The 52,197-nt window shown below is 38.4% G+C and overlaps 2 protein-coding genes across 3 annotated transcripts; one reads left to right on the top strand and one right to left on the bottom strand.

Moving 5' to 3' along the window:
• The first annotated feature begins 3,517 nt into the window (after positions 1-3,517).
• Positions 3,518-20,453, top strand: LOC131954466 (uncharacterized). Its single transcript, XM_059318175.1, has 10 exons — positions 3,518-3,672; positions 6,380-6,594; positions 9,075-9,255; positions 13,830-13,900; positions 14,296-14,334; positions 14,479-14,781; positions 15,379-15,420; positions 16,036-16,157; positions 18,701-18,929; positions 19,701-20,453. The coding sequence occupies exons 1-10, from the start codon at positions 3,518-3,520 to the stop codon at positions 20,189-20,191; spliced, it is 1,848 nt and encodes a 615-aa protein (XP_059174158.1). The 3' UTR covers positions 20,192-20,453.
• A 1,118-nt stretch (positions 20,454-21,571) lies between these two features.
• On the bottom strand, positions 21,572-38,210 carry LOC131954241 (ATP-dependent translocase ABCB1). Of its 2 annotated transcripts, XM_059317815.1 has the most exons (28): positions 38,042-38,210; positions 36,774-36,919; positions 36,286-36,509; positions 35,882-35,988; positions 35,238-35,409; positions 34,498-34,669; positions 34,214-34,338; positions 32,809-32,983; positions 32,475-32,588; positions 32,226-32,336; positions 31,963-32,088; positions 31,481-31,684; positions 30,889-31,059; positions 30,350-30,511; positions 30,145-30,163; positions 29,889-29,998; positions 29,724-29,741; positions 28,712-28,861; positions 28,507-28,608; positions 28,143-28,220; positions 27,842-27,925; positions 27,287-27,490; positions 26,790-27,031; positions 26,105-26,264; positions 25,729-25,926; positions 24,327-24,533; positions 23,955-24,101; positions 21,572-23,542 (listed from the first exon to the last, which is right to left on the bottom strand). In XM_059317815.1, the coding sequence occupies exons 1-28, from the start codon at positions 38,082-38,084 to the stop codon at positions 23,345-23,347; spliced, it is 3,969 nt and encodes a 1,322-aa protein (XP_059173798.1). In that variant the 5' UTR covers positions 38,085-38,210; the 3' UTR covers positions 21,572-23,344. The 2 variants fall into 2 exon arrangements, with proteins under 2 accessions (XP_059173798.1, XP_059173807.1); XM_059317824.1 differs by lacking the exon at positions 29,724-29,741.
• Positions 38,211-52,197: the final 13,987 nt, after the last annotated feature.

Genomic DNA, 52,197 nt, shown 5'->3' with positions numbered 1-52,197 from the left:
TTGGTCAGTTTTACTTGAGACTTGAGTGTGTGAGTTGTAGAGTTGGTCAGTTTTAGTGTGTGAGTTGTAGAGTTGGTCAGTTTTACTTGTGTGAGTTGTAGAGTTGGTCAGTTTTACTTGAGACTTGAGTGTGTGAGTTGTAGAGTTGGTCAGTTTTAGTGTGTGAGTTGTAGAGTTGGTCAGTTTTACTTGTGTGAGTTGTAGAGTTGGTCAGTTTTACTTGAGTGTGTGAGTTGTAGAGTTGGTCAGTTTTAGTGTGTGAGTTGTAGAGTTGGTCAGTTTTAGTGTGCGAGTTGTAGAGTTGGTCAGTTTTACTTGAGTGTGTGAGTTGTTGAGTTGGTCAGTTTTAGTGTGCGAGTTGTAGAGTTGGTCAGTTTTACTTGAGTGTGTTGTAGAGTTGGTCAGTTTGACTTGAGTGGGTGAGTTGGTCAGTTTGACTTGAGTGTGTTGTAGAGTTGGTCAGTTTTTTTTGAGGGTGTGAGTTGTTGAGTTGGTCAGTTTTACTTGTGTGAGTTGTAGAGTTGGTCAGATTATATTTTTTTTACCTGAGTTTGTCGCCGTCGTATCTTATCTTTCACGTGACCAAAGTTTTGACCAGTAGAAGTCAACCGTCTTTATCTAGCAATAATCTTGATTGGGCATTTCTTTCTCGACACACAGTCGTGGGCTTGGGTCGAGAATTTCCTTTCTTCGTTAAAAGTCAAGTACCCTTTCAAACCTTACGGCCCATGGGGCAGGAGAAGTAAAGTTTACCTGTTTCAGTGATCTCGGCATATGAAGAGATAGTGTGGTAGCACTCAGCATTATGCCCAGCCGCCTTTACTTTCCCTAACGTGAGTCGGGTACCCATAAGAGCTGGGTGGACTCAGGGACGTCGTATGGACTCGTCATTGATTGTGTTCTGAATGAGAGGTCGACTCCAAAAGTGTATACACGTCTTTTTTTTTTTAAAGACAACCCACGGGCAATTATATCAGACGACGTGGTCGTTCCGATCTCGAAGTCTGTAGGACGTCCCTGAGTCCACCCAGCTCTAATGGGTACCTGACTCACGTTGGGAAAAGTAAAGTGCTAAACATACTATCTTTTCATACGCCGTGGTCATATGTACATATGTAATCTACTTCATCTGACTGTCAAGACCGAAACCTTTTTTTTGTAGTTTACGGATATTTATAAATACAAGAGGAATTTATTTGGTCTAATTATCAGTGTTGTATCATTCAGTTGGTAGACAAGAGTTATGTACTCCATGACGATTTTATAACAGTAAAATTGTTTGTTAGACATTTAAAACTTTGAAATATCACTCCCTAATTGGCAGACAAGATCAGGAAAATTAATTCCGTTTTACATACAATTTTCCAATAACAGAATTCATGCTGGTATATGTTTTCTATATAAAATCGATTACGTTGTTGGGGGGGGGGGGGGGGGGGGCGGGGGGGGGAGAAGAAAGGTAAGGACTATCCCCCCCCCCCCCCGAAGAGATGCCTAGAAGAAAGTCTGATTACACCCACACAAATTTACATCTTTACAGCTTTACATTCTACACTTATCTCAGTTCTACCAGACCTATTCAAGAACCAAACAAAGCAAACGACCTGTTACCTCCTACACTACCACAGTCTGCCGGCTGTATGTGTCTGTGAGTTAGTTTCCGCAATATTCCCCATTTAACAGATTTAAACAGGATTAATTCCTATTGATTGTAAGCTGAAGACTCGAGTAAAAATAGCCTTTTGATACGATTCATTCTGTTAAGCTGCATAATTTTTTAGAGATAAAGACAATTTTATTGTAAGGGGTCGTTAATAAAATATGACGTCCCACTCCTACGGAGAGCTGGGGTTTGTAATTTTGTGATGATGTGTGATAAGAGGGAGGGGGAGGAGTCTCAAACAGTGAAACGTCACACTTTTTTTTTCATTTAAAAAAAGTAATATAACAAACTGAATGTAGCCGCTATTTCGTTTTAGAAACTCTTTATTTTCAAACTGTAGTGGATACTGATTAATATACTTTATATGTTGACCGAGCTCAGTCGAGAGGGAGAGGGGGGGGGGGGGGGGGGGAGAAGCATGTCCATCGCCCCCTTCCCCGGACGAAATATAATTAAAAAAGTATAATTTATATACAAAGTATATTTTTTTTTAACCAGTATCCGTCTCCCCGAAGTTTCAAGTTACCCTCCTGGAAGTTTCAAGAGCCCCCCTTATCCCCCCCCAGAATGTATACACATTATCTTCCCCAGAAACACGTCGACTAACCTATTTAGAAGCCAAAGTCTACGTCGGGTTTGTACGTTTATGGTATGTGGCTTCGATATTTCAACCACAGCCTTCTCAGTTACAGTGTTACTTCCAGACTTTTTTCTCCGGGGGGGGGGGCACTTGAAATTTTCGGGGAGGGGGGGGTAGACTCTTCGGGGGGCGGACACTGTTAATAGTATATATTTTCTATATATATTTTTCATTTCGTTCGGGGGGGGGGGGGGGGGCGGTAGACTTTCTTCGGTAGCCCCCCCCCCCCCCCCCGAAGAGATGCCTGGAAGAAACTCTGCTCAGTTATAGATCAGATTTCATATCTTTTATGGGGTCGTCCATAAATGACGTCACACTCTGGGAAGAATGTCGAATAATTACACTTTTTCTTTCTAAGGAGTCAACCATAAATGACGTATGCGTTTGTGACGGTTTTTACCTCCCCCTCCCCTCTGTCACATAACGTCACAAAAATGCCACCCCCCCCTCCTAAATTGACGTCAAACCTCAGCCTATGACCTATCCCCCCCCCTTAAAATTGCTGTTGAAATTTTCTTAAATATCGAATTATTTTTCTCTAAAATTTTGACTGAGCTCGGTCAATAATTTCTCTTACATTTTATTTAAACAGTTTCCTAAAATTTGAAATTTAAACGGCTGAAATTCGTTTCCTAACATTATTTATTTTATAATGCAAAAGATGCGACATCGCACTCCCCTAATCACACACCGCCACACAATTACGCACCCCCTCCCCCTTCAAGTGTGACGTCATTTATCCACGACCCCAAAAAGTCATTTTTAAAGCGAATTTAAAAAATAAAAAAAACTTGCAATTTTGACATATAAATAATGGTAAACGGAGGCGTGACGTCATTATAGGTGTGTGTGTGTGTGTGTGTGTGTCTATTTTTATGTTAGCATGTGTGACGATGGAATGGGGGGGGGGGATTGTAAAAAAAATACACCCCACCGTAACGCTATCTAAAGGCAAAAACTAATACCAGTTATGAAAATGTCTAAACCAGTGGTTCTTAACCGGGGTTCGATCGAACCCCAGGGGTTCGGTGGAGGTCAAAACACACACCCGACTTACAACTGGATTTTATCAGTGTGGACGATAGAACTCTTAAGAATGGTTTGGCGAATGCGCATATGAAACTGATGGGGTTCGACCCCTCCCCCCCCCCCCCCCACCAAAAGGTTAAGCACCACTGATCTCAACCAACGCCATCCACCCACCGTGTAACGATATGACACTCTCGCCAGATTACAGCCACCAGAAACGGTTCTACTACAACCAGACCCTGGTCACGTGGTCAGAGGCGGAGGCAGAGTGCCAGGCCATGAATGGAACTCTGGCCACAATAGACGATGCTGGCACTATGAGGGAACTCAACCTGAACATGTAAGTAGTGTTACTTCCCTTGTTCCAGTCACATTTGTACTAGATCTAAACAGCGTTATCTCCCTTGTACAGCAACCTGACATTTGTACTAGATCTAAACAACGTTACCTCCCTTGTTTCAGTCAGATAACATTTGTACTAGATCTAAACAGCGTTATCTAACTTGTTTCACTCAACTCACATTTGTACTAGAGCTAAACAGCGTTATCGCCCTTGGGTGTGAGCAGACTAGAACTTATTTGAGTTCTCATGGACAAAATCAAGTTCCACGCCTTACAGTGGTCCTCATGTTGTAGTGGTCAGTCCCCCCCCCCCATCCCCACACACACACACCTTAATATTTTTTTGTTAGCGCCCGAGCTTTTTAAAACACATTTATATTAAATTAACATAGCAACATAACTCGTAATCTATTTTTATTACCCACCTGTAGACCCTAGGGTAATCCCCTCTCTTAATACATATCCATAACTCTATCCTTATCCATATCCCTAGGGTAATTCCCTCCTTTAATACATATCCCTAGCTATCTTATTATCCTTATACATATCCATAATCTCAGCCATAACCATAACCAAAACCGTAACCTATATTAATCGTTCTTTTATTACAGCTCGCGTGTTCGCGTGAGCTAGTCATGGTTTTTTTTATACAAAGCCGGCAGTGTTTCTTTCAGACATCTCTTCTTCACCTTCCCCCCCCCCCCTTCTCCCAAAGCATGTCAACTCTCTCGAAATATGAAATTTATACTTCATATAGAATATATATATATATATATATATATATATATATATATATATATATATATATATATATATATATATATATAAAGCGACCTGCCCCCCCCCCCCTAGAAAAATATCTGAAAGAAACCCTGTCCACTGATGCGTCTAAACACCCAGCTATCCCACAATGATGATAAGAACACCTTTGAATTAACATGGTGGTCAATTATTGGATATTTCTATTCAGAGTTTATTACAACAATTTGAGCATTATTATAACATTGTAATAACTTTTAACGGAAAAATGAAACCATAACTATTGGCTATCGATTAATTTATGACGATCTTTCAAGTGAATATTTTTTACCTTTTCTTTACTCTGTATAACAATCTATAATTGTCGACAGACCGTATCGAAATTGTTTAATTGCGGTCATTGTTTTTGGAGTTTAGGTTAGGGCTAGTGATAGGATCATAATTGGGGTTTTAATGTCTGCTGTCTTATGTCTGTTGTCTTATGTCTGTTGTCTTATGTCTGTTGTCTTATGTCTGCTGTCTTATGTCTGCTGTCTTATGTCTGCTGTCTTATGTCTGTTGTCTTATGTCTGTTGTCTTATGTCTGTTGTCTTATGTCTGTTGTCTTATGTCTGTTGTCTTATGTCTTTTGTCTTATCAAACCTTGATGTCTGTATTATGTCTGTTATCTTATGTCTGTTGTCTTATGTATGTTGTCTTATCAAACCTTGATGTCTGTTGTCTTATCAAAGATTGATGTCTGTTGTCTTATCAAACCTTGATGTCTGTTGTCTTATCAAAGATTGATGTCTGTTGTCTTATCAAACCTTGTTGTCTGTTGTCTTATAAAAAATTGAGGTCTGTTGTCTTATGTTTGTCTGTTGTCACATGTATGTTGTCTTATGTCTGTTGTCTTATCAAACATGGATGTATGTTGTCTTATGTCTGTTGTCTTATGTCTGTTGTCTTATCAACCCATGATGTCTGTTTTCTTATGTCTGTTGTCTTGTGTCTGTTGTCTTACCAAACCCTGATGTCTGTTGTCTTATATTTGTCTGTTGTCTTATGTCTGTTGTCTTATGTCTGTTGTCTTATCAACCCATGATGTCTGTTTTCTTATGTCTGTTGTCTTGTGTCTGTTGTCTTACCAAACCCTGATGTCTGTTGTCTTATATTTGTCTGTTGTCTTATGTCTGTTGTCTTATGTCTGTTGTCTTATGTCTGCTGTCTTATGTCTGCTGTCTTATGTCTGTTGTCTTATGTCTGTTGTCTTATGTCTGTTGTCTTATGTCTGTTGTCTTATGTCTGTTGTCTATGTCTGTTGTCTTATGTCTTTTGTCTTATCAAACCTTGATGTCTGTATTATGTCTGTTATCTTATGTCTGTTGTCTTATGTATGTTGTCTTATCAAACCTTGATGTCTGTTGTCTTATCAAAGATTGATGTCTGTTGTCTTATCAAACCTTGATGTCTGTTGTCTTATCAAAGATTGATGTCTGTTGTCTTATCAAACCTTGTTGTCTGTTGTCTTATAAAAAATTGAGGTCTGTTGTCTTATGTTTGTCTGTTGTCACATGTATGTTGTCTTATGTCTGTTGTCTTATCAAACATGGATGTATGTTGTCTTATGTCTGTTGTCTTATGTCTGTTGTCTTATCAACCCATGATGTCTGTTTTCTTATGTCTGTTGTCTTGTGTCTGTTGTCTTACCAAACCCTGATGTCTGTTGTCTTATATTTGTCTGTTGTCTTATGTCTGTTGTCTTATGTCTGTTGTCTTATCAAACCTTAATGTCTGTTGTCTTATGTCTGTTGTCTTACCAAACCCTGATGTCTGTTGTCTTATGTCTGTTGTCTTACCAAACCCTGATGTCTGTTGTCTTATATTTGTCTGTTGTCACATGTCTGATGTCTTTTGTCTGTTGTCTTATGTCTGTTGTCTTATATTTGTCTGTTGTCTGACCACAGACAAGCCCAGGTCTGGGTGGGTCTCACGTTTAACCGTAACGTCGAGGTGTCCCCGCTGACGTGGGTGGACGGGAGTCACGTGACCTACGACAACTGGCTCGACACCCGATGGTCGCCTGACGTCGTGTGTACAGCGGTCGAGACGATGGTCCCCTTCTTCTGGTCCATGCTCGACTGTTCAGCGACTAATCCGTTTTTATGCCAGGTAGAAACAGGTGAGTAGATACTTAGAAACAAGTGAGTAGATAGGTAGAGACAGGTGAGTAGATACTTAGGTAGAAACAGGTAAGGAGATACTTAGGTAGAAACAGGTGAGTAGATACTTAGGTAGAAACAGCTGAGTAGATACTTAGAAACAGTTGAGTAGATGCTTAGGTAGAAACAGGTGAGTAGATAAGTAGAAACAGGTGAGTAGATAGGTAGAAACAGGTGAGTAGATGCTTAGGTAGAAACAGGTGAGTAGATAGGTAGAAACAGGTGAGCAGATACTTAGGTAGAAACATATGAGTAGATACTTAGGTAGAAACAGGTGAGGAGATACTTAGGTAGAAACAGGTGAGTAGATACTTAGGTAGAAACAGGTGAGTAGATACTTAGGTAGAAACAGGTGAGGAGATACTTAGGTAGAAATAGGTGAGTAGATACTTAGGTAGAAACAGGTGAGTAGATACTTAGAAACAGGTGAGTAGATATTAAAAACAGGGAGTAGATACTTAGAAACAGGTGAGCAGATACTTAGGTAGAAACAGGTGAGTAGATACTTAGGTAGATACAGGTGAGTAGATACTTAGGTAGAAACAGGTGAGTAGATACTTAGAAACAGGTGAGTAGATGCTTAGGTAGAAACAGGTGAGTAGATAAGTAGAAACAGGTGAGCAGATACTTAGGTAGAAACAGGTGAGTAGATGCTTAGGTAGAAACAGGTGAGTAGATACTTAGGTAGAAACAGATGAGTAGATACTTAGGTAGAAACAGGCGAGTAGATGCTTAGGTAGAAACAGGTGAGTAGATACTTAGGTAGAAACAAGTGAGTAGATACTAAGAAACAGGTGAGTAGATACTAAGAAACAGGTGAGTAGATAGGTAGAAACAGGTGAGCAGATACTTAGGTAGAAACAGGTGAGTAGATACTTAGGTAGAAACAGATGAGTAGATACTTAGGTAGAAACAGGCGAGTAGATGCTTAGGTAGAAACAGGTGAGTAGATACTTAGGTAGAAACAAGTGAGTAGATACTAAGAAACAGGTGAGTAGATACTAAGAAACAGGTGAGCAGATGCTTAGGTAGAAACAGGTGAGTAGATACTTAGGTAGAAACAGGTGAGTAGATACTAAGATGGGTATTAACAGGTGAGCAGATACGCAGGTAGAAACAGGTGATAAGAGGCAAGACGTTTATGTAACAGAATGGCAGTGTTCTGTTGCTTGAATTCAAACCACTTTCAGACCACTCCACATTTTTTGTACTGCTAGAACTGGTAGTCACCAGACCAAAGGAGTCGTTTGATCCTGTTCAAGGTTTAACATATCGTTTTTATCATTAATTCGCCTTTGTTTAAATATGCAAGAGACTTTACTCGCATTGTTTTATATGACCATGTTGATGCATCATTCATGTATCAAAAAAAAAAAACGTCACAAAAGTTCAAGATCAGTTTCCAATATCAGCCATTATTCCCAACTATCATCGCTCACCAGTGCATGGAGACACGAGTTTGATAGAACCACTCTCTCGTGATGAAGTTTAAAAGAGCTAGCGACACTTTCTAAAACCATTCATCCACACAAGATTCGTTTTTTTAGTGTCCATTTAAGATACTTTCCTCCATTAGATGTAATGGTTGAGTTCACTTAACGCTATTTCTGATCATTCGAATTAGACAATACGCTTTTCAAAGAATTAAAACTAGGCCTACAACTCGTTAGAATCAATGAAATTTTTTTTTAGATTTACTTAGCCTTGCCAGAGGCCTAGCTAAGGGGTAAAACAAAAAAGTAAAAAGCTCATTCTGGGCTGAATTACTAAATTATACACAGTTAAATGTGAGAAAATAGACCGGTATTTAGCTTTACAGTTTGATTTAACAACTGCTTTCTAATGCTATTATGTGACACAGACATAAAACCCTTAAGTGGTAAAAATAAAGAGTTCGCCACGGGCGCCGTAATGGGCCGCATACGCCGCTGAACCTTGCTATCTTTATATGTAGGCTATATATATATATATATGTATAGCCCAGGGGCGTAGCGAGGGGGGGGGGGAGCGGGGGGTGCGGACCGCACCGGGTGACACCATTTAGGGGGGTGACACCAAGGCAAAAAATAGCAAAATTTATAGAGAAAAACTTGAGGGGGGGGGGGGTGCAAATCGAAAGTTTGAGGGGGGGGGGGGTGCAAATCGACAACTTGAAAGTTTGTCCCCGGGAAGGGTCGCTACGCCTCTGGGGGGTAACACCATTAAGTGCCGCACCGGGTGACACCCGACCTACGCCACTGGTATAGCCTATATATATAGCCTATATATAGCTTATATATATGGCCTATATATATATATAAGCTATATATATATATATATATATATATATATATATATATATATATATATATATATATATATATATATTATTCCGCCATTGATAATGATAAGTATCTGTAAGGATTGCGCCGAAGTTAAGGCTAACCACCCGTTGTTTCAGACGAACCGTGCCGATTTGACGTCATCGTAGGCAGCAGTCTGACGTCAATGAACAGCTTCTCACTGACTGAGATCGAGCTGGAGGAGTGCCAGAGGTACTGTCTGCAGAACTATCGTCTGGTCTGCCGCTCGTTCGGCTACAACGTCAAGAGGCGCTACTGTCAGTTCTCGGAGTCTAACAGGTGGGCACGCAACACATGTGGGAGTGTGTGTGTGTATGAGTACTTTTGTGTGCGTGTTTGTGTGTGTGTTTATGTGTGTGTTTGTGTGTGCTTTTGTGTGTATATGTGCGTGTGCGGGAGTGTTTGTGTGCATGATGCATTAGTGAGTGTATGTGTGCGCGTATGTGTGTGAGTGTTTATATTTGTGTGCATGCTTGTATGTATGTTTGTGTTTGTATATGTGCGCGCGTGTGTGAGTGTTTGTGTGCGTGTATGCATTAGTGTGTGTATGTGTGTGTGCGCGTGTGTGTGAGTGTTTGTATTTGTGTGTGTGCCTGCGTGTGTATATGTTTGTGTTTGTATATGTGCGTGTGTGTATGTGCGCGCGTGTGTGAGTGTTTGGTTTCGTGTGTGAGTGTGCGCGTGTGTATGTCTCTGTGTATGCGTAGAGTTTGTGTGTGTGAGTGTGTGTGTATGTGTGCGCGCACGAGTATGTGTTGTTAAGTTCCAACTCAACCTGAAAGTTTGGGTCAAGTACACACGACAGGCATAATATCCCTTCACATGCCGAGGTCACGGAAACAGGTGAGCTCTACTTCCTCTGCCCCCATGGACCGCCATGTTCGAAACGGAACTCGACCTACACACAACAGTCGGTTGAGTTGAGTACCACTTTTAACATCCGCCAGTGACTCTGTGTCTAACGCGACACTTTATTTAGATCTAAACCTGAACCACTTCCACTCAAATGATGGCGCTAAACATGTCATGTGTTTCTTTCAGGCGTTTTGCTCGGGGGTGGGAGCACTTGAAATTTTTTATTAAATTTAATATTTTTTATACTATTTAATATTTTTTCTATTTAGTCGGGCGGTGGAGATGGGGGGGGGGGGGGGGTCTGTACTCGATCATATGCCTCCCCCCGTCCAGATGCCTGAATGAAACTCTGAATTAGCCGCTACGAGAATACAGCGTAGGAGAAGGGGAAGGTGTTCAACATGCATAGACTGATCTATAAATAACCATTCAATGACAACCTTTGAACTTTACGCTTAAAGAAAATCAATAATCAAATAATCTTACATGTTACGTCTTACACCTTAAGCCACTCAGACATTACCCATGTATCAATTGTTTGAATTGCTTTGAACAAACACAGATCGGCACCTTGTCAGGATTTATTTTCTTTGTCAACACACGTGGCATTTAACCGGAAGTACCCGCCACACTTCTGTTACACGTCTGCCAAATCCATTGAAAAATGGCGGAAACCATTGTTTAGATCCATGGTGGTAAATTCAAAATGGGGGTCTGGTGGAATTTTACATCTAGACTATTCTAGACACATACGGATAGTGTCTTGTAGAATTAGTTAGATAACCAGATACCTAAGAATGGTGTCTGATAGAATTAGATAACCAGATAAGAATGGTGTCGGGTAGAACTAGATAACCAGATAAGAATGGTGTCGAGTAGAATTAGTTAGATAACCAGATAAGAATGGTGTCTGGTAGAATTAGATAACCAGATAAGAATGGTGTCGGGTAGAATTAGTTAGATAACCAGATAAGAATGGTGTCTGGTAGAATTAGATAACCAGATAAGAATGGTGTCGGGTAGAATTAGATAACCAGATATCTAAGAATGGTGTCTGGTAGAATTAGATAACCAGATATCTAAGAATGGTGTCTGATAGAATTAGATAACCAGATATCTAAGAATGGTGTCTGGTAGAATTAGATAACCAGATATCTAAGAATGGTGTCTGGTAGAATTAGATAACCAGATATCTAAGAATGGTGTCTGGTAGAATTAGCTAGATAACCAGATATCTAATAATGGTGTCTGGTAGAATTAGATAACCAGATATCTAAGAATGGTGTCTGATAGAATTAGATAACCAGATATCTAAGAATGGTGTCTGGTAGAATTAGATAACCAGATAAGAATGGTGTCTGGTAGAATTAGATAACCAGATAAGAATGGTGTCTGGTAGAATTAGATAACCAAATAAGAATGGTGTCTGATAGAATTAGATAACCAGATATCTAAGAATGGTGTCTGGTAGAATTAGATAACCAGATAAGAATGGTGTCTGGTAGAATTAGATAACCAGATAAGAATGGTGTCTGGTAGAATTAGATAACCAGATACCTAAGAATGGTGTCTGGTAGAATTAGATAACCAGATAAGAATGGTGTCTGGTAGAATTAGATAACCAGATAAGAATGGTGTCTGGTAGAATTAGATAACCAGATACCTAAGAATGGTGTCTGGTAGAATTAGATAACCAGATAAGAATGGTGTCTGGTAGAATTAGATAACCAGATAAGAATGGTGTCTGGTAGAATTAGATAACCAGATACCTAAGAATGGTGTCTGGTAGAATTAGATAACCAGATACCTAAGAATGGTGTCTGGTAGAATTAGATAACCAGATAAGAATGGTGTCTGGTAGAATTAGATAACCAGATAAGAATGGTGTCTGGTAGAATTAGATAGCCAGATAAGAATGGTGTCTGGTAGAATTAGATAGCCAGATAAGAATGGTGTCTGGTAGAATTAGATAACCAGATAAGAATGGTGTCTGATAGAATTTGATAACCAGATATCTAAGAATGGTGTCTGGTAGAATTAGATAACCAGATACCTAAGAATGGTGTCTGGTAGAATTAGATAACCAGATAAGAATGGTGTCTGGTAGAATTAGATAGCCAGATAAGAATGGTGTCTGGTAGAATTAGATAACCAGATATCTAAGAATGGTGTCTGGTAGAATTAGATAGCCAGATAAGAATGGTGTCTGGTAGAATTAGATAGCCAGATAAGAACGGTGTCTGGTAGAATTAGATAACCAGATAAGAATGGTGTCTGGTAGAATTAGATAACCAGATAAGAATGGTGTCGGGTAGAATTAGATAACCAGATACCCAAGGATGGTATCTTGTGACAGATTGCAAAGAAATGCAGCATAAACCGCCGACCTTTGCTGAACATTGCGACTTCTGCTAGGCAGACAATGTCGTCCTTTTGGCTCTGTGTGCCGTTGTCGCTTGTTATCCCACTGATGCTATTTTTTTTCTCGTTACTTCCCTTGTTTCTCCACTCGTTACTACCCTTGTTTCTCCACTCGTTACTTCCCTTGTTTCTCCACTCGTTACTTCCCTTGTTTCTCCACTCGTTACTTCCCTTGTTTCACCACTCGTTACTTCCCTTCCAATAGTGACAAACAACTATATATAATCTCCAACTAACTGGCTGGGCGACCACCCATCTAAAAATATAAATTGATCCAATTATTTTTAGCTGTCATAATTGATCGATTACTAATAACACCTGATCTAATAATTATTTCCTGTAGTTACAGTCGTTGAGTGAAGCTTGTAACAGAATAGAACCAAATTTCAAACAATTCTTTGATGCGACATTTATTTTTATTATTATAGTTTGTGTAAGACTCGCATCTTTCTTTAATCAAAGACCTTAACCCAAGGGTTCATTTAATGATCAGAAAAAATAATGTTGTCATCCACATTGGTTAAACATAATGTTAAACATAATGTTGTCATCCACATTGGTTAAACATAATGTTAAACATAATGTTGTCATCCACATTGGTTAAACATAATGTTAAACATAATGTTGTCATCCACATTGGTTAAACATAATGTTAAACATAATGTTGTCATCCACATTGGTTAAACATAATGTTAAACATAATGTTGTCATCCACATTGGTTAAACATTATGTTGTCATCCACATTGGTTAAACATAATGTTAAACATAATGTTGTCATCACATTGGTTAAACATAATGTTAAACATAATGTTGTCATCCACATTGGTTAAACATAATGTTAAACATAATGTTGTCATCCACATTGGTTAAACATAATGTTAAACATAATGTTGTCATCCACATTGGTTAAACATAATGTTAAACATAATGTTGTCATCCACATTGGTTAAACATAATGTTAAACATAATGTTGTCATCCACATTGGTTAAACATAATGTTAAACATAATGTTGTCATCCACATTGGTTAAACATAATGTTAAACATAATGTTGTCATCCACATTGGTTAAACATTATGTTGTCATCCACATTGGTTAAACATAATGTTAAACATAATGTTGTCATCACATTGGTTAAACATAATGTTAAACATAATGTTGTCATCCACATTGGTTAAACATTATGTTGTCATCCACATTGGTTAAACATAATGTTAAACATAATGTTGTCATTCACATTAATTAACCATAATGTTGTCATCCACATTGGTTAAACATTATGTTGTCATCCACATTGGTTAAACATAATGTTAAACATAATGTTGTCATTCACATTAATTAACCATAATGTTGTCATCTACATTGGTTGAACATAATGTTGTCATCTACATTGGATAAACATAATGTTGTCATCCACATTGGTTAAACATAATTATAATGTTGTCATCCACATTGGTTTGACATAATGTTAAACATAATTTTTGTCATCCACATTGGTTAAACATAATGTTGTCCTCCACATTGGTTAAAAATAATGTTGTCATCCTATTGGTTAACCATAATGTTGTCATCCACAGGTGGATCAATCCAGCCCTGTTCACCACATACGACCCAGAGTGGGACTACTACGGCAAAGTTTGTTTTAAAGGTGGTTTCATTATCCCTAGGTTTTAGTCTAATTAGAATCGATTCTAATTCATGTTGCGGTTGTAGCCTACCCGCTGTGGTAAGGCGCTGTGGAGCATGGCGATCTCAACAATTTTTGCTGCAGTGCTACATGTAAAGGTGGGGGATGGGGTGGGGGTGGGGTTCTCTTAAATCCAGGCACATGCTGTGCGATGACGACAAATTATACTTGTCTACTTGTCGTATTAAAATAAACAAGGAATTTTAAAAAAGTTTTTTTTAAAGTTAAAACTTGAAAATAACAAGTTTCTTACTTAAAAATGAACACACGTTTTATTCATTTTAATAATTAAACCTTAAAGCAATATCCTGATTAAAAATAATTGATTCCCTCCCTTCCCTGCTATTTATTCCAAGGTTCTCTAAGCTCCCAGTACGATACTACAACGCCAAATGGTAAGGTTTTATTTTGACAGCAACTTTACTCTTTGGTCAATACATTTACAACACAATTTTGTCATGCACTGTATTGTAAACTACGTGTATAGAAGTCAACGCTATGCGATATAATTTACCAATATATTTTTGAAATGCATATAGATAACATGATGACAGATGGACTGGAAGAAACCACAAACGGAGCTTTACCAACCACGGATACGCCCACGCAAACAACAGACACGCCCATTCAAACCACAGACACGCCCACACAAACCACAGACACGCCCACACAAACCACGGACACGCCCACACAAACCACACACACTTCCACACAAACCACGGACACGCCCACACAAACCACGGACACGCCCACAACAAACACGGAAAAGCCCACCCAATGGACGAACACGCCCACACAAACAACGGCTACAGCCATACAAACCACAGATAGATCAGAAAAAGGTAAGCGAGTAGATACATGTAAACACTGGGTTGTTTGCGTTCTTGTAAAATGTGTTCTACAACATGAATGCCATGCTATCTAACATTATTCGCTTCTTTAAAAAATTATTAAAAACTCTAAGCAAAAATAATTGTATTTTACATTTTATTTTATTTTCTAAAATGCCTCCTTAACATCGTGGGGATTTACATTTACAGCTAAAGATCCAGAAAAAAAATCTTTTTTTTCTTTAATTTATGGATTTTTTTCTTTATGTAGAGATTTTTGTTCAACATCTCTCATACCGTTTTTTTTTTGTCGATTAAATTCTTTCTTTTTCAATATTGTCAATCGTTAAGATACTTTGATCTGTGTTTACAAAAGAACCCAAAACATTATATGACGGGATGACCGTTAGATCACTAATAATATCGGACAAATTGAACACACACACACACAGACACACACACACACACACACAAATACTGCCAATATGTCTCCAAGATGGTTGCCATCGCGCGATAAATGCTCTATTAATAAAATGCTTTAAAATGTTTTGAACACCATCGTGTTGACCGTGTAAGGTTCCTGTAACTTTGTATTTATCATGTCTACAGAGCGTCAGACAACGGAGCTAAACCACAACACATCCACCTCAGGTAAAACAAGCTGGCGCTGTCCCGGATTTGTACCCATATCCTCTAGCTAATCCAATCAGTGAACCCAGAACACAAACAAAATCTTTACAGTACACAAACAAAATCTTTACACATAAGAAAACAATATCTGACGGGTTTATTACCCCACTCATAATTGGATAACAAAAAAAAAAACATAATTTTAAAACTTGCTTGCACATTGGCAAAAAGGAAAAAAAAACCTGAAACAATTTCAGAATTTTGATATTTTAAGGATTAATGTTATAAAAGTTTCTAATGCAGAGAACGTGAAAATATTTTTAAGGCCCCTTTTCTATTTATTTTAACAACAAACAGAAAAAGTTTTTAAAAAAATAAATTCTCTCTAACAACACCGCTCACAATTTTTTAAAATATTAAAGGGCCTCTTGAGATTTTTCCCGCTAGGGTGCCATTAACTCATGCGTCACAACAGTGTCATTATCTGGGGCCCCGGCCCACTATGCGTCACTCACGTTTAATCCGCCCTTGATAATCCCATCAACTTTACACAAAATGTAGCCTAAAACGCCCACCTTAATCTCAGTCGTCACTATCACTCTATAAATAGCCTTCTAAAATGGCTACTCGTCTTAGATGTCCGGGACGTTGATTCTGGCTACAAAGTCATCGGCGAGTACCTGTGTCGCCCTCTGGTTTCTATGGAAACCCTTCAAAACCAAACAAAGGAAGTACAAGAACAAGTTCAAGAACTTGGGGTAAACAATCATTGTGGTCTGCGTTTATGTGGTTAGTGAAAATGTTTTGTGGTTTTGTGGTAGCCCATCATCCACACTATAAATTCATCATCGGCAATAATCTCACACACCACACTAAGCCCACCCACCACACCAAACCCACCCACCACACTAAGCCCACCCACCACACTAAGCCCATCCACCACACCAAACCCACCCACCACACCAAGCCCACCCACCACACTAAGCCCACCCACCACACTAAGCCCACCCACCACACTAAGCCCACCCACCACACCAAGCCCACCCACCACACCAAGCCCACCCACCACACTAAGCCCTCCCACCACACCAAACCCACCCACCATACTAAACCCACCCACCACACCAAACCCACCCACCACACTAAGCCCACCCACCCACCACACTAAGCCCACCCACCCACCACACCAAACCCACCCACCCACCACACCAAACCCACCCACCACACTAAGCCCACCCACCACACCAAACCCACCCACCACACTAAGCCCACCCACCCACCACACTAAGCCCACCCACCCACCACACTAAGCCCACCCACCCACCACACTAAGCCCACCCACCCACCACACCAAACCCACCCACCCACCACACCAAACCCACCCACCACACCAAACCCACCCTCCACACCAAACCCACCCACCACACCAAACCCACCCTCCACACCAAACCCACCCACCACACCAAACCCACCCACCACACTAAACCCACCCACCAAACCCACCCACCCACCACACTAAACCCACCCACCACACCAAACCCACCCACCACACTAAACCCACCCACCAAACCCACCCACCCACCACACTAAACCCACCCACCACACTAAACCCACCCACCAAACCCACCCACCCACCACACCAAACCCACCCACCACACCAAACCCACCCACCAAACCCACCCACCACATCAAACCCACCCACCACACTAAACCCACCCACCAAACCCACCCACCCACCACACCAAACCCACCCACCACACCAAACCCACCCACCAAACCCACCCACCACATCAAACCCACCCACCACACTAAACCCACCCACCAAACCCACCCACCCACCACACTAAACCCACCCACCAAACCCACCCACCCACCACACCAAACCCACCCACCACACCAAACCCACCCACCACACTAAACCCACCCACCACATCAAACCCACCCACCACACTAAACCCACCCACCACACTAAACCCACCCACCACACTAAACCCACCCACCCACCAAACCCACCCACCACACTAAACCCACCCACCACACTAAACCCACCCACCACACTAAACCCACCCACCACACTAAACCCACCCACCACACCAAACCCACCCACCACACTAAACCCACCCACCACACCAAACCCACCCACCACACTAAACCCACCCACCACACTAAACCCACCCACCACACTAAACCCACCCACCCACCAAACCCACCCACCCACCACACCAAACCCACCCACCAAACCCACCCACCACATCAAACCCACCCACCACACTAAACCCACCCACCAAACCCACCCACCCACCACACCAAACCCACCCACCACACCAAACCCACCCACCAAACCCACCCACCACATCAAACCCACCCACCACACCAAACCCACCCACCACACTAAGCCCACCCACCACACTAAACCCACCCACCACACTAAGCCCAAACCTACCCACCACACTAAGCCCATCCACCTCAGCAAACCCACCCACCACACTAAGCCCATCCACCACACCAAACCCCCCCACCACACCAAACCCACCCACCACACCAAACCCACCCACCACACCAAACCCACCCACCACACTAAGCCCACCCACCACACCAAACCCACCAACCACACTAAACCCACCCACCACACCAAACCCCCCCACCACACCAAACCCCCCCCCCACCACAGCAAACCCACCCACCACACTAAACCCACCCACCACACTAAACCCACCCACCCACCAAACCCACCCACCCACCACACCAAACCCACCCACCACACTAAACCCACCCACCACACCAAACCCACCCACCACACCAAACCCACCCACCACACCAAACCCACCCACCACACCAAACCCACCCACCACACTAAACCCACCCACCCACCAAACCCACCCACCACACTAAACCCACCCACCACACCAAACCCACCCACCACACTAAGCCCATCCACCACAGCAAACCCACCCACCACACCAAACCCACCCACCACACCAAACCCACCCACCACACCAAACCCACCCACCACACCAAACCCACCCACCACACCAAACCCACCCACCACACTAAACCCACCCACCACACTAAGCCCAAACCTACCCACCACACTAAGCCCATCCACCACACCAAACCCACCCACCACACCAAACCCACCCACCACACTAAACCCACCCACCACACTAAACCCACCCACCACACCAAACCCCCCCACCACACCAAACCCCCCCCCCACCACACCAAACCCACCCACCACACCAAACCCACCAACCACACTAAACCCACCTACCAACATTATGTCTGTGTACACCTCGCCCAGGACATGGGGACCAAAGCCAAGGAAAAGTCCCGAGAGGCCACAAAGATCAGCATCCCAGACGACAGACCCTCGTCCATCTACATCGGCGGCATCACCCTCATCATCCTTACATCTATCATCGCTGCCGTCATCATACTGGACATCGTCACGTTCCTTCGATACTGCAAGGGCTGCCAGAAGCCAAAGGCGCACAAATACAAGCAACACATAAAGCCGAACATCGTGTTTGGTGAGTACATCTCACTACACACACAGAAAACACTCAAGAAATAGTTTTTTTTTCGCATTTTCAAAATTTGATATTGTGTGTGGACTAACAATAATAACATTAAAATTAATGGTATTTCACCATATAAAATTCTGAAAATGTGAAAAACAAATGTATTTCTATGGTGCTTTCTGTTACAAAAAAAAAAACAACAAAAAAAAACAACAACAAAAAACAACTAGCCAGCTGATTCTATTAGAACTAGTATAAGAAGGATCAATGATTATATGAACAATACAGGATATATGTTAGTTTTTGAACATTGAGCCCTCACAATTTTTTTCAAGATGGCCGGCGTTGTCATGGAGAGTCCTTAAGCAGGCTACCCTAAGCGTTTTTTTATGTCCCACTGACATATCTAGGCATATTTTCATTGATGGGCTCTAGAACAGGGGTCGGCAACCTTTTAAAGCGGAAGAGCCAAAAGTTACAATTTTCAAAATTTCCCTGGTTTTAAAGAGCCACTAACATATTTTTTATTTCAAATATTTTTTTTTTATTTAGATTATTAGTATTTGTTCAAGGAGCTGGTGAGCCGCATCTTGATATCAAAAGAGCCGCATGCGGCTCGCGAGCCGCAGGTTGCCGACCCCTGCTCTTGAATAATCTTAAGTCGTAAAATCAAGCGGGTGATAAAATAGTGGCGGGCATTATAAGACGCTAGCGTAACAAATACTCAGAACTACCACTGTAACTAATTACCCCCCCCCCCACTACCCCACCCCGTTGCAGGGTCTCGCCCCAAGTCGTTGGCTGAAAGACTCCAGCTCGAGCAGACGACCCAACCGTCATCAGCGGAGGACCACGCCCACCAAACGTCTGACACAGTGGCCTCCTCAGATGCCGGTGACGTCATTTCCTACATCAGCGTCGACCTCCTGGACGACGCTCTCAGCTTGAAACCACAAAACCCAGCAGACGACACAACAGAGGAGACCAGAGCAGACGAGACCAGAGCAGACGAGAACCCAGACCCGTTCTGCTCCACGCTGCAGCAGTCGCCCTACAACCGGAGTTTCTCGTCAGAGAGAAACGTTCAGGACGACCAACGGGGGACGCGGACATTTTTCCGTAACCACACCCTACCCCGCCTGCTGAAGCGGCAGTCTTTTTTTCATGTGGTGGAGAACGTTCACCAGATGACCCCACAGGTCACGACCTCTGGTTCACAACAGGACGTGCATGACGCAATAGACTTTGCTTGCGACTTTGATCAAGGTTGACACTGCCTGGTTTTCTAAATTTTTTGTACACGATCTTTTCAGCTGTTCCGACGTCTTTCTGCTTTTAAAATTGCATTTGTTTTTCCATTTTTGTATATTGAAATCATGCCCATTCTTGTTGAGGCCCCATATGTAATCAGGCCTAGGTTTGTTTAGGCCTCTTATGTAATCAAGCATAGGTTTGTTGAGGCCCCATATGTAATCAGGCAGTTTGTTGAGGCCCCATATGTAATTAGGCCTAGGTTTGTTGAGGCCCCATATGTAATCAGACCCAGGTTGGTTGGGGCCCCATAAGTAATCAGGCCTAGGTTTGTTGAGGCCCCATATGTAATCAGACCCAGGTTTGTTGAGGCCCCATATGTAATCAGACCCAGGTTTGTTGGGGCCCCATAAGTGATCAGGCCTAGGTTTGTTGAGGCCCCATATGTAATCAGACCCAGGTTTGTTGAGGCCCCATATGTAATCAGACCCAGGTTTGTTGAAGCCCCATATGTAATCAGGCCCAGGTTTGTTGAGGCCCCATATGTAATTAGGCCTAGGTTTGTTGAGGCCCCATATGTAATCAGGCCTAGGTTTGTTGAGGCCCCATATGTAATCAGACCCAGGTTTGTTGAGGCCCCATATGTAATCAGACCCAGGTTTGTTGAGGCCCCATATGTAATCAGGCCTAGGTTTGTTGAGGCCCCATATGTAATCAGGTGTAGGTTTGTTGAGGCCCCATATGTAATCAGGTGTGGGTTTTTTGAGGCCCCATATGTAATCAGGCCTAGGTTTGTTGAGACCCCATATGTAATCAGGTGTGGGTTTGTTGAGGCCCCATATGTAATCAGGCCTAGGTTTGTTGAGGCCCCATATGTAATCAGGTGTAGGTTTGTTGAGGCCCCATATGTAATCAGGTGTAGGTTTGTTGAGGCCCCATATGTAATCAGGCCTAGGTTTGTTGAGGCCCCATATGTAATCAGGTGTAGGTTTGTTGAGGCCCCATATTTAATCAGACCCAGGTTTGTTGAGGCCCCCATATGTAATCAGACCCAGGTTTGTTGAGGCCCCCCATATGTAATCAGGCTGAACTTGGCAACAAATCCAGATTATCCTAAGCTTATGAACCACTTAAATTTGGGGTGTTTCTGCAAGAGAAATTAATGTTTTTATTGTACTTTGTCTATTCTAATTGTTTTGAGACTGTTCCATCTGGACTCTGAAGGGTAGAAGGCTTTTAGAAGAGTCCACTATTGAGCGAAACAGAGGTGAAAGCTTTTGGAACATTTCAATAATGTAAAGATAACAGTCTAAAATTACTCTCCAACTTCAACAGAAATGACTAAATTACAGTAGCCCTTTAAAAATTGCTACATAAAAAATAACACAATGCTCTATTCACATTTTCTCTTTAATCACAATACAATGATAAATTTGTGCTGTAGATAATAGGCACCAAATTCTTATATCATGAACAAATTTAACACTCCACATATTTTGAAATTTACATGAATGAAACTGGTAAACTAATTGTAATAAACTACTTTAAGTCAATTAACATGTACAATAAATTAAACTTGTGTATTTAAGTACAAATGATAAGTAATTTTAAGCTGTTAGAAACACTACTATTATGCTTAAGAAAAATATGTATGGCCTGAAGAAATTTTTTTTATTTCATTCCCAAATGTACTCCTCAACTAGCAAGTCAATGCAAGGAAAGAAAGTCATATGAAAACGGCAACAGTCAGAAACAATATTGGTCATATTCTCAAACTCATTGATTCACACCTGGTCTAGATATCTTATCTTTTAAACTGATGTTTCAAGAACACATTCATAGGAAGTAAAGCTGAAATTTACATGAAATAAAAAAACCAGACTTTTGACAGAAAAAAAGCATTAAAAAATTACCTACTATAATAAGAGGTAAATTAGAACAATATCAAATCAATCATATTAAAAGGTCAATGATATCACAATACAAATTCACCTGGATATGTATATTAATTTTTAACAGTTACATTTAGAAGCAACACGCAGATGGGCAAAAACTGCCTGGTCAAGTGGAGGAGTTGAAAGAAACAGGTGGAGGGGGTTTGGTCTAACCTACTGGCATTATACACATACAGCATGGCAAGTTCATTGAGAACTTGAACTATGTAACATTGGACAACAAGTAAATGCCAGTTCACCAGGTTTTAAAGATTCAAGTTTTTAAAATCCTGATTATATCATTAACACAGATTTCTCATATCTTTCATATAACATTGTGCACATAACAACAAAAAAAACAACAATTTAGCTTCATTTTTAACAACTAAATTCAACACTTTTAAAACAATGATTTTTAAAGTTCCTCACATAAGGAATAAAGCTCATAAAACACGACTAAGTTTGAAAATGACTAGCATCACTAACTATTTTAACTTTAGCTATGAGATACAAAACCTAAAGATGTCACGCCATGCATAAATCTGTTTTATTTTAAACAGAAACTGAAAAACACACACAATTATTGCAAGGAATAAAAAGATTGTAAAAAACTGACATAAATTAATTTGATTTCAACATCATTTAACAATAAAATGTATTGATAACATAGAATCACAGAATTATCTATTTACAGAAAACAGATCTTAGAAAATCAGCTATACACTTAGCCAGAAGTAAAATATATCACTTCAGTTGGTTGTAAATTGGTTGTACAAATGGATTTCTAAATTTGTAAAAAATAATTTATGTCGGTATAATTAAATTAAATAGGTTGATAAAAAAAACAAAGTCATAACGTCATTGTTAACTCATGTTATCAGATTTAGCACAACAACTTTAGCAAATAAAATCTGGACATTAAAAAAAAAAGACAATGTTTGTAAACTAACTGGTAACTCTGGTTACACATTGTTGCCACAAATATCATCCAATTACAAGCCCAGGTGGATAAACTTCCACAGGTGTTGAGGTCACTGGGTACAGTGAAGAGGTTAAATATAAATATTTCAATGACAAAATAACAAACTGGCATTTAAATAAATATTGCAAGTATGACAAAAAGTAAATATGACAGAAGTATAAACTAGTGTAAAAAAAACATTTTTGTACATGTTAAAGCCTGTTAGTTTGTATATGATTATTTTCAAAGGACCTGAAATATAACGAGATGGAAACACATCAGTGCCGCATTGAGCTCTTGACCAGCTTATAATACAAGCCCTGTTTGTTCAACAGCTCCGTGTGTGTGCCAGACTCGGCAATCTTCCCGTGGCTGACCACACAAATCTTGTCAGCATTCTTGATGGTGGACAGCCTGTGAGCTATGACCACACACGTCCTGCCCTCCCTTGCTTTATCTAATGCTTCTTGGACAATCTGCAGCACAAGAAAATAGAAGCACCATTACAAACTACAGAGCTATTTTTAGATAAATACATTCAGCAATAGAGGCCTTATTTAGAACAGCTAATTCTCCATAAGGACAACTGGCCATGTTTGGGTAAATTTCATGTTTGCATTTGACTCCATTAGATTTTATTTTAATTGACAAAAGTTTTTTTTTTTAAATCATTAAAATTGAAATAAAATGCAACTCCGCTTAGAATTCTATACTTTTTACAAAATACAATGTTTATGAATATTATAGCACTTTTTAAATATTTTAATATATATTGGTTAGGAGCAGTAAAAACTGACTTCAACAAAGAACTATTTTAAAAATTTTATTTTTTTAAATGAAAAGCCTTAAACAACAACAAAAAAAAAAAAAAACATTAAAAAATCTGACCTTTTCACTTTCTGTGTCTAATGCTGATGTAGCTTCATCCAAAAGAAGAACCTTGGGATGACGAACCAGTGCTCTAGCTATAGCCACTCTCTGTTTCTGACCACCACTGAGTTGTGTCCCCTTGGAGCCAACATTTGTATCATAGCCCTGGGTAGAAGAATTTGGAGAACATTCTATCAATAGGATCTGGTGCTAAATGTATACCAACATAATTTGGAAATGTTCTAAGAACAAGAAATTGGTGTTGTGTTTGTATGTAGATGGGCTGGTGTTTGGTTACTGATGTTCTGTTACAGTCTCAAGATCTGACATTTTGTTGCAGGTCTAAAAGGGCCTTCTGTTTTAAAATAATTGTATAACCAAACCACTCACCTCAGGTAAGTTTGAAATAAAGTCATGAATGTTAGCACCACGAGCAGCTTTGATGATTTCATCCATTGAGACTTCACGTGAGTTGTCCCCATAGGCAATGTTCTCAGCTATACTCCGGTCAAACAAAATGGGCTCCTGGGATACTATCCCAATCTGGGCCCTCAACCACTGAAGATTCAGTGCCTTTATTTCACTGTTGTCAAGGAGCTATAAACAATTTTAAAATATTAGCTTTTAGAGTTTACAAGTGCATTTACCTATGAGAGTGATTCTTAACACTCACAACACTACCAAACACAGGGCTTTTCAATTAGAGCTAATCTTAACACTCAACACACTTCCACATCATAGAACCTCTCAATGAGCTAAACAAACTCACCACACTTCCACTCTCAACATCATAGAACCTCTCAATGAGCTAAACAAACTCACCACACTTCCACTCTCAACATCATAGAACCTCTCAATGAGCTAAATAAACTGACCACACTTCCACATCATAGCACCTCTCAATGAGCTAAACAAACTCACCACACTTCCACTCTCAACATCATAGAACCTCTCAATGAGCTAAATAAACTCACCACACTCTCCACATCATAGAACCTCTCAATGAGCTAAATAAACTCACCACACTTCCACTCAACATCGTAGAACCTCTCAATGAGCTAAACCAACTCCACATCATAGAACCTCTCAATGAGCTAAACAAACTCACCACACTTCCACTCTCAACATCATAGAACCTCTCAATGAGCTAAATAAACTCACCACACTCCCCACATCATAGAACCTCTCAATGAGCTAAACAAACTCACCACACTTCCACATCATAGAACCTCTCAATGAGCTAAACAAACTCACCACACTTCCACTCTCAACATCATAGAACCTCTCAATGAGCTAAATAAACTCACCACACTCCCCACATCATAGAACCTCTCAATGAGCTAAACAAACTCACCACACTTCCACTCTCCACATCATAGAACCTCTCAATGAGCTAAATAAACTCACCACACTCCCCACATCATAGAACCTCTCAATGAGCTAAATAAACTCACCACACTTCCACTCAACATCATAGAACCTCTCAATGAGCTAAACCAACTCCACATCATAGAACCTCTCAATGAGCTAAACAAACTCACCACACTTCCACTCTCAACATCATAGAACCTCTCAATGAGCTAAACAAACTCACCACACTTCCACTCTCCACATCATAGTACCTCTCAATGAGCTAAATAAACTCACCACACTTCCACATCATAGAACCTCTCAATGAGCTAAACAAACTCACCACACTTCCACATCATAGAACCTCTCAATGAGCTAAACAAACTCACCACACTTCCACTCTCAACATCATAGAACCTCTCAATGAGCTAAACAAACTCACCACACTTCCACTCTCCACATCATAGAACCTCTCAATGAGCTGGACTGAGGTACTTTTACCACAGCCACTGCTGCCCACCAGTGCTAGGGTTTGACCAGGGGAAACAGAAAACGTCAGCCCTTGGGCAACTTGAACCGTGGGGCGTGTTGGATATCGGAAGGTCACATTTTCAAACTTTATTTCTGCCTTGTAACTTTCCTACAAACAGATTTCAAAATGTTTGAATCATTTACAAAAAAGATTTTTAAAAATTTATATCTTCAACCTATTGTCAGCTATTTTGTAAAATCCAATAATATGTTAAATAACTTATTAATTTGTTTGTTTCTAAAATGTCCCACTTTGATACAGATAACTAAAATACAAGCCAACTTACAGGCAGCTTCTGTCCTTCAGTGGATGTGTAATCAAGAGTGGGCTTAGAGTCCAGTAAATATATGATGTGTTTAGCAGCGTTCTGAGCCTTGCCAACATCTGGGGCAAAAGCAGTTGCATTCCCCATGCCCATGGCTCCAAACACAATAGCACCAAAAACCCTGGCCAGAAATGTAAACTAAAATTAAATTTACTGGCAATATCATTCTTCTGTTAATGCATAAATTTATGTATGGACAATTATCCTACAAGAAATAAACTGCTTTGCCTCCAAGTCATGTGGATTTAGAGTAAATTAGTGCTATTTTATGGGTAAAAGATTTTTCAAAATGGAGTCTAGAGTTCAGCAGTTTTAATGTAAAAGCATCTTCAGATCAAATGTGTTCTTATCTATTCATGATTGGCATTTTTAATTTACCAAAAGTAAAGCTAAATTAAAGTAAAGGCAATTCACTCTTTCCAAAATTGGCAAACTGGATGGTAACTACAAAAGGGAAAACTTGACTTTTTTAAAAACAATTTTCTCAATTAAAAATTAGAATGTTATTTATTAAAACTTGAAAAAAATAATAATTTAAACTTGTTTTTTAAAAACACTACATGTATTAGCATTAGTAGTTAAATAATAATAGAAAACTAAATCTAAAAACTGATATTAAAATTTTTTATAAAACAAGTTTACTTACAAAAAGACATCTTCAAAATCCATTTCTTTCTCTTCAATAAGATAAGCCCCCAAAACAAAAGCTGCAGCGTAGGCGAAGTAGATGATGGCCTGTGAAAAAGCGTAGGTAAAGCCCACCAAATGAGCTCTCTTCAGTGCTTCCTTGTACGGTGGCTCCACCTTCTCCATATACTGCTTGAAGAACAGTTCTTCCTTGGACAAGGAGGCAACTGTACGAATATTTTCAATACTCTCCACAGCAACCTTTAAAATTGAAATTTGTATTAGACATGAAATATTGAAATGTAACATTGTAATGTGGACTACATTGCTCAACAAACATTATGTAGAAAAAAATCATAACTTAGCAATTGGTATTATAATAATACATAATTAGGCAAACATCTTGCATGTCAAATATTAGACAAAATGGAATAATGTAAGCAACATAATTCAGCAAATGACCTACTCATACAAACAATCTAACGAGTTCCACTAGAAAACCCCATAACGTTTTACCTTGCCAGCTCCTTCCAAAGCTTTTTTATTCTTGCCAGCTTGCCCAGCCAAAAGTTTGACCTGCATCATCCCACCCAGAGCAATAAATGGCATGAAGGCCAGAATAAGTAGGGTCAGCTGCCAGCCGTACACAAAGGAGATTATGATAGCCACACCCATGTTGGCAAAGGCCATAAGGGCGGTGCCCAGTCTGATACCTGTTACCTAAGGCAGGGAAAACATGACAGATATGACATTGTTGACATGACAATTGACAAGTGAAGGTTGACATGAATAATGACACCAAAGATGATATAAATTACAGAGTTGTTGACATAATGACAAATGAAGATAGCATGACAAATGACACTGAAGATGGCATGACAAATGACACTGAAGATGGCATGACAAATGACAAAACAGATGACACTGAAGATGACAAATGACAAAACAGATGGACACTGAAGATGATATGAGAATACAGATGACAAGACACAAAAGAGAACATAACAAATGACACTGAAGATGACACTACAAATGACAATGAAGATGACATAATAACAGATGATTCCCTACCCCCTGGACAAGTGAAGCATCAGTAGCTAATCTTGTAGTGAGTGCTCCCACACTGTTCTTATGATCATCATACCAGCCTATGTCCTGTAATACAAAATATACTTTCACATAACTTAAGACATAAAAGATGGCTCCAATAGTATTAGATAATACCAGCCTATGTCTGACAACGCAACAGGACTTGTTAAAAACTTTAAAATTATCTTTGACATGTGACTATAAAATCTGGACAATAGAGAAAATAATCAATTGAGCCATGTTAAGTCGGACATATATTTTTGTGTAAAAATGTTGAAGTTACCTGTCTCAACATGGATCTGAAGGTTAGATTACGTAGCCTCATTGTGAGTGCTTCACCTGAGCGGCCAAACATGTAGCCCTACAAGTGAATCAAATTTCTAGTCTTAGAATTTACATCTTATTAATATTACATACATTTCATTACATTATAATCATTATTTAAATTTTATAAATATTACATACATTTCATTACATCATAATCATTATTTAAATTTACATCTTCAAAAACACTAGTCTTTTTGAGCAATTAGTTCATCAATAAGAAGAGTTTTCCTCCCTGTATAGCAAGCTTACAACAACAAAAACAAATTACCTGTAAAAAAAAGTGTTACAAATTACCTGTAAAAAAAAGTTTAACAAATTACCTGTAAAAACATTGTAACAAAGCTTATGAGGCCAAGGCCAAACAAGAGCAAACTGTAATCGCGGATGTCATCTTCTTGTTCATCTTTGGGTTTGGCAAACACCTGGAGACCAAATAAAATAACATGGGTCAGTGCCATCTGTTCCATTCAGTGTGGGTGTGGCTACATATTTTCTAATTTTAATTGCTTATATCAATTGACTTACAGCAAGGATTTTGCTAAAAATAACAGCAAATGCTGGCTGAACTCCACCATTGACAATACTTCCAAAACATCCAAGAATAATAAAGTACCACTCTGGTGAATTTAGGGCCATCAGTCTTGTGAAAGGGGCGTTTGTTAACTTTTCTTCTTCCTGTCAACAAGCCAACAGTTGAAGGGTTAAAATAAGAAGTATGAAAGAGGCATTTGTTAGCCATTCTTATTCCAGTCAAGATGACATTTATAGGGTTAAAATAAGAAATTATACATAATATAGATAGAAACCAATACACTACTCCTGTCAACAATCAAACTTTTAAGGGTTAAAAATGGTACATATTACAGAACCCAATATACCACCAAACACAGGTTTCTATAGACACCAAGATCAAATATAAAATGACTTAAGTCATATTCTCCTAACAATCCGTGGGGCAGATAAAGTAGAGTTCATGTTTCTTGATTTCTAATGTGAGTCAAGTACACATTAGAGCTGGGTGGACTCAGGGATATCCTTCAGTCTTGAGTCTAGAACAAGATCCAAACTCCAGACCTTAGGTTAAGCAGTCAAGTGCTCTACTACCCAGCCATGTCATCCCTGACTAAATTAAGTCTTTTAATCAAAGAAATTCTTCCTATAATATAGTGAGCTTAAGGCTTTTATATTGTGCACTTGTGTTTTTCTAGATTGTTTAAATAAATGGTAAAATTATTTAAAGTGAAATCAATTCTTAAGATGCAACAAAAATTGAATTTTAAAATAAAAACATGCAACAAAATAAAACTATGTTAGTATGTAGGCTAGACAATAAAATAATTTTTCAAGTTGTAGTTTTTTCCAAGGAAGTATTTGTTAAAAAAATAATAGGCATTTTAAATGTTCATCCCCCTTCCACAATAGAGTATTAATTGTGATTAAAGAATTAAATTGTAATAATTTAAAACCAATTACTTCAAACAAAACAATGTCATTATTTCATAGAACAACTAGGAAACAATCATGCAATAATTCATACCTCTTTATATTCAAAATCCTTTTGTTTTTGCAGCAATTGAAGAGAAATAATAACAAACAAAGCTTGATACATTTTATTTCAAATATTTTAAAGATTAGGTAAATAAATTGTTATTTACTAATTTAATTAAAAGGAAAAATAATTCGAAAAAATAAGAGCTATTACCTCATCAGCTTTAGGATCAACACGAGAAGCCTGCCTCATAAGATCCTTTTGTCCTGCTGAAGATGGTTTGTGCTTGACTTCGCCAAGATCAATGGCGTTTTCTTCTTGTTCTTTTATATTTAAAAACATTGTTAAAAACTATGTTAAGCCTAGTTTAAGATTGAAAAAATAGTATTTTGTATATGTTCAGCCTTTATTAAGATAGAAAAACAAACATTACAAATAACAATAGTAAAAATAAAGTAGTAAACAATACCTTCTGCCTCTTTCTGACTCTGTAAATGCAAAATAAAATTGTAAAAATCATTTAATTTCTAATTATACAGTATCACTTGTTATTTTTAAAATTTTATTAACTACTTATACTTATAAAAAATTCAACTATTTTAGTATTTCTAACATGACTTTACCATCCAGATGATAAATGATTTATCTATAAATTTGGTGAATTCTAAAAGTACCTGATTAGTGACAAGTTGATGGTAAATCCCATTAATGGCCATCAGTTCATCGTGTGTGCCTTTTTCTGCTACAACTCCTTTGTTAAAGCCAACAATAATGTCTGCATTTTTAATAGTTGAAAGGCGATGTGCAATCACAAGAGTTGTTCTTCCTTGTCTTGCCTGAACAAAAACATTCAGTTTATTTTAATATAATTTAAGTTCAAATTAATTGTAATGTGTTCCATAAGGTAAAATCTAAGCTCTATTTATATAACTTTAATTGTACAGTAGTTTCAAATTTGAATATTGTTTTAAATCAGCACATATAAAAAAAGTTTTTTTAGCATAAAAACCTAAAATAAAAAAATGTTTGAAAATAGCTTATATAAATTAAGAATGAGTTCAATAATTAGTCAAACTAAACTTTAGAAAATTGAACATTGGACTAACAAGTGACTTAAGTGTTAATTAAAAAATTTTCAAGTTTGCAATATTATATTACTTTTTCTTTCAATAGATACAGTGCTATTTAATCAATTTAAAAAATGTCCCCCAACCTTATCGAGGGCATCCTGCACTATTGATTCACTCTCTGTGTCAAGGGCTGAAGTAGCTTCATCAAGTAACAGAATCTTTGGATCTCTGACCAGTGCTCGAGCTATGGCTATTCTCTGTTTCTGACCACCACTAAGCTGAGCTCCTCTCTCACCAACCAGCGTTTCAAATTTCTGGGGAGGAGGTAAAAAAACATCAAACCTTAAACAGACAGGCAAGAATTTTTCTTAAGGAAATTTAATGTTTCTTCAAATCTAAACAAAAGGAACATAATTGTTTTTCAAGCATATTTAAAAAATAATCAAACTAAGTAACATGCTATAAACAGATTATAAAACAACAAAATCAGACAGTGCTGTAGAGTAGATACAATAGACTTGAATTATTTTTCAGACTCCCACTATCAATTGTCCAGACCTGTGTCTGAAGTTTACAAGCACTCTGTCTACAGTCCATACCAATGGTGACTCAAAATACATTCAAAATCTAAGGATGTTTATCTCATCAAAACTCAGAAAGACAAAAAAAAAGCAACAACAAAAAAGAACTCCAGACTCTTAATTTAAGTTAGCATCACATGGCATGGCTACTTACATCAGGTAGTTTCATAATAAAGTCGTAAGCATTAGCATTTTTGGTGGCTTGAATGATCTGATCTTCAGTCACATCATCTCTACCATAGCGAATATTTTCCTTAATTGTTGTAGCAAACAGCACTGGCTCCTGGCTAACAAGCCCAATATTGCTACGCAGCCATTTGATGTTCAGCTCTTTAATATTTGTTCCATCTAGTTGTACCTAATTATCACAAGAAGTAAGGAACTAGAGTTCTGTATGTTCATTGTCTCAATATTTTTGTGTCAGTTCTTAAGTTGCAACAAATATTAAGGTTCTTGAAAAGTTTAGATCAGAATATTTGGGCTAAATGTAGGTTTCTTTTTAAAACACACTTACATGACAAATTCTAAACAAGCCTACAACATAATGCTTCTAGCACTTAGAATAGTATTTTTTAAAGTTTTACTAATCATATATTAGAACTATTAATGAGGTCCAATATTTAAATGTATGTTTACCTCTCCATCATGAGGATCATAAAATCTTAACAAGAGCTGAACTGTTGTACTTTTACCGCAACCACTGGAGCCCACTAAAGCAACAGTCTGGCCAGGTTTAGCCTCCAAATTCAAGCCATTCAAAATCTGGACAATAAATTAAACAAAAGCATTTTACTAAATTAAGTTAATATTTAATTTGAGACAAAATTAAAAAAAAAACCTGGATATAAAACACTAAAGTTTCAAAGGCATTTTAAACAAAATTTTAATATCAAATTTACCTTGACACTTGGACGAGATGGGTAGCTGAAATGAATATTCTTAAAACAGATAGTACCATGCATATTTGCGAGAGTCTTGCCTTCTTTTGAACTACTATCTATGGCTGATTTCTGTTAGAAAAGTTTAATATAATAAAACAATTAAATAAATAACACTGGAAAACATTGAGCTGGCAGACCATTAAAAAAATTTGAGTTGAGATTTACCCAGAAAACAATCTGAAATATGATGTAGACTACCCAACTTACCAAGTCAATAATTTGAAAGATGATATAGGCGGCGCCACGGGCTGTAGCTAGCGACTGTAAACTGGGAGCAGCATTACCCAATGAAAATGCTCCAATTAGGACAGAAAAGAACACCTGAAAAGAATTTAATGTTTAAGTTAGATCTAGTTGTAACATTTAGTCCAGGAAATATTGTTTGATAAGAAGGATGACAAAACTTACAAAATTTTAATCTCAATGAGCATTTTCCATAGCTGTTCACTTATTATGCTTTAGAGCATTCTTAGATTACAGTTAAGTTTATAAACCCAAGTATACCTAAACATCAATCTTCTATGGCTTATAAAAAACTTACTACAATCATTTTCCCAACAGTGTAGTGCTCATCTTCTCTGACCAGTTTTCCACCGTACCAAAAGCCTAAAGCATAACAGCCAAAAATAACAAGCCAAATAAATCCCATTGAAATTCCAATGGTCAGTCCTTTCTTGATACCAAATTCATGAGCATCTTTTAAGTTTACAGTGTATCTGTTCAAACAAGGATCATATCAGTAAGGATGGGAAAAAGAAACTCTGTAAATTTAAAATAAAGCAACCAAGTAACAATACTCAATGAATAATGTTCAGTAAAAAAATGTTTTAAAATCTTTATTAACCAACAAAAGGTCTGAATCCTAAGAAAACTGACTCTATAATAATGATCAAACCATTTAAAAATGAATTTCTCACATAGAATATTAAAGTGAATACTACCAAACAGGCATAAAAAAGATAGATTCCATGTCAACAAAAAAATGTATAAGAAGCGATAGAAAATACACATACATTGTTTTTTTTAACCATTAAATGTATTGGCCTTATTATGAATTTCACAAGTATTACTAGCAAGACAAAATATTTCATACATTTAACTACAAAACATAAGACATTAAGTTGATTAACATTTTAATTGAAGGTATTTATTTTTTGAAACACGAGCCCACCCCACAACTATTCTGTAATGATAATCTGGGTATAATTTCAATATGTTAGCTCACACAATCAAATCAATTAAAACTGATTTATTACTGTACTTTTATAAGCTGGATTAATTGTAAGTCATATTTTATCAATACCAACATGTTTATTAACAAAAACAGTAGACATTCTTAAACAAAAAACTTAAAACCAAATTCCAATTCATTCATGCAAGAAGTATGAGACATCCTGGATAGATTATTAATTCAAGGCCAACATTTAATAAGCCTAATTGGGCTTCATGCATTTTAAAGCTGAGGGAAGTGGTTTTCAACACATTTAATAATTTAACTTGATCAGCACCAAACAGGAGTTTAAATTAGGGTTGTAACAGGCCTTATATATATCTCTATATCATGCAAGAAAATTTCATTTACCTGTCCACGTAACCTGATAAAAATGATGGCATTCTATTTTAACTGGTAAAAAACTATATCAAAATGATGGGCATTCTATTTTAACTGGTAAAAAACTATATCGACTATCATCTAGCTTGTAACTGATACACAAATAAGGGAGATAATTCAAAGGAAAACAATCTATAACAATTAAAATGATCATTTGCAACAAAACAAATTTGAGCAACTTGCATTATTGCACTATAGCAATATGTGTAGCAAACACACAACAAGCAAATTGCAGCAACTTGCATCAATACACTACTGCATTTTGTATAACTCACACAACCAACAACTTCAGTGAACTGGCAGATAACATACTTCTATTGCAGAACTTCCTTACCTCTTAGCCTCTTTCTCCTGGCCACCAAAAGCTACAACAGTCCTGATAGCCCCAAAAACTTCCTCGGCTATAGCACCAGCCTTAGCATAAGACTCTAACTCTTTCGATGTCATTGAAGAGGCCAACTAAGAGTAGCAATTTATTAAAAAAATTTTTTTTAATTAGACTGAAGTATTTTAAAATGATTTTTTTTCATATATATTTTAAATAGGCCTACCTGCATGACTTAACAATTGAACCTGACCTTGTATCAGCAGTATAATGTTAACATTTTGTCAACTAACCTTGCCGAACAGTCCAGCTGCACCAACCAACAATGGACTGACTGCCAGAATCACAAGAGTTAACTTCCAACCATACGCAAAGCCAATGGCAAAACCAGCAATAAACGCTGCAAACCACTGCATGAAGGTGCCCATTTTATCTCCTATTCCGTCTTGGATTTTCGCCACATCACTGAAAATAGAAATTCCGATTCCATACTATTACTCTGTAAATCTAGTGCTTAATTTTGGAATATTTGGTGTTTTCTTTTAGGCCACATGATGTTTAGTTTTAATATGTGTGGTGTTTTCTTTTAGGCTACATGGTGTTTAGTTTTAATATGTGTGGTGTTTTCTTTTAGGCTACATGGTGTTTAGTTTTAGGATATATGGTGTTTAAAACTTCCCTTTTGACGGTCAATGTGGCATATGAAGCAGAGTTTATCTGTTTCTGTGACATCGGCATACGAAGGAATAATGTGGTGAGCACTATGCCCAGCCACCTACCGGTAAAATGCATCTGGTATACATCAGGGCTGGGTGGACTCAGAGACGTTATCCAGACTTGAACCCAGATTCAAACGGTTAGCAGTCTTTTGCTCTACCATTTGACCATGCCATCCCATGTTTTAGGCTATATGGTGTTTCTTAAAATATGTGGTGTCTAGCTTTGGCATGTCAACTCATCTTGTGTAAACTTTTGTGTAAAGTCAAGTCACTGTCCTCAGCTAGTCTTAACATTTGTGTTAATTTCAACTCACTCCGCCAATCTTGTGTTGAGTTCAGCAGCTTCATGTGTATCAAACCAACCAATGTCTTGTCTCATGACATTCTTGAGAAATTCCTGCCGGATGCGATGTGCCTGACGCTCAGCCGCAGTCATCCACAACGCCACTTGTAGATAGGAGGCAATGAGTACACCTGCTCCAATAACTGTAAGCAAATGGATTGAGTTTAGAACCATACTCTTCTATACACTAGTTTGACCACGCTTTTTTTAATAACAAGAACTAGTTTGGTTTAGAAAAAAGTTTATGTGATTGAATAAAAAACATGTAGAAACTATTGTTTGTGATATGGGAGTACCCTTTTGAACCTTTTGGTCTGTGGTGCTGGTGAAGTAAAGTTCACCTGTTTTAGTCACAGTGGCAAAGGAAGGGATAGTGTAATCAGCACTATGCTCAACTACATTTACTTTCTCTGAGTCAGGTATCCATCAGAACTGGGTGAACGTCCTACTGACTCAAGAATTTTGGGTTAGCAGTCATGCACTCTAAGGTTCTACTATACCATCCCATTTATGTAATGCACACATCATCAGATTCAAGAGTTACACATAATAGAGTTAAGACATACATTCTTATATGTTATCTTTCATGATATTGTAAGCACAATGTCTACTTACTGCAATAGTAGATGGCAAATTCCTGCATGTCATCAAGAATGCCTTCTAAAAGAATGTCACAGTCTTTGCTGTTGTTGTAGTATTTTTTAATATCATCACAGTTATTCCTTCAACACAAAACATTAGATTAGTGTAAATATTTGATTAACAATGTAAATTAAAAAACATTAGATTAGTGTAATTATTTGACTAAAAATGTAAATAAATTAACATTTGAACCCTTAAACACAAACATAGGTTAGTGTAAATATTTTACTAAAAATATACACAAAAGTACAATTTCATATTTGACATACCTCTAGGGGAAACATAAAAAGCCAATAATTTAAAAAAAAAATGTAAACAAACAATATAGACAATAATAAACTGCCATATCTGATATATATTGTTTAATATGAACTTACAGTAAAAGAGATGGGTTTTTAATCACTTGGGATTCATTGAGTCCTTTATATTGTACATATTCTTTTAATTCCTTGACCAGCAACTCAATGTTTCCTGTGTCTACAAAAGTGTCAATCATGTCCCCAAAAACAATAATCATGACAGGGAGAGCAGCGCCTGCAACTGCGGCAGCTATTGTTCCAATCACCATCATCAACTTGTCAACTGAATCTGAAAACCTGAACTGTAAACAGGAAAGTACAGGAAAAGATTAATGTCAAAAATTTACAAAATAACAAAACAACAAAAGAGAGTATGGGTAAAAGATTAATGTCAAAGATGTTATGAAAATAACAACAACACAGAAAGTATAGGTAAAAGATAAATGTCAAAGATTCAATGAAAAAATTAAAACACAAGAAAGTATGGGTCAAAGATTAATGTCAAAAATTTACAAAAAACAACACACACACACTAAATTTCCTTATCAACAGATAACGAAACTTACCACATCCAAAGGCCCAACCATAGGAGTAGTTTCCTTCTTCTTCTTTTTTTCATCCTCATCTGTGACCTTATTTTCTTTCCCATTAGGTACATCAGAGAGATTTCCATTGGTATAATTTGTTATATGATCTTTTCCATTTTGATACTCTGGAATGTAAAATACTTATAAACACATGTTTAATTATAAGCCTACATCAATAAGACTATAAGTATAAGTTGATAAGGAATATAATTAGATCTACGGTTAACATAAAAAACATTAACAAATTAGTAGAAAACTTCAATCCAATAAGCATACTGTTTTCAATTTTTTTTTACATGTAATCTATTCTATATATATAGAATCTATATCTAGTATATATAGATCTAGGCCTTGATCTATAAACTATATAGTTAAATAATAAATATAGTAGTATATATAGTCTCTAGTGACAATATATTCAATATATAGCCTATAGGCCTATTTGTCTATTTTATTTAATATTTATGACGCAAGCAGATCTAGAATCTAGTAAATAAGTAGGGTACCCTACAGATTTAAGATTAAACATAACTGGCCTGGAACTAGATCTGAGTACACTGTACACTATCATAGAGTATAGAGTCTAGAAGCGACTTAGACCAAAGGCCTCCTACTACTACTAACTACACTAGATCTACTTTGTAGATTAGTATTTTAGTTTTTAGACATCTAGCTAGACTAGATCTAGAATCTAGTAGCTAATAATAATACTAGATCTAGAGTCTAATAACAATTAATAATTATTCAATAATATTAAATTAATAATAATAATACTGACTAGTGAGTACTAAATAATAATAATAAATATTAAATAAATACTAAATACTTGATACTAATTCTAGATCTAGAAATCTAGATTAATTATATTATAAATTAAATTCTAGATTCTCGAACTAGATATACATAGATCTACATACTCAGATATAGATCTAGAGGATCTAGCCAGACGTTATCTAAACTATGATAATGAAGTAATAGATCTAGAATCTATAATCTATATCTGTCATTCATTCTAAAATCGTCCATGTATTTCATTTGTATTTGTGTTTACTAGTGTAGGCCTAGAGAATGTCTTTTTAAAAACACGCATCCTCTTGAAGTTTACACACTGGCCCATCTTTTTTTACTCCGCTAGATAGGCCAAAAATCTTTTATTAATTAAAATAAAAAATACACATTTATTAGTTTTTATAAGATCTAGACTAGATTCTAGATCTACATTAACAAAACATAACTAAAATGATTACCGTTATCTGTCGATTTTGGTGAATAATTTCGAAGTTCAGCCATATTGTACAATCACCAAAGCCGAACCGTACACTCCACGATTAAAAACACAACTGAAGTTCTGCTACGCTTTGCGTCACCCAGATCCGATTTTTTTATTCGCGGCAGTTACATATACTGAACCGGCAGGGACCCACCCGCGTGCTGGCCTATAGTGCATACCTGAGTACACGCAGTATCGATACCGCTACGAGGGAAATCGATATTTCTTAAAATATATCTCGACAGCCAAGTAATACTGGAAACGAGAGGGGAATATTTTACAGCGACTACAAATTCGGCGAATACTTTGAACACGGCCCAGTGAATGGGAGTGGTGAATGAAAACGTTTCGTCAGATTTATATTTAAAACAATTTTAAGATTTATGCTCTCATGATTTTCCAATGTGCCCAATTATGGATCAAGGATTTGAGTTGCTTGTATGACTAGTGTGCTCATAAAGGTCAAGGTAACAAATCGCCAGGACGGCAAAAATTCAATAGGTCAACACGCTGGGCGGCGTAAGATTTCTGGGCCTAGTTCACAGCAGACGACTGGAGGAGAGAAGATGGGAACGGCTATCCAGCTAGTGCAAAAAGTTTACACGTGCCAGTGTCCACATACAGAGATTGACAGTAAATAAATCCAAGCGTTGCTAGGCAACCCATTTTCATAACGAGTATGTTAAAGCTTTAACTTTAGCCTACCGTTTTTAATAAAAAAGTTTTACTCTGAAGTTATAGATCTAGCTCGCCTCTCAATTCATTACAGCGCGTAAGATTAAGAATCCTAGGCAATGACAGAGACTCTATACTATTTACTTCCACACGTTATACTTATCCACTACGTTTATAATAATACTAGGCATGCTGCCCAGCTTCGCTTAGGCTTTCGAAAACATTGAGAATTTGAATGCTTAATTAATTCGCCCGAAGGTCGGTCTACGACCTCAAGAGTTATGAAGAGGTTCCTCCGTGGACATTTTTTTTCGATTTATAGCTCATATAAGGTACCGGTCAGTCGAGGTCAGTTTTGACCCCCACATCGTAGACTTTTCGGCCAACCGGCCCCCGTGTTCTGTCGCACCAAGGCAAGATCATGCCAAATTTGAAGCGCCTGCGGCGCCGGGAAGTGCCCTATCGGACACCCGACAATCTAGATCTAGATTCCTAAAAGAATTTTTTTTTAAAGTTTAGCCCGAGCATAATAAAAAAGAATACATTAACCAAGTTGACTTGCTGTGTCTCGAACCCGCACCACCTGCGTGGTTTAATGTACACTAACATCTCCGCTATTTAGGCACCTTATAAAATACGGAGAATGAAACACGTATTTTAAAATCTTAACTTACGCGAATATGCCTATTCTTTCAAATTAATTTTTTATCCCAAATTAGCCAGTTCCAAACAAAGATTTTGTATAAAATAAATAAGTCTTGAAATAGTTTAGTCCTAATATAGAAATTTATTTTTGGAATTGATTTTAGAGAAGTTAGAGTCTAAATCTAGATCTTAGCGTCTACGTCTAGATCTAGTTATTGCGTAGATTTAGATTTAGATTTAGTCTAGATCTAGAATCTCTAGATCTAGAATCCAAATACATAAAATAAATTTTATGAGTTTAGGCCGGAAAAATTGTATTGTATACATTTCATAGTGTACGTAGATCTAAATCAAATTTGAATGAAATAGTTCATTTCTTTTCATTCTTAACACGGCAGATGACGTCATTAGTTAATGTATAAGCAATAGTGACGTCACAGTTTTATGCGTTCTTTTTCACATATATTAATGCTTTTCCGGTTGCATAAATAATACTGTTTCTCTACATTCGAATACGCCTTTAATTTTTATTTTTCTTCTTTAAGTAAAATTGTGGTTATACATTTAAAACATCTAACATATTATTTTCAACAAAAGTCCGTAAAAAGTTCTCCATATACCGCTGCCGATTCTGACGTGATGTCCGGCGAAAATTTTTTGCGGACAGAGAAAGAGAGAGAGAGAGAGAGAGATGTGCGCACATTGGGCTTTTATAAATTAGGATGTTCATGAAAACGAAACTGTTATATAGACCAAGCAATCCATGAAGAAATCAAAACAAGGGTTAGGAACCGGATGTGACCTCAAGTGACCCTACGACTACCGATGCTAACAATGATGCGTTCAGATACAGGAAACCTCTCATTTTAAGTTATTTTAACATTTATCTTCCAAAGTAAATAAACCGGGAGTGATCTCCCCTAAACTTTCTCGAATATTCTTATAATTATATAAAACAACAGGGGATGGGAACTCGGGATATAATTATGATTTTAAATCCATTTTAAATACTTAAACTTTTTAAAATAGAATAGAATCTCATAGAAAAAAAGAATTGCGCACCAAGCGAACGCCAAATAAAGATGTTCATAATAGTGCTCAAGAGTATTAATACTTTATAAATTTACATGCGTTTTTTGAGAAATCGGAAATAAAGTAAATTAGTACTTCCGGTTAACGGAAATTACTCAAAATTTGACAGAAGGTAGAAAATTCGATCTTTTACTTACTTGTGAAATTTCATTTATCTATCCGAAATAGTACTCAAGGTATAGGCTTTTGAAAAATTCAAAGTAGAAAAAGTACCACTTCCGGTTATCGGATATCGCTCAAAAGTTGATAGGGATCTACGATTTTGATAAAATACTTATATATACAATTTCATCAACCTAGCTGTAATGGTACTCAAGTTATCGTATTTACACACACACACACACACACAGATACACGCACAGACATACGGACAAGATTGCAAATTTATGTTTTTCCGTATCAGTGAGGTGTAAAACGTCGAGATTTTAAAAAATCTCGATTTTTTTTCCCCACGATTACAAGACTTTCTCTATACTTCGTATATACGAGAAAGTAAGCATACAGCTCTCGTCATAGATATCGTAAACGATCTACATACACACTAGATCTACATGTTATTATAGAGGAAATTGGAGGTAATTCTGCATAGAACAATATATTTTATATGACGACCATTAACATTGACTGAATGGGGGGGGGGGGGGGGTCCAATGTAGGCGAGGGAGAAACGGTCAGACTATTATTTTTTGTTGGCATCCAGTGTTATAATAAAGTGATTTTTAAAAATGTTTTCTTTCGGTTACAAAGCTTCCAATTATGTATTGCAATCAATTGAAAATAAACCAGGAGTTCAATATTCATTCAGTTAAAACAAATTTAATTAAAATACGTAAATTGATATAACTGGTTGTTGCTACTGTTATATCCAAAGCCTTCTAACACAACGCCTTGTTTGTTAGACTGCCAGTTTAGACATCCACGTCCTACCCCACTCTGGACCTTCAATGATAATGGCAGTGTGGGGGTCGGTAAAACTCATGGTTGCTAAACCGAAAAGTCTCGAGTTTGAACCCTCGGGCAGATGAGGCTCATTAGCTGGGGACAGCAACTCTTCTAGTTTGTTCTTGGTTGGACAAAGGCTATGGAAGCAAATCCAAAAAGAAAAGCAGGCTGAAATAAGACATAACCAGTTGACACGTATCCATAATTGTGATGGAGGCGTGGTCGAGTCGGCAAAAGCTCATGGTTGATAAATTCGAAAAAGTCTCGAGTTCAAATCCTCTGGCAGATAAGGCTCGATCCAGTCCAACACTAACAATTAAGAACGCGAAGAAGAAGAAGAATATCAGTGTTTCTTCCGGAGAAACTCTGGATTATGGACGTCCAGATACACCATATAGTTCTCTATAGCCCGACCCCCAATTTACCCATACAATAACATGTGGTGTGTATGTAGATCGTTGCCACATGTTTTAACAGACGCCAGACCCCACTCGTTTCTATAGGTTTGAGGCGAGAATTTTAATTGGCCAAAATATTGGATGTGCCAAATTGCTCGGCGATTGTTTAAACGTGTGTATTGGCCAGGGCGACATTTTTTTACTTCTACGGTCTTTGCGGCGCGATCGTTTCGTTCGTTTGTATTCCAGCGTATGGGAACATTCGACGTGGTTGTTTTCTTCGTATTTAATATCATAGCACTTTGTTTAAATTTTAACATATCAACATATTAGGCATATCAAAGTAAGTATTAAACAAAAAAAATATTTTGGGTGCCGTGGAAAATCTAAAAAACAAACACTCGACATTAGAATTTTCAGTCAGTTAAAAAAATGCTTTAAAAAAAAAAAAATTAGGCTAAGTTTTAAAATTCGTATTTAATCAAAAACTTCTGTTAACAAAACTTATCATAATGGCGGGTATTTTGATTCAGCATTGTTGCTGATGTGGCCATTTAAATGTGTTCTGAAAAACTAGGTGTTGAGGGGGTGGGGGAGAGATGTAATATCGTATAAGCTAATCACGGTTTCTACGATTGCGCAATGTAGAATCTAAATGATGTCAAACTATATTGTGATTTCGTTCTAAAAAATGTAAGCATTTTACCGAGCAAAAAGTTTAAAGTCCACCCAGCTTTGATGGGTAACATTACTGTAAGTTTTGATCTTAACTTGCAAGTAATCGGTGGGATTGTATTTCTTGATAGTAATGATAGGCTGCATGTTTTCGGTCGCCAGTAAAAAAAACCTTGAGTTATTTCAAACTTGCGATTTGCAGTTTAAAGCATGGCGTCTAGTATCAGAGCAAGATGGAGGCCCACGCGGATCCCTTAAGAGTTTACAAAATCTAATTTTTAATTGATTGAAATAAGTCACTTTAAACATAACTTTTTAAAGAAAGCACAGCCGTATGTGTCTGTCTGCCTCCTCCACCTTACAAACATCATGCCCTCTGCCCTCTTAACTGAAAAAACTCAACAAGGGTAGGGAGTGCAAAATCTATTTTTAGATCTATTTGACCTAAAACAGTAGCCGTGAGGTCACTGTTATCCGGGTGATTGCGTATTTGAGCTTTATCTCGGTGACTTTTATTTCTTGTCGCAGCTCTCGAGTTTTAGGCCGGTCATATTTTATGCCGATCCCTTATCGCTGGTGGTTTTATTAAGACATGAACATAAAATGGCGTCATCAGGGGCGACCACCTTGTGTTATTTGATTGCAAGCGTTATCTCCTTCTTGAACTGTTGTGTGTTGTTGTCCTTGTATGGCGTGTTCGACCAAGCTACTCTTGAAATTGTCTTCCATTGGTACATTTCGTTATTGTTTTACTTCATATTTTTCTATCGCTGGTATTGAGTAGAGGTGGAGGTAGGTGGGGGTGGTGTTGGAGAAACTAAGAGCTTTGAGCTTCAGGATTTTGTCGGGTCAAAATTTGGCGGGCCTTCAGTAGCTGGGTGGTGGGCCATCACTAGATAGGTGGCGGGCCATCACTAGGCAGGTGGCGGGCCATCACTAGGCAGGTGGCGGGCCATCACTAGGCAGGTGGCGGGCCATCAGTAGATGGGTGGTGGGCCATCACTAGGCAGGTGGCGGGCCATCACTAGGCAGGTGGCGGGCCATCAGTAGATGGGTGGTGGGCCATCACTAGGCAGGTGGCGGGCCATCAGTAGTTGGGTGGCGGGCCATCACTAGATGGGTGGTGGGCCATCACTAGGCAGGTGGCGGGCCATCAGTAGATGGGTGACGGGCCATCAGCTGCTGGCTATGTCATTGTCAGAAATGCAGGACGAGACCGAATAAGTTTATGTTTAAAATATATTTGGCACGTGGCTCACACTGACTGTTCCACATGGCCCATCTGGTTCACCTGTAAACATGTGAACCTTGATCCACACAAGGGGTGGGGGGGGGGGGAATCACAGAGTACTCTAGATAAACGGAGCCTAACACGGCTCTTCACTTCAGATGGGAGACTACCACAACGACACTTCATAAGGGAGGCTATCACAACGACACTTTATAAGGGAGGCTACCACAACGACACTTCATAAGGGAGGCTACCACAATGACACTTTATAAGGGAGGCTATCACAACGACACTTTATAAGGGAGGCTACCACAATGATACTTTATAAGGGAGGCTATCACAACGACACTTTATAAGGGAGGCTACCACAACGACACTTTATAAGGGAGGCTACCACAACGACACTTCATAAGGGAGGCTATCACAACGACACTTTATAAGGGAGGCTACCACAACGACACTTCATAAGGGAGGCTATCACAACGACACCTTTTATAAGGGAGGCTACCACAATGACACTTTATAAGGGAGGCTATCACAACGACACTTTATAAGGGAGGCTATCACAACGACACTTTATAAGGGAGGCTATCACAACGACACTTTATAAGGGAGGCTATCACAACGACACTTCATAAGGGAGGCTATCACAACGACACTTTATAAGGGAGGCTATCACAACGACACTTCATAAGGGGGGCTATCACAACGACACTTTATAAGGGAGGCTATCACAACGACACTTTATAAGGGAGGCTATCACAACGACACTTTATAAGGGAGGCTATCACAACGACACTTTATAAGGGAGGCTATCACAACGACACTTCATAAGGGAGGCTATCACAACGACACTTTATAAGGGAGGCTATCACAACGACACTTTATAAGGGAGGCTACCACAACGACACTTCATAAGGGAGGCTATCACAACGACACTTCATAAGGGAGGCTATCACAACGACACTTCATAAGGGAGGCTATCACAACGACACTTTATAAGGGAGGCTATCACAACGACACTTTATAAGGGAGGCTACCACAACGACACTTCATAAGGGAGGCTATCACAACGACACTTCATAAGGGAGGCTATCACAACGACACTTCATAAGGGAGGCTATCACAACGACACTTCATAAGGGAGGCTATCACAACGACACTTCATAAGGGAGGCTATCACAACGACACTTTTTAAGGGAGGCTATCACAACGACACTTTATTAGGAAGGCTATCACAGTGACACTTTATAAGGGATACTACCACAACGACACTTAATATATAAATATAAGGGAGGCTACCACAACGACACTTTATAAGGGAAGCTATCACAATGACACTTTATAAGGGAGGCTACCACAACGACACTTTATAAGGGAGGCTACCACAACATCACTAAACAAAACTCCCCGGATTCTTGGACGATCCACCCCTCTTTCTAAACTATTCCGTAAACTTGTTATAAAACCTTTGCTCCATCGAGAATCGAACCCGGATTTCATGTAACCGAACGCTATGCTTTAACACTCCACCAACCTCTATCCAACTCACGTACCAATGATCAGCAATTAAGCCACACCAAATTATAACTAAGCCTCACCCAATTATAATTAAGCCACACCCAATTAGAAACACTTATCAAAGAGTAATACAATATATATATATATATATATATATATATATATATATATATATATATATATATATATATATATATATATATATATATATGCCCCCCTATATTTAAACCAGATATTCAGTACTGGCTACACTGAGCGAAACGCTACTCCGTTTAGTTTATGTATCACTTACATACATAGCATATCAAGTTTCTATTGGCACAACTGCATGTCCGCGGCCAACTCCTAGCAGTCAAAAATTGTTACACTTCATAGAATAGTTATATTTAGTAGCTTTTTCTATTTAAGTTGTTCTGGTAAAGTTTATATTTGCTAGTACCCGTCTTATTTAAGCAAAACCTAATTATAGTGTACCATCTATTGTGGATAATGTAAAAGTAGAACTTGCAGTGGAAACGTAAAGGGTAGAGTTGAACCAGTAGGGGAAACAACCAAATAAGAGAAAATGTTAAAGAGAACCTGCATTGGAAATTAGAAAGTTGAAATAGAAGCAGCCATATATGGAATAAGTTTGTTGACTTAGATAAGAAGGACGTTCACTGGCTGAACACAGTCTAACTGTAACTGTGACCTCCACCGGTTCATGAAAAATGGGGTTAAGGTATGACAGTATGAGGGTGTGTTTGTCATTGATCAACATGAAAATTTGGACTGGATTGCACCATAGTTTGAAACCGAGATTGCTTTAGCTCAGGGGTTCCCAACCCCGTGCCCGCGTGCGCCATGGCGCCCGCCGAACGATTCGTATGTGCCCGCCTCTCATTATTCGACAGAGACAGAATTTTTTATAAACATTATTGAAAGGTTGAAGGGGATGGAAATCGAAAGTTTGAGGGGGGTGCAAATCGAAAATTTGAGAGGGGGGGGGGTGCTAATCGAAAGTTTTGTCCCCGGGTGACGGGAAGGGTCGCTACGCCTCTGGAAGGAGTTTGTCGATTTAAAATAGGTGGTGCCCGCCACCCTACCGATATTTTAGAATGTGCTCTAGAGTAAAAAAAGGTTGGGAACCCCTGTTTTAGATGATGGTAATTGTTACACTTCGCCTTTTTCTTTCAACAGTAAACATTTTTTACAATCTGATTACAGTGATAACAATTTTTCCCGTTTCACCACACAAACCACAACAGTAGCACCACACTAACCACAACATTAGCACCACACAAACTACAACACACAAACCACAACATTAACACCACACAAACCACAACATTAGCACTACACAAACCACATTATTAGCACCACACAAACCACAACATTAGTACTACACAAACCACAATATTAGCACTACACAAACCACAACATTAGCACCACAAAAACCATAACATTAGCAACACACAAACCACAGCATTAGCACCACACAAACCACAACATTAGCACCACACAAACCACAACATTAGCACCACACAAACAACATTAGCATCACTCAAACCACAACATTAGCACCACACAAACCACAACATTAGCACCACACAAACAACATTAGCACCACACAAACCACAACATTAACACCACACAAACCACAACATTAGCACCACACAAACAACATTAGCAACACACATAACATTAGCAACACACAAACAACAACATTAGCACCACACTAACAACATTAGCACCACACAAACCACAACATTAGCACCACACAAACCACAACATTAGCACCACACAAGCCACAACATTAGCACCACACAAACAACATTAGTAACACACAAACCACAACACTAGCACCACACAAACCACAACAGTAGCACCACGTAAACCACAACATTAGCACCACACAAGCCACAACATTAGCACCACACAAACAACATTAGCAACACACAAACCACAACACTAGCACCACACAAACCACAACAGTAGCACCACGTAAACCACAACATTAGCACCACTCAAACTACAACACAAACCACAACATTAGCACCACACAAACCACAACATTAGCACTACACAAACCACATTATTAGCAATACACAAACCACAACATTAGCACCAGACAAACCACAACATTAGCACCACACAAACAACATTAGCACCAGACAAACCACACCATTAGCACCCCACTAACTACAACATTAGCACAACACACACCACAATATTAGCACCACATAAACCACAACATTAGCACCACACAAACCACAACATTAGCACCACACAAACCACAACATTAGCACCACACAAACCACAACATTAGTACTACACAAACCACAATATTAGCACTACACAAACCACAACATTAGCACCACACAAACAACATTAGCACCACACAAACCACAACATTAGCACCACACAAACAACATTAGCACCACACAAACCACAACATTAGCACCACACAAACAGCATTAGCACCCCGCTAACTACAACAGTAGTACCACACAAACCACAACATTAGCACATGCACGGTGCAGATTTTAAACTGGTATCAAAACTTAAACTGAGACCTACATATTTCTTATGATAAACTTTTTTCTAACATCCCAATCATGCAAGCAAAAAAATGTAGTTTACAACAGCCATTAAAACAAAAGGCTGAATTAGAATTTAAAATATTTTTAAAAATTAATAAAAAATTAACTTTTAATAACAAGCTTTTATGTGATAATGCATTAGAAAATAAATTATACACTTATTTTTAAATTACTATAAAGAAAAGCGGGTGTCTCTTCCTAAATATTAGTAAAGGTATCCAAAAGATACTAAAGTGACCCACGCTTTTCTTTATAGTAATTTAAATAGTAGTGTCTAATATTTAGGTAGAGACCCACGCTTTTCTTTATAGTTATTTAAATAGTAGTGTATAATTTATTTTCTAGTGCATTAATACATAAAAGCTTGTTATTAAAAGTTTTTTTTATGAATTTTTTTTCAGTACTTCACATGTTTTATTTACAATAGTTACATGACTAAAAAAATTCATAATAAACCTTTTAATAACAAGCTTTTATGTAGTAATGCACTAAAAAGTAGAAAATAAATTATAGACTACTATTTAAATAACTATAAAGAAAAGGGTGGGTCACTTTAGTATCTATTGGATATCAAAAGTTTGTTTGGGGGGGGGGGGGGAGATGCAAATCGAAAATTGAAAGTTTATCCCCGGAAAGGGTCGCTACGCCTCTGGGGGTGACAACATTAAGTGCCGCACCGGGTGACACCTCGCTACTATACCCATCTGCTTTTACTTTCCCCAGCGTGAGCCAGGCACTGTTTCTTCCAGACTTTTTTCTCCGGGGGGCACTTGACATTTTCGGGGGGGGGGGGGGGGAGGGGCGGTCAACATTTTCCGGGGGGGGGGGGCGGACACTGGTGAAAGTATATATTTTCGGCCCGAAGAGATGCCTGGAAGAAACTCTGGAGCCAGGTACCCATCAGAGCTGGGTGGACTCAGGGACGTGCTGCAGTCTTGATCCGGACCGAGCAGAAAAAAAACATAAATAAATCACCATGCTAATCTAAACTAGTGTTTCTTTCACACGGGGATGGGGACTTGAAACTTTCAAGGGGGGGGGGGGGACTAAATTTTCCGAGGGTTGTGGGCTGTGGGCGGACACTGGTAAAAGTATATATTTTCTATATAAATTCTATTTCGTTTCCAAGAGACGCCTGAAAGAAACACTGATCTAAACAGGCCAGGACACACCGTGGCCCTGTTGTCTGGTTGAGAACCTCTAGCCCGCACGTCACTGTGGTCTCTCCACGCTCCACGGCGCTTCACAATGACCACGTGACCACCCGCTGAATCAACCCTTACAAAAACCTGACAAGTTCCAGTTTTTCACCCGGATTCCAATTACTATCTTCCCCCAGCGGCGGCCTGTCACCAAAGAATGTGTAACTCTATGTGACGTCACTAGACTAATACGGCAGCCGTATTTATTTTTATAATTCCACGGTGAAACAATCAATGCGGCGGCCATGACTCAGCAACAAATCTTTGCTGCACTGCACCACGGGAGGCAACTCCTCGCCCAGCGCGTGTTTGAATGATTGTAAATTTAAATGTCAACTTCGTGAGTGAGGGCTGGGGGCAAAAAATAAACATCATGAAATCAATGATTGGTGTAGTGAGCTTGTTTGCTACTTTACCTGTTGCTTCTGATAGGAGAAGAAAAATGTATTTTAAAAAGATATATGTAAAATATTTCTATTGCTCAAATTTGGCTAGGGGGTGTAAAAAAATATTGCAAGTATTTATACGGGTGAATGTCACAACTTAGGTAACAAATGAAAGGAATATGTATATGGTTGAATATCACAAGTTATGTAACAGATGTAACGAGTATGCATATGGCCGAACGTCACAACTTATGTGATAAATGTAACACATATGTAGGCCCAATATGGCTGAATGTCACAACCTGTCTATCAGGTCGATAGCCCATATTTATGGGTTCCAATAGACGGAGACAGTATGTTTTTGTTTCGTGGTGTGTCGTCGGGAATACAAGAGATCGATGGCGGTCGGCTTGGTTGAGTCGGTAAAGCTCATGGTCGCTGAACCGAAAAGTCTCGAGTTCGAACCCCCACTCTTCTAGGAGAGAAAACTCCAAAATCAAACAACTACTGCCTTTTTTTCCAAAAAGAAAAGCAGGCTGAAATCGGAGTCAATGGCCTCAATGGCGCATAACCAGTTGACACGTAATCCTTAATTGTGATGGGGGCGTGGTCGAGTCGGCAAAAGGTCGATCTCTTCCAACACTAAAAATTAAGAAATAAGAAGAAGAAGAAGCGGTTATGACATTAAGTTATGTTGTGTGTCGCTATGCTTTAAAAACACGCCATAATTTTATAGACCCAGGGATGATCTACAGCTATTGACCCAGGACCCCTATTCTGTTTTAGACCCAAGACCCCTATTCTGTTTTAGACCCAAGACCCCTATTCATCCATTGGTGATCTACTCTTAGAAACCCATGACCCCTAGTCTGTTATACACCCAGCCCAGAGGTGATCTACTGTTATAGACCCAGGACCCCAAGTCTGTTATAGAGGTCGCGATACTGTTATTTAACGAGAGTGGATATAAACTCAGAAATACGTCAAAAAAAAAAGGAGGAAGAGGAAAAGATTATTTTGTGTAGTGAATTCATCAAGAACGAGGGCATTTTATCGTGCTGCTTAAACGATGATGTCCATAGTCAGAGGTGTAACAACCATGCAACTTGACCATTAAAACATCACGCTCTACTTGACTATTAAAACCTCATGCTCTACTTGACTATTAAAACATCATGCTCTACTTGACTATTAAAAAATCACGCTCTACTTGACTATTAAAACATCATGCTCTACTTGACTATTAAAACATCACGCTCTACTTAACTATTAAAACATCACGCTCTACTTGACTATTAAAACATCACGCTCTACTTGACTACTAAAACATCACGCTCTACTTGACTATTAAAACATCACGCTCTACTTGACTATTAAAACATCACGCTCTACTTAACTATTAAAACATCATCCTCTACTTGACTATCAAAACATCATGCTCTACTTGACTATTAAAACATCACGCTCTACTTGACTATTAAAACATCACGCTCTACTTGACTATTAAAACATCACGCTCTACTTGACTATTAAAACATCACGCTCTACTTAACTATTAAAACATCATCCTCTACTTGACTATCAAAACATCATGCTCTACTTGACTATTAAAACATCACGCTCTACTTGACTATTAAAACATCACGCTCTACTTGACTATTAAAACATCACGCTCTACTTGACTATTAAAACATCACGCTCTACTTAACTATTAAAACATCATCCTCTACTTGACTATCAAAACATCATGCTCTACTTGACTATTAAAACATCACGCTCTACTTGACTATTAAAACATCACGCTCTACTTGACTATTAAAACATCACGCTCTACTTGACTATTAAAACATCATGCTCTACTTGACTATTAAAACATCACGCTCTACTTGACTATTAAAACATCACGCTCTACTTAACTATTAAAACATCACGCTCTACTTGACTATTAAAATAGCATGCTCTACTTGACCATCAAAACATCTACTTGACAGCTACAAACTTTGATGTGCACCACCCTTCTAAATTACATTTTTACCACCATGTAATATCTACCTGCCTGATTACATCTTTACCACCATGTAATGTCTACCCGTCTGATTACATCTTTACCACCATGTAATGTCTATCTGTCTGATTACATCTTTACCACCATGTAATGTTTACCTGCCTGATTACATCTTTACCACCATGTAATGTCTACCTGTCTGATTACATCTTTACCACCATGTAATGTTTACCTGCCTGATTACATCTTTACCACCATGTAATGTCTACCTCACTACTGATTACATCTTTACCACCATGTAATTTCTACCTTACTACTAATTACATCTTTACCACCATGTAGTGTCTACCTGCCTGATTACATCTTTACCACCATGTAATGTTTACCTGCCTGATTACATCTTTACCACCATGTAATGTCTACCTCACTACTGATTACATCTTTACCACCATGTAATGTCTACCTTACTACTGATTACATCTTTACCACCATGTAATGTCTACCTTACTACTGATTACATCTTTACCACCATGTAATGTCTACCTGCCTGATTACATCTTTACCACCATGTAATGTTTACCTGCCTGATTACATCTTTACCACCATGTAATGTTTACCTGCCTGATTACATCTTTACCATCATGTAGTGTCTACCTGCCTGATTACATCTTTACCACCATGTAATGTTTACCTGCCTGTTTACATCTTTACCACCATGTAATGTCTACCTCACTACTGATTACATCTTTACCACCATGTAATGTCTACCTTACTACTGA

Source organism: Physella acuta, unplaced genomic scaffold (genome assembly GCF_028476545.2).
Source record: "Physella acuta isolate Inbredline_101_S28 unplaced genomic scaffold, ASM2847654v3 ptg000078l, whole genome shotgun sequence".
In the NCBI taxonomy this organism is placed as follows: Eukaryota; Metazoa; Mollusca; class Gastropoda; family Physidae; genus Physella; species Physella acuta.
The sequence above is the reverse complement of the archived record's forward strand: the minus strand, read 5'-3'. Positions and strand labels throughout refer to the sequence as shown.

Coding starts and splice junctions, on each gene's coding strand:
- LOC131954466 (XM_059318175.1), top strand. CDS start 3,518: ATGACACTCTCGCCAGATTACAGCCACCAGAAACGGTTCTACTACAAC. Junction 13,901..14,295: donor CGGCAAAGTTTGTTTTAAAG/GTGGTTTCATTA, acceptor ATTTATTCCAAG/GTTCTCTAAGCTCCCAGTAC. Junction 16,158..18,700: donor AACAAGTTCAAGAACTTGGG/GTAAACAATCAT, acceptor CACCTCGCCCAG/GACATGGGGACCAAAGCCAA.
- LOC131954241 (XM_059317815.1), bottom strand. CDS start 38,084: ATGGCTGAACTTCGAAATTATTCACCAAAATCGACAGATAACG. Junction 28,221..28,506: donor TTGTTACAATGTTTTTACAG/GTAATTTGTTAA, acceptor ATTCACTTGTAG/GGCTACATGTTTGGCCGCTC. Junction 24,102..24,326: donor TTATTTCAAACTTACCTGAG/GTGAGTGGTTTG, acceptor TCTTCTACCCAG/GGCTATGATACAAATGTTGG.